This window comes from Dermacentor albipictus, chromosome 1 (assembly GCF_038994185.2).
Source record: "Dermacentor albipictus isolate Rhodes 1998 colony chromosome 1, USDA_Dalb.pri_finalv2, whole genome shotgun sequence".
Classification (NCBI taxonomy): domain Eukaryota; kingdom Metazoa; phylum Arthropoda; class Arachnida; order Ixodida; family Ixodidae; genus Dermacentor; species Dermacentor albipictus.
This window is the reverse complement of record NC_091821.1, coordinates 412018672-412090760: the sequence shown is the minus strand read 5'-3', so window position 1 is coordinate 412090760 and position 72089 is coordinate 412018672. Positions and strand designations below refer to the sequence as shown.

Below are 72089 nucleotides of genomic sequence, written 5' to 3'. Positions count from 1 at the left end.
GAAATTAAAGAAACGGGAATTTGACCTTCGTATTCTTTTTCTATATAGTAATCAGCCTCCTACTACGAAAATCGGCGAAAATATAGTAAAGAAAGAACACTTTATCAGTCTTAACTCGTCTGGGCTACTCTTTTTAGCCTTCCCGCAGAGGCCATACGAGACGCGGGCGAGGCGATCAGATTATATATATTGTAGAGAAGGACTGGAACGATATAGTGGGTTGTCCTCTTCAGCGCTTTTGCTCGTGAATGCCACTCGTGCTGGGAGTTCTAACAGTCGGTCCCAAACGCCGGTGACTAATAGACGCCTCTACAATATATATATATATCGATCAAGCAGCCTGCAAGCAGTAGAAGAAGAGAAAGCTGCAGGCGGGCAGGCTCAGCCTAAAAACACAAACTAACGGACGAAGTTGTGAGTAGTATACACACACATTATAACGAGGTTTTGGCAACGTGCTTGGATAAGCCACGAATAAACAACAAGGCCGCAGCATTATTAACGCGACAGCATTAAGAGCCCCGAGTCCCAGTGTCGGCGTCGGGCTTCCCCGTGAGCGAATATTGCCGCATATATATTAAGTATATATGTATATGCCAAGCCTTGCTATATGACGTGCGGTATACGCGGGTTATATTGCCACACTATAATAGTTGCTCATACCTTGTCTTACGTCCTTGACAAAGTTAATCCTCGGAAATCTGAGACTGACAGCCCACGAACAAGTGTCATGAAACAAAACGCCAACAACACATGACGTTTAGGTAAAATGTTCTCAGATTGAAATATTAAAAGTGTGAAACGATAACGGAAACCTCAAAAATGATGCAATTTTATTGGTGCAGCTGTGCACTTCCTCCCCGATTGGCCCACGTAAGGGGTCGCGTTTCAATCAGAAAGCTCGCCTTCGTTCGTAGCGTTCGCAGCTAGCATTTCTCGGTAAACATTGCGGTTACATAAGCTGCAGTTGCCGGGAAGTGTGCGAAGCAGTCAGGGACTTTTTAATGCTACCGCATCCCACTCTTAAAGGCGAAGCTAAGCGTCCGACAAATTTTTGTCAAGTTCTGCGGAATAAGAAACTTTATTAAAAAGAATGGTCGGGTAGTTTTGTCGTGGTGACCTCAGGTGGCAAGTTATGCGGAAAACATTTTTTTCTTTTTTCTGCGGCCCACGTTTCATTACTGCTGCATCTCCCAGTACGGTCAACGCATATATACATGTTATTCAAGAAAGCCTATTGCTACCACAGCCTCCCATCACTGCTGCAAACATAGGCGCCGAATACAGGGGTGGGGCTCCGGGCCCGAGCTGCCTCTACGTTCCCAGTTAACATTTTATTGTTGCTAAAAGCTTACTGCGTCATTGTTGGCGCGGTAATGCACGGCTTTTAATTCATACTTTTGCGTTATTTCTGCAAATCCTGACAACAGGAGGACAAGCGCATTCGAAGCACCAGCGGCGGCTACCTCATCCGTATTTGTTTTTTCACATCAACATCTTCTTTTAACTTCCACTGTGAACATCATGTACAGAAAATATATTTAAATATATACACAGGACAAAGCTCATTATATTTTTACGCAATATTAGTAATAGCGAAGTATAAGACGATCCTTTCAAGAGAACCGTGATTCGAGGTCACACTAGGTTTCTTCAAGTGCAACTGTTCTTGCAAGCAGAATCAAGTGAATTCAGTCACGTTTAAGGCGCCCGCCAAGTTACACATATACAGGTATCTCGTTGCAACGAAAACATTCCGCATTTCTGGATAATTATTTCTCTTCTTTTTTTGGTCCCGGTTCACGAATGAAGTAGAATGCCGTGTTCGCGGTGCCGGCAGATTGGCGCTTGGACGCGGGAAGCGCTTTCGCGTGTGAACATGCAAAATGTTTCTGTCCGACGTTACCTTGCGCAACACCCGAGCGATTGTTTTTAGCGTCGAGCGCAACGCGTGGCTGTACGCGGCCGGCCGCGACCACGCCGCACTCGGCTGGCGCGACATAGCGCGACAAGAGACGCTCCCTCACGCAAGTCACGCGCGCACTCTCAATGCACGGGGATTTCCTTCCTCCTCCGACGCCAATCCTCTCTCATCTGGCCGCTCCATACCCTCGCACAACTTACTAGTTCCGCGCGCAATGCCCACGCCAGTCGCGCCTGTGCGCCAATCGCCCGGCGTCGCATACGCTCGTCGCCCGAGGGTGCAGGCACACTTGTAAACAGAGCGAACGCTGAAGCAGATAACGCTGCAAAGCACGGGCCGAGCGATGCGCGGGTACTAGTACACTGTAGCGCGGGCATCGGCCCGAGAGGCCGGACATTGCAGGCTACACAGGAGGGACGGTTAACGCTGACGCACATTTCCGCCACCGGTTATTGTGACGTAGGTAATAATGCACACGAATGGTGCGCGTGGGATCGCTGTCGGCAAGTTGTGGCGATTGAACTGGGAACTTAAATTCGTCAGGTCCACTCGGTGAAAAGAACGCGCAGTGTATCGGTTATAAGACGTGCGCAAACACACACATCGCTTCGAGCAAAAGTTCGCGCACGGCCTCGACGAGCCCCGCAGAAACGCGAGGGTGCGCGATCATCTCACCTCTGAACGGTGTGTAACGTCGAATCTTGTCCGGGAACTGAAAGCTGTTGGCGAGAGGAAAGCCACGCTCGGAGAGTTTGAGCTCCGTATCGTCCGACGCGTTGTCCGGGCAGCCCGGAACGGGGCACAGGGTTTGGCAAGCACTCTTGTCGAAGCCCTCCTCGTAGGCCGGTGCAGAGCTCTTTCCGCTACCGACGGACAGCACGGCACAAACGAACATCACCACGGCGACGAGCATGATGGACCGTCGACGAAGCACGTTGAGAGAACACGAGAGAGCTTTTTCGAATCGCGGTCTCTTGCTTCGAACCTCGGGTTCGCGCGCCGGGACTAGGGGTATCACGCCCAAAATTGCAGACGACCGACGAACGAGCGCCTACGAACGGACGCGCCGTGCGCCACCTGTCGGGCGCAATAAAAAGGACGCGGACGCCGCAAGGGCGCTGCGGCTGGTCAGCCAACGAGAGAAATCGAAACCGAAAGCAATGTGGCATGTCGCTGTAGAATGCACGAATACGCCACGCGGTGCCCGTCCGGAATCACGTACCTGCGCCCATGCATTGTGCACCTTAATTTAAGCTCGAAGACAACAAAAATATACCAGAATACATATATGCGCTAACATGTTTCCCAATCTCTGTGACACAGACGCAGTCATTCGAAGCAACAGCATGATGGAGCTGCGCAGCGATGGCGCAACGCATTCCTTTATCATTTCTCTTATATATATTCTTGCTGTTTGCGTTTCAATAGAAATGAAAAGCATTTGAGGCTACAGGTGGCCTGCGTGACTGCTACATCGTCGGCGCATTGACTGGTGTAACTTAGCTGTGGTGATGACTCACGTAATTACATAATATTCTGCGCGTTACATTACGCCGCACAGCAGGCAAATGAGACATTGATTCGACGTCCCGCGGTGACCATGAAAAAAAGATGTCGCAGAGTTCGAATTTCATTGAGTCATGAGCCTATGCACGCTGATACTCATCGTACCAACAAAATTTTAGAAAATCATCTATGATATGTAGCAGAATTCTACTTCTTGAGATTACTGTCAGATTCCGACGTTATTCGCGTAAATACAAAAGTGAATATTTGGCATATTATACTTGCTAATTAAATTTTAATCTGATTGCACCACATATTGCAATTTACTCATTCTAGACGGTGACTTCTAGGGCCTTATCTATTTGGAACGAATTCTGAGGATAACACGAGTTTCAAAATGTGCGTTCCGAGAGTTTGCGACCAATGCACTGGTGTTCCGGTAACTTTTTGGAGGAACAGTGCAATTTTAGCGCGTTTGGCTGCGCTTATCCCAAAACTTGTGCAGGTTTCAAAATTAATTTGTTCCAAGCGGATGACCCTTATGAAATCACGGGCTTCAATGTGTGTATTGCAACACGTGCTCTAAAGTAATTAGTTGAAAAGTTAATCATGGAAATTTTGTTTAGTCATTTACGCACATTGATTTGAAGCGCATACAATGCACAAATCTTCGAGTATTACAGCTGAATAAGTATATTTGTGCTGAATGCCACAGGTGATTTTAAAAAATATATATCAAGAGCAAGCTCGGGGGCTCCTATCCACCGACAGTCTTAAAAAAGTTTGCACCCATTGGGGCTTATCTTACTCCACGGCAAATCGTCATCTATCTTGCCCGCATTTCCTTTAACGCTGCGATCCCGGCACTTCCGGGTCACTAGCGGCACGCGCGTTATCAGCGTGACAGCATTCTTGCAAGGAAAGCAGCAAGCGAGGATTTTTCCAGAAAGGAAACGTAAGCAAGGCAGATGACGATTATCGCTGTGGGACAAGAGAAGCACCAAAGGGTGCTAACATTCTTAAGAGCGTAAACACAATGGAAAGGAGAAATCGTTTTTCTCGGCAACCACTCCACGAAATTTGATGCGGTTCGTTACATATAAAGGGAAAATTAAAATCTAGAGAATGCTTGCAGCAAATTTTTGATCAAGGCCGTCAACTCTCAAAGATACTGTAGGAAATCGTAAACTTTCAGAAAACGAGAATATCAAGTTTACAACTCAGCAATGAAAAATATTACAATTCTGTGAATCGCATGTAATATCACGCACATCTAAAGCGAACTAAATTGGTGTATTATACATGGCTCTCAAATAGGCCACTAATATCCGAGTACGACTATTTCAAAGCTCTTGTAAACAGTGTAATAAATTCACGTAAGTACAAATTGATATATCATTATTGTTCCCTTTGGATGCTCTAACGGACGCAGTTTACTGAACTGAGATATCTGTTCGTAGTGCAGAGCTACAAATGAGCAAACTTCGTGCTTTCGTTTTTTCATGAACTTAACAATTTTTGAAAATTTCTTTTAAAAATATTGAGGCTTTAGATAACAATCTTGCTTCGACCACTCATTAGAATTTAACGTTCCCTTTCAGATGCAACAAATTCTATTAAAATCAGCCCAGTAGTTATCTCAGAAAAGCGTCTCTGTTTTTTAAGTGTATTTGAATAGGCGGCATCGGAGTTCGGCCCGAGCCGGAGCATCTTAACATTACATTAAAGCACCCGGTTTTTGGCTGCGACATCGCGGGAAGACGCGGTAACAAACTTTCATCGTCTGATTAAACCCTATGCTACGCCTGTAAAGAACTATCAAACGTGCCGCTGGGCCATCGTTTTAACCAGAGGGTACTTGACCTTGTTTTAGGGTGACGACATTGCCAGTGAAAAAGTAGGGGTGTGTGGATATTCGAAACTTTCGAATAACGAATCGATTAGTGTCCTATTGGATTCGGTCTTCGAAAACTATTCACATTAACAAATAGTGACTATTCAATTCGCATACGTACTTTTCGAATATTTAAAAACGTCAACTGCGCCCAATTAAATATATAATTGGAGCACACGTATGGTAAATTTACAGCCCAGCGGGTATAGTATGGACATCGAGCACGAGAACTTGCGTAATGGCGCATGCTACGACAATTAGTTAACCATACTTTACACGATTTACAGGTTATACAGGGATCCGCAGTGATCATTCGCACCAACGTTGCTAGATTATTGATGATTCGCACACCCTGGCAGTGTTGACAGGTTTGGCTATATATATAGCCAAATTGGGCTACAGAAAAAAAAATGGCGTCGACTTGGGCGAGTTAGCTATGTGGCTATATTTGGGCTACTGAAAACCTGCGAGTTGGGTTTATTTGGGCTATAAGTGCCGCATTAATCCACACTACAGAGGTGGCTCTCATCGAGCAGAAACGAATCTCGAAGGCTATGTTTTAGCTGGCTGAACCGGGAGCGCGGCCGTGCTTGTGCACGAAATGCCCTCGGGCATCGGGATGACCCTGGGAGTAGAGGGTGTTTCACAGTACAGGTGTACTAACATGGCTATGTTCAGAAAGGGAGAGCATTAAAATAGGGCCGGGCGATAGTGTCGCCGGCATGAAAGGAGGGAAGCACGGGTAGATGACACACTCCAGTGTGTTCATGACCATGGCTTCTGGGTGAAACCTGCGCCACGTTTCTCACGGTGATGAACTTTAAATGTCATTTTCCTTTTCCTGCGAGATGATTGAATTTTTGTTCGCGCTTACATTCGAGATTCATTTCGATTGGTTGGACATAACATCGTATCCCCCTTGGAGAGGAGAATCGAACTATGGGGAAGTAGGCCAGGTATGCGAAGATACTACTGGGAGGAAGAACTCGAGCTCAAAGGTGGGTCCTGGTGGTTTGCCCGTGACGTCACAGATGGAGATGCACATTGTGCTAATATCGAAACTTGTTTGTCACGATGACGTTAGTGCACCACGTCACGCGAACATCACCCACCGTGTTAGGCTGGCAGGCGAGGTGTCGCGCTGCGGGCTCGAGGACGCGGCTTCGATTCCCGGTCACGGCGGCTGCATTTCGACGGAGGCGAAATGCAAGAACAGCCGCCGTGTACTTAGATTTAGGCTTAAGGAAGCCCAGGCGGCCAAAATTAATCCAGAGTACCCCACAGCGGCACGCCTCAAAATCATATCGCGGTTCTGGTACGTAAAACCCCAGCAATTATTATTATGTGCGCATGAACGCAGTTTGCTTTATGACTAGCCGGTTTTCGCAATATTACCACTGTCGCTAATTTGTCGTTTACCTTTGTTCTTTGTGCTCCGGTCACGGCTTTTACCACTTCGAGCGAGCTATGTTCGGGACGTGCTTGTCGCCGAAAACGACTGCGCGCTTCTTACACTGGTGTGCCGTTTTGCGCAGTAACCTTTGAGGCTTCGCTTTGACCGATTCAGACAGTGAGTGGCATTTGTCGTCTCTCACTTATTTCAACGCAAGTTCTTGGCGTCCTAGAGACCTAAGATGGCGGCCAGATTGACGCAAATGGAAACTATATAGAGTGTGTTCCAGCTAACCAGAGCCAAGCTAACTCAAAAAAAGAACGAAAGATTAAACAAAATATGACGATAAGACCAAGTGTGTCTTGCGCAAACTGGCGAATTTTTCGTTTACCATTCTGTACGTATTTCGAAAAAAGGCCATTGCTAACTACTTGCGTGATTGCCTAAAATCTCATGTCACGTTGGGCATCACATTCGAAAGCATCATGCCCAATTCCTTCGAGCTCGCAACGCCTTAAGTTTCCCGCTTTATAACGCCATAGCGCAGAACGCGAACAAAGGTGCGAAGTGAGCGGGTGACTGCAGCACTCTCGAAAGGGGTAAAAAAAGTTCAATGCACTTGCACTCTGTGAAGAAGGATGACCAGCGAAGCTGTGTATGCGGGCCCCTTAATGGCGAACTGCACCTCCACCGCGGGTCGGCCGTCATTGCACTATCTTCGGGATCGGCGCACGTATGCAATGTGCTTAGCGCCTGCTTCATCTCCGCCGCGGGTCGGCCTGCTATTGCACTATCTTCGGGATAGGCGACCGTATGCAATGTGCTTAGCGCCTGCTTCATCTCCGCCGCGGGTCGGCCTGCTATTGCACTATCTTCGGGATCGGCGCACGTATGCGATGTGCTTAGCGCCTGCTTCATCTCCACCGCGGGTCGGCCCGCTATTGCACTATCTTCGGGATAGGCGCACGTATGCAATGTGCTTAGCGCCTGCTTCATCTCCGCCGCGGGTCGGCCTGCTATTGCACTATCTTCGGGATCGGCGCACGTATGCAATGTGCTTAGCGCCTGCTTCATCTCCACCGCGGGTCGGCCTGCTATTGCACTATCTTCGGGATAGGCGCACGTATGCGATGTGCTTTGCGCCTGCTTCATCTCCGCCGCGGGTCGGCCTGCTATTGCACTATCTTCGGGATAGGCGCACGTATGCAATGTGCTTAGCGCCTAGCTGCTTCATCTCCGCCGCGGGTCGGCCTGCTATTGCACTATCTTCGGGATCGGCGCACGTATGCAATGTGCTTAGCGCCTGCTTCATCTCCACCGCGGGTCGGCCCGCTATTGCACTATCTTCGGGATAGGCGCACGTATGCAATGTGCTTAGCGCCTGCTTCATCTCCGCCGCGGGTCGGCCTGCTATTGCACTATCTTCGGGATCGGCGCACGTATGCAATGTGCTTAGCGCCTGCTTCATCTCCGCCGCGGGTCGGCCCGCTATTGCACTATCTTCGGGATAGGCGCACGTATGCAATGTGCTTAGCGCCTGCTTCATCTCCGCCGCGGGTCGGCCTGCTATTGCACTATCTTCGGGATCGGCGCACGTATGCAATGTGCTTAGCGCCTGCTTCATCTCCATCGCGGGTCGGCCCGCTATTGCACTATCTTCGGGATCGGCGCACGTATGCAATGTGCTTAGCGCCTGCTTCATCTCCGCCGCGGGTCGGCCCGCTATTGCACTATCTTCGGGATCGGCGCACGTATGCAACGTGCTTAGCGCCTGCTTCATCTCCGCCGCGGGTCGGCCCGCTATTGCACTATCTTCGGGATCGGCGCACGTATGCAATGTGCTTAGCGCCTGCTTCATCTCCATCGCGGGTTGGCCCGCTATTGCACTATCTTCGGGATCGGCGCACGTATGCAATGTGCTTAGCGCCTGCTTCATCTCCGCCGCGGGTCGGCCCGCTATTGCACTATCTTCGGGATAGGCGCACGTATGCAACGTGCTTAGCGCCTGCTTCATCTCCGCCGCGGGTCGGCCCGCTATTGCACTATCTTCGGGATCGGCGCACGTATGTAATGTGCTTAGCGCCTGCTTCATCTCCGCCGCGGGTCGGCCCGCTATTGCACTATCTTCGGGATAGGCGCACGTATGCAATGTGCTTAGCGCCTGCTTCATCTCCGCCGCGGGTCGGCCCGCTATTGCACTATCTTCGGGATCGGCGCACGTATGCAATGTGCTTAGCGCCTGCTTCATCTCCATCGCGGGTCGGCCCGCTATTGCACTATCTTCGGGATCGGCGCACGTATGCAATGTGCTTAGCGCCTGCTTCATCTCCGCCGCGGGTCGGCCCGCTATTGCACTATCTTCGGGATAGGCGCACGTATGCAACGTGCTTAGCGCCTGCTTCATCTCCGCCGCGGGTCGGCCCGCTATTGCACTATCTTCGGGATCGGCGCACGTATGCAATGTGCTTAGCGCCTGCTTCATCTCCGCCACGGGTCGGCCCGCTATTGCACTATCTTCGGGATAGGCGCACGTATGCAATGTGCTTAACGCCTGCTTTATCTACGCCGCGGGTCAGCCCGGTATTGCACTATCTTCGGGATGGGCGCACGTATGCAATGTGCTTAACGCCTGCTTCATCTCCGCCGCGGGTCGGCCCGGTATTGCAAAACCTTCGGTATCGGTGCACGTATGTGAGGAGTTTTGTGTCCACACAAGGACACAATCCTGGGGGAATCAGCAGTTAACAGCTTCGCTGTAATTCGCTGCAAGCTTGCATGGTCACGTTTTTGTGTTTCTGAATTAATCAAATAAATAATTACAGAGTGTCTACCAAGTTGACATTTCCAATTTCCCTGAGTTTTCCCTGAGCGCCTTTGCAAAATTCCCAGAATGAGACAGAAGTTTGTTTTATGTCAAGACGGGCTGACACAATGTTGCCCGATGCTGTCACTCTCTAGTAAGCATGTTGAAAAAAAATTACTTAATCCAGTTTGAATAGTAAGGAGTATTATCTACTTTATTCAAAAAGAAAACGGAAGGAAGGTGTCAGTAAAATGCACAGCGAATAAGATATATTGGAAGAAAAATGTAAAACTAATTCCAAATCGAGTCAAACCTTTTGTTAAATATGAATAAAAAGGAGATGCATACAGAACTAAATATTTTGGAATGTGAGCTATTTCTATCAACTCATAGCTAGCTCATCGGTATGAGGCCTGAACTTTGTCACAACTCAGATTCTCTCCCAGCAGCTGGAAAGTCAACCTGAACTGTCCTGACATACTCTCAGCCCGTACACAACATATCAGTGTAGGGTTTCACTGCTTTAAAGAGATTATTTTGGTTTGAATGAGGGACACCTGGATGTCGGCGCGAGCCAACACGTTGCTTTTTTTAAGCTCAAGCTCCATCGAAGAGGCGGCGGCATGCTTTCTTTCTCGTTCATTAATCGATGTGTCGGATCCTTTCTGTTCTCGTCCTCCTTCCACCACGCGTTCGGCCCACCGACCATTTGAAGCATCCTCTTGGTGAATTGTACAGTCAACTTTTGATTTTTTCGGACCCCTTAGGGGCCGCGAAAACGTTCGAAAAGTCGGGCAGTCCGAAAAAAATGAATGCATGTCTTTAACTGCCCTTAAGGGCTCAACTTGCCACAGGTACGTCCGAAAAAGCTCTTAAGGCCTGCCAGCACACTTATTAGGCATATCAGTGCTCGTACTGTGACCGGAGACGGGGGTGCACGCGTGTATAATTAAGGAATACATACTGTGTCCCGTGACTATTGCCCTTTCCCACGCTTGTTAAACTTCACGCGATACGTTACGTATGCTTCACTGCGTACCGCTGATGTATTGAGGCAAAGCTAACTTTCGGAAGCGGGCATTACGCAACGCATTGTGCTTTCCGAGCTTTGAAGCCAATCGCGTGGATTACAAAGGCGGAGTCGGTGCCATTGCTGACAGTGGCGAATTCTTTCAACGACAAACACGGCACCGCACAGCAAGAAGCTTAATAGCGAACGTAAAAGCAGCTAGGCCTAGCGTTGACGCGGTGGTGGCTACGGCTGCCAGCGGATCTGCGTGCGAGAGCGCCGGTTCGAGGCGGCGAGCTAATCAAAATGGCAGTGGTGGTGGCTTTGATTAATGCCATTTCGGACCTGCATTCAGGCGAAAAAGTCCGAAATATCGGACGGCGAAGTGTTCTTGCGTACTCGATTTCAGACGCTCTTGTACATTGCCTCTATAGGGTACGCGGTGGTGCCGCGAAGCCGTGCGAATTATCGGGCATGTCCGGAAAATTGGGCGTCTGCAAAATCGGTCGTTAACTGTACTCTGGAAACTCGTCGAGCCGATGACACGGCGTCAATGACGATTCGTTGCGATTCCTGTTACCGGAGCCAGCATTAACGCGACTTTCGTTCCCTTTCAATAAAATTACAGATTTTTTCCGATAAAAGCACGAATTCCACCAGTATTTCCAGGCTATTCAAATATCCTGAGAATTGCCGGTCTTCACGGTTGGTAGACGCCCTGAATTAATGACGACGACGAACGCGGGAGTAGTGGCGCGAGCACGTTCGTGCGATAGCGCCGAGGGGCGCCAACGAGCCAGCTCAAGAAGGAGACGACCCATCGAACCAACCCTGATGATGATAGTTTTGTGTCTACACATGGACACCATCCTGGGGAGTGAGAAGTTTATAGTCGGATACAACTTTAGAAAAAAGGGGGCGTTTACTCCTCCGACGCGGATGCACACGAGCATCCACCAATGGGCGCGCACTCTGGACCGACGTCATGCGCCGGACGGCCGGTGACTTCGCCGCTTCGGTCGTCTGGGCGGTGCCTCCCCTTTTTTCTAAAGTTGTATCCGACTTATAGGTCCTGAGGGGAAATCAATCCGGCGGCTCCACCCAGGTCGGGGCCGGTAGACAGAGTCCTTCGGCCGACGGCCCGGGCCCTCTGGACAGCCTTGAGCTCAGCGATGAGCTCTGTGCTTCTGAGCGCCGAGTCCCAGGAAGACTGGTCGGGAAAGTCCGTGCTCGCGTTGGCAAGGCACAGCCAGAGCATGTGTTCGAAGTTGTTGTATTCGTGGCCGCAGTGTGGGCATTCAGTAAAAAGGTCAGGATTGACCCTGCTTAGTGTTGTTGGTGTGATCTATGTCCTAGTCTGCAACTGTCTGTAAGTGACGGCCTGTGCTTTTCTGAGCTTTGGGTGAGGAGGAGGAAAAATTCTTCGTGATAACCAATGATTTGAAGTGATGGTATGATACGAAACCTATGATTTAACTTATATAACCTATGATAACCTATGATTTGAAGTGATTTCGTGGTATGATCCTGGGGAGTGGTGAAAAACTATTGAGCTCTAGATTCGCTGGTCTTCCGCGGTCTTCAGATGGCTCGCCCATCTTCTTGCACAACGGTCGGTTGCCCTTAGTCCAGGGCTCCGCTGGATGCTGCTGCCAGTTGTGCTCGCCGAATCAGACATTCTTGGTCGACCCGGCGATCGCTGGAGAGCACTCCCTCCCATTGCTCCGCACTCGGGTTTGGTATTGTGTGGGATACATTTTGCTGAGTACGTTTAAATTAGGGTACGAGCCCGTTTGTAGCTGCCTCCACGCGACAGAGTCCTCTGCGCTAAGGGAGTTGTGCGGTGGTGGATACCGCTTTCTGCAGCCCTTGTAGTAATTCAGTATCGTCGAAAAGTCTTGGGCTACAGGTGCGGTCCCCTCGAGGTCGCCTACGTTGGATGCTCGGTAGCAAGTGTACCCTCGAGCTATCCTGTCCGCCTCTTGGTTCCCTGCCACTCCCGTGTGTCCCGGCGTTCATACTATCGTATGCCTAATTGGTTCTTCGTTTGGTTGTCGTCGTGTTATGTGTTCTCAGGAGCGGAGTATGCGGAGCGCTCCGTGCCCTGTTCTGCCGCATAGGTAGTTGCGGCACTTCGTTTGTGAGTCTGTAAGGATTGTTAGAGACCGTTTAGACCGATATCCCTCCGCTGCCGCTAGAGTGACTGCCGCTTCTTCAGCCTCGACTATCGTAGTATTGTAGTGATGCGCTGGTGATCTCGCGTAGGTTCGAATCAATTACCGTTGCTACCGTGTTGCTGTTGCTCTGCCCCGCTGCTCTGGCGTATGTGGGTGCGCCCACATATACCGTTGTTTCTTGGGGTGCTAGTGTCTTTTGTAGGCATTCGGCCCTTGCCTCTCTGCGTGCTTTGTGTAGGTTGCGATCCATGTTCCTGGGTATGGGTGCTACTTTTAGTGTGTTGCGACACTCGTCCGGCATTGTTTCGGTCCTCTGTATCTCTCGAAGTTGATCGGTGCAGCCTAGTTTCTTCAGGAGCTCCCTGCCAGATGGGGTCTGCTGTTGCCTGCGCAGTTGGGAGACTTGTTACGGCTCTCTCAATTCCTCGAAGGTGTTGTGTAGTCCTAAGGCTAGGAGCTTTTCGGGTGAGGTTTTGTGGATAAGGTGGAGTGCGGCTTTGTAGGTTTTGCGTAGAATCGCGTCCGCCTGTTGTACCTCACTCTTGATGGGATTGTAGTAGGGGAGGCTGTATGCTACTCGGCTGACCACCAGGCTTTTGACCAGCTTGTGTGTGTCCTCCTCTCGCATGCCGTGGCGTCTGTGTGAGATGCGTGTGATCATGCGGGCCATTTGTAGGGTGGATGCCTTGAGTAGGGCGAGGGTTTGGGTGCAGCGTTAGTTTGTCTGTATCCACATCCCCAGGATTCTGATGAGCGTCTTTTCCGGTATCGGTTTCCCCTCGAGGTAGACGTTGAGCTTTAACTCGTCGCAGGTGGGGACTGTGCGATTTTGCTTTCCTCTCCAAACTCTCAGGAGCTCGGACTTCTCGGTGGAGCACGCTAGCCCTCTTGCTCTGACGTAGTCCTCTACGCAGGTGGCTGCCTCTTGTAACTTTTCTCTCTGAGCGAGCCTGTGTTAACCCAGATGGTGATGTCGTCGGCATACAGGGCATGGTGTATGCCGTCGGTTTCTTTCAACTCTTTTGCCAAGACAATCATGGCTATGTTGAAAAGTGTGGGGGAGACGACCGACCCTTGAGGCGTCCCTTTGTTTGGAGTAAGGAACTTCTTTGATTGGAGCTCTCCCAGGCTCCAATTGCTCTCCCATTGCCGTTCTGCTTGAAAGGAAGGCTTTGACGTAGCCGTAGACTCTCCTCCCGCAGTTCAGATCGTTCATGCCCGTGAGGATAGCCTCGTGGCTTACATTGTCAAAAGCCCCATTGATATCCAATACCATTATTATATTCTCCCCGCTCCTGGGGACGTTCCCGAGTACTTCTTTGATTTGAAGCAGTACGTCTTGGGTCGATAATTTTGCTCTGAAGCCGAACATGCTGTGGGGATACAGTTCGTTGTCCTCCATGCACTGTTGTAGTCTCAGCAGCACCATTCGATCGTACAGTTTTCCCAGGCACGATGTGAGCGAGATCGGTCTGAGGTTCTCAATTTGCAGTTTCTTGCCCGGTTTAGGAATCATGACTACCTCCGCATGCTTCCACTCCTCGGGGACGGTCTCCGCTTCCCAGTGTTTGTTGAGAAAGTCGGTCAATTCTGCGACTAACTCATCACTGAGGTTGCGGATGAGTGCGTTATTGATCTTGTCTGCGCACACGCGGCCGTGTTTCTGGTTGTGTTTCGAACCGCTGCGTAGATCTCTTCTCGCGTGATGGGTCTGTCCAGGTTATCGTTTCCTCTTCCCCGGTAGCGCTCTGCGTAAGATGCTGGGTTTGTGTCCCCGAAGCACTTAACATGTATAGCCTTCTCCAGGAGTTCCGAGTCTGGTCCCTCGAACTGGTGGATGAAACGGTAGATGGCTTTGTTTTATGCCTTGGTCTTGGTCGGATCTATGAGAGCCTGGAGAATATGCCACGTCCTCGCTGTGCTCAAAGTTCCGTTGAGGGAGTCGCTAAATTGCTGCCAATTTTGCATTGCCAATTGCGCCGCGTACTCCTCTGCTTTCGCTGTGACTTCTGCGATTTTAAGCTTTAGCTTCCTGTTGTATTTTTGTTTCTTCCACCTCTTGGTGAGCCCGCGTCTCGCTTCCCACAGCTTGAGCAGCCTGGCGACTACCTCGGGCGTCTGCGTCGTTCGCGCGATTTCTTTGGTGTACTTGCGTTGTTTTTCATTGAGCATGTTTCCCCACTCTTCTATCGATTGGATCCCGTTCTCGGCGAGATTCCCATCGCATGCCTCTCGAAAAGCGTTCCAGTCCGTAATTTTTGCCGATCCCAGCTGACGCTTTAGCCTGTCCGAGGTTACTTGCGTCTTGAGTATGTAGTGGTCACAACCCAGGTTCTCCAACAGGTTCTCCCACACTGCTTGTTCCGCTCCTCGTATGAACGTGAGGTCGGGTCTGTGAGGAGGTTGCAGTCGGTGTTCTCTGCTGCATCCTGGGGAACTACAGTCGGATACAAGTCTGCAGTGAAGCCCCTCCCACGCCCTCATAACTGCCAGTCACTGTTCCTCCTCGAGGCTGCAAATAGTTCGGACTTCAAACTTTCTCTGTTGACTAAATAAGGTGGTAACCACAAAAATAAAACTATAAGCGCGTAATTTTGTACTTTTTCACTCGTCCACTTACTCTAACCTCGGGGATGGCCTCGAGACTGAGCTTCCTGACTGTGCGGCCAGCCGGGGTTAGCGAGACGACGGACTTGGGCTGTGTGATGAGCGTCTAAGAGCTCCTCGATCGTGTTGTGCATGCCTAAGGCCTCTAGCCTTGCGGTGGCCGCGTGGTCCGGAAGGCCCAGGGCTGCCTTTGTGGTTCTTCTGATCATTGTGTTTAATTTACCCAATTCCGTGGCTGCGAGTTTGACATATGGTGTCGAGTACATGGTTCTGCTGGTAATGTATGCCTGCACAAGTCGAAGCAGCTTGCCCTCGCCCATGCCGTGGTGCCTATTAGCCACCCGGTGAATGAGCTGTAGTGTGTAGTTGGCCGCCCTCTGGAGTTTAACATGAGCCCGCAGCGCAGCGTGTTCTGAAAGTCTAGCCCCAATATCTTGATATTGATTCCGCGAAAGGTCAGGGGGCATATTTATGCCCCACCTCTACTCCGCAACATGGACCCCGAGTTCCATCAGGGCCGACGGCAGGCCCGTGGTGAAGCCATTTGGCGATGCTACGGCTCGCAATATGGAGTGGTCTACACAGACGCAGCGAGACACCCTCGCGGCGACTTCATGACCACGGTGGTAGCGGATGACAACGGAGGATTGATAGAACAGACAACAATCACGGCTGGCCGAGTGGTGGAAGCGAGGAAACCGCGATTGCCATGGCCATGCATGCGGAAGCAAATACCATCATCAGCGATAGCAAGCAGGCTATCTGAAATTTCGTCCGCGGTAGAATTTCCAAACAGGCGTACCATGTACTCACGCAGCGCCTCCTAGGCGGCTTGAAAACCCTTGTATGGACCCCCGCTCACGCGGCTGTGCCAGGCAACGCGTCGGCTCAGTTTGGCTCGAGATCTCGCGCGCTGGGCCTCGTCCGCGGATGCGGACGGCGTGAACGAGGAGGAGAGAAACGAAGGAACCCTGCGACACTTACTACAAAGTAGCCCATAGGCATCACTTGAGGCGTCGCGCGCTCCCACCACTGGCCAAGCAACACGATAAAGCGCAAGCGGTCGCGTTTAAGTGACTCTAGACAAAGACACACTCACACCCAAAGTACATTAACAAAATCACAGGGGGCAAGGAAAGCGACCTATGCAGGCTCTGTTCGCAAACAGAGACACTCACACACATAATGTGGGAATGCACCTCGCTCCCATTTTTTCATCCCCCTGTCGGCAGCGAAACTGACTTGACAGCCTGGCTCAGATTCAGGGACGTCGACCGACAGCTTGAACTGGAGGACTGGGCGGAGAAGGCCAAGCAGGCCCAGCGCCATACTTGAGCCCGATCCCTCAGCCACCTCCCCTTTCCCCTTCCCTTTTCAATAATGTTTACCATTACCACCACCACTACTCGTCCATTATAGTGGAACGGTGAAAGTGTAATTCTTTATTGAACTGCAAATAAAATGCAAGCTTTGCTGCAACTATATATTGACAAGTTTCGCTTCAGGTGGCAGTGAAATTTCATGAGTAAAACGGGGTAAGCAGTGAAATTAATTGTGCCACCGGCTTTTGAAGAGTGAAAAGCTCAGACTTCATATGCTTTGTCCACGTCTCTTGCGCACCTCATCGCTTCCGCCTTTGAAAAGACTCAAGAACAGCAGACGCTCCAGAAGTATCAAGTACGACGCCATCTTGAAACGGTCACATGACGACGTTTTTGTTTGCTTCTGTGATTGGCCAGCGGCAGCTGGCGGAGTAACAATCCAGCGTGGTCCATGTGCCTTGGTTGCCAACTGCTGCTTTTTTTTCCAAATTGTATATATAGCCCTTGACAGCTTCGCTGTAAAAACTTGTTCTTCTCGGTGTACTATACGGCGATGGTGATAAAGTGACAAGACACCGATTTAAATGTTAGTTGCTGCTACGAACAAGCACCCTCACTGCGCTGCACTGCGCTCCACGGTCACACGGCAGGCGTGCGACGTGTGTACGTCCAAGTAGTGGAAGTCACGGAAGAAGTACTTTGAAGCCCCTAGTGAGGATGCTGCTCTTGCGCGTGCGATTTAGGCATCACTGGTCTCCTTGAAAACATTGGATTCAGCGAGAGCAGCGGGATAGTAAGCATGTCCTGAATAGAGATTAGCAAGCGGAGATTGTAAGATTGGTGGAAACAGGGAAACGCAAAAAACAAGGACGTACAAAAACAAACTAAACAATAGGGGGTCAGGAAATTTGGTTATATGAATTCATGGTCTTTCTTTTTTAACCTAGGTAGGACAGTAGACAGTATAATAGCAAGAGCTTGGTGGCGCAACCCACTGCCCCGTTCCAAAGGGGACGCTCATAACATCCATCCATCCATCCATCCTAGGCGGGGACGCGCACATGGTGCGCCCATTATTTTGGTTTTCTGTTGCAACATTGAAATGCGGAATATGAAAGATATGTAGCGAGCTGGAAACTGAACATGAGGTTTTCGAACGTGATTCACAATTTGACATGTGGTCATTGGTAATTGTGCAAGCACTTAGACATTTTGTAATTTTAAGTAATGAGGGAATTAATAATAGGAGTAAAATTCACAAGTTTGCACCACACGGTCGCAAAAAAAAGAAAAAAGAAAAGACAGTGTCAGATTTAGCCTGGACATACCGCTTAAGATCAAGGTCTAAGGCGAATAGCACACCTAGTGCTAAACGTGATTTTTTAAAATCTTAAGTATCGTAAGTTATCCTTTAAATAACGACACCTCCGAGATGGCACACTGCAATGTCTGCAAGTGCAACCTGAGGCCACACATGCAAGACCTTACAGTGCACATGACAAGGCAGAAGCACATAGATAATAGAAATACTGCAAATAAAAATGGCTATATTTTGCAACAATTTTTTGTGCTTTTTTTGTGTTTGGCTACATTTGGGCTACAATACCTCTAGCTTTGGGCTATGTCGCCTTGTCTGACCTGGCAGCACTGCTCCCTGAAGAGAGAGGCGCTTGTGAAGAAAGTACTTGTTTGCTCCTAGTGCTCCATTTGCACTTTCAGTAAACAACGCTTCGTAATGTACTATATATTGACAGAAACTTGGTAACCAAGAATACTAGGATGTGAACATCGTTTCATATTAATAGTGATAACGACTGTTCATTATTCGAAAACTATTCGATATTCGCTTGGATTTGATTCCCTTCTGACACTATTCGGTTAGTATTTGATTGGGCCTCAAAAATTACTATTCACACACCCCTAGTAAACAGGCATTCCATGCCGCCAGCAGTAAATGCCATGGCACCATCTGACAGCTAAAATCAAAACACTTTCGTGACTCTACGGCCTTCCAAGATTACATGTGCGCGTGTGATCTTGGATACTTTGTACGCAGTCCTTCTTGATTTGCAGTCTTGGATTGCCAGAGACAACATATGAACGCAACGTCTCGGTCAGGGAATTGTCAGCCAAAGTGGGACGAGATAAAGCGAAGGCTTATTTTACCATTTATTTCTTGCTGTCATGGAGAACAAGTAGCAAGAGCGAATTTGAAGCAAAGTGGGTGTATTAGTTGCTGTTGCATTGCGTAATTATGCAGTAACGGGCAGGCCACCGTGCGGACTTCTGAGTGGCAAAGGCAATTTCTGCAAAGCAGCAGAAAATACTTTGTCTATGTGGTGCATTGGCATGCTGTCAGCTGTGTCCTCGCTCAGTTTCTGGCCGTGGTGTCGCATTTTACGCGAAATACCACAGAGCAGGCTGCTGGGCACCGTTTTACTCACCCGACGGCTGTAATGACGTAGTATGCAATGTCGCGCCACCTCGCTCATGGCGAGCGATTTAAACTGCGTTAGGAGAATGCCGCCTGTTCAGATGAGATTTTCTCTTAAACTAAGCGCTTTCTTTGCACAAAACACACACTGAGGTGTATCTGAAATGATATACGGAAAGTCTAAGTTGACATATTTGCTTGCAGTGCCCGTGTAAAGGTCAACTCCGGCACTTTTTTTACCATATTGGGATATTGTCATTTTCAAATGGCATTGACAGTCCTGTCACCGTAAAGTGGTTCGATTTGCTTAGAAATTCATCAATAATTTTAAATAACCAATAAATGAGATATTGAAACCGAAACAGGTAGCTGTTTTGTGTGACATCACAATCAGTCGATGATGTCAGATCCCACACAACCATAATGTAAACATGCAGAATGTGTGCTAAACTTGCAGTACACGTGGTGCTAACGCCAAAGAAGCGAAGCTGATGTCTCCTGACCCCACAGGGAGCTTTTACTAATTTTCCAAACTAGACAGTGGCGATTTCAGCGATAGTGGCGGTCTAGTCTCCAACGTCCCAAACACAGGGCGGCCAGTAAAAAGTCGTGAGTCGGGAACGCAACCAATATGTAAAATTCATTTTCAGGAAAACTAAACGACTTGAAGCCATATTATTTTGCACAGATAATCAGAGTGTAAAAGAGAGCATATATCCAAAATTTTGTTATCAGTGGACATCGAAAAATCACCGGAGTTTACCTTTAATGACTGCGGACCGTCTCCGCTCAAGGAAGTGGCAATCGTCTATGCGCATTATATTATTTTTTGCCGCTGTTAACCATTATTGCGATAACGTAGGTCCTATTAAGTTGTCTGTCACTGCAACATAACACTGCGGCGATTCGCCGCACCACAAGTGCTTACATGACAATAGTCAGGCCAAGCTTTGTATACACCTATTTAATCTGGAGTCCCTATCAAAAACACTTGATAAAACCAGGGTTCTTACAGAACATTTGACTCAGAATTCAAGGACAATGCAAGAATGCCAAAGGCCAGCATTCAAGGAGGGAGAAAAACCTTGTTCATACATGTACACTGCAAAATAGCGAAATCACCTTCTTAGCTGCCATTTCTTCCAGCTCCTTAGCTGCTTCACTAAGTTGACTTTCCCATTGAAATGTCAGTTGCCTTCTGGCATGATAATTAGTAGTGTGTGCCTTCAGCCAAAGTTATTTGTCGTATTAAAACCGAATTGATACTTTCCACCAGGCAATTCTGAGACTAGGGCTGGAAAATGGTGCCATGATGACTGCAGTGTGAACCAACTAGCAAAACAATATGGTGGAATGGCCATCCGGCTGTGTAGCTCCACGACGGCAACAATGATATAAACAAGCCTGTTGTCGACGGCTGTGGACACACCACATTGTAATTGTTTATCTTCCCCATATAAAGAAAATATGTTTGCCGTTACAGTGTCCATGGCACAGCCTCTATGCGGAGTTTGTTATTTTGAATGTTCACAGGTCATCCACAACACCTATTTTAAACGAATTCAAGGAGCACATGTATTTTCAGGAAGTGTTAAGGGCCCTTGGATCTCTTTTTGCAAATTCAAGGGTTTTCAAGAAATTCAAGGAAGTGTACGAACCCTGTACGTATAACACAAAAATTAGCCATCAGATTCATATACTCTGACTACTCGAGGCAGTCTAGGGTGTAGGATTTGCTCCTGAGGGCAAACTTGCAACCACTTTCACAACAAAGAATAATTTTTAGACAAGTTTATTTAAACCATGGTCACATTAAAATACCACAATCTGATTCATGAATCTTTCAAGCTCTCACCAAGAATGAATCATTGCAAAGCAATTTTTCACCCATTGCATTGAAGCCCACAAATACTTCGTCTGCACTCTCTCGTTGGAATAATCTACCAAACACTACTGTGTTGCAGTAATACTGATACATATCCAATGTATTCAATTCTCATAGTCATTATAAAATTGCAGATAATTAGGGTAAACTGTGTGAGTGAACCTCGCAGACAGATGTAGATTCGGCCAAAACTGGTGGCAAGTTCCTATCCAATTTCATTTCTATTTACATTGCTAATTCTAAATTTCAACTAAACTAAACGTAACAATTATCATCATCTATGGTTTCTTTGGTTTCACTGTCTGTTTCTATATATGGTTGTGACCCACATATACTGAAAGAGTAATAACAAAAGGGAAACCAGAGCACTACTGGAGCAAACAATAAGTAAGATTTTTTGACAAACATAACGTAATATCTGAGTCGCAATTTGGTTTCAGAACTGGTAAATCTACAGAAACAGCGTTATTAACAACGAAGGAAATAATTTTGAATAATATTAATAAGAACTTGTGTACGGTGGGCCTTTTCCTTAACTTTAGTAAAGCTGTTGACTGCTTGTTAACAAACTTAAAATGTACGGAATCCGTGGTAGACCACTCACATTGCTTGAAGGATATCTCCAAAACAGAAGCCACTCGGTGTCTTTAGATGATGAACTTTCATCTTTTTTGCCTATCAGTTGTGGTGTCCCACAAGGGAGCATATTGAGACCCCTTTTGTTCAATATGTACATAAATGATATTGTAAGCATAGATCCTTCCATTGATTTTGTGATATACACGGATGATAGCACAATATTTCTTTCAGGCCCTAACCTTAATGATTTAATGGTGAAATGTAATGACCTACTGATTAAATTGTCTAGGTGGTCAAGGATGAATAAATTAAGAATTATACCTACGAAGTCCAAGGCTATAATATTTCGCGCAAGAAACAAACCAATAGTACCGAATTGCATGCTTCACTTTGAAGATCACCAAATAGAAATAGTTGAAGTGCACAAGATACTTGTAGTACATTTTTTCTGCTATTTAAACTGGGATGCCCATACTGACTTTATCTGCAAGAAACTCTCTTCCGCCTGCAGGGTTATATCGCGATGTCTTGAAACTTTACGTTTACAATGTAAATTATAAGTTTATTACGCACTTTTTTTTTCTCACCTTAACTACTGCAATTTAGTACGGGCCACAATGACCAAAACTAACATAAATAAGGTTCTCGTACTGCAAAAGAATATTGTTCAAATAATCGCCAATATTGATAATGCAACTACCTCCAAGTATGCTTTTGAAGCACATAACATTGTCCGGGCCAACCATTCGTATCACTTTAAGTTGTTACAAAAAATGTATTTTTCGACGGCATCCACTGCCGATTTTTATTCGACTCTGGTATCTTTGGACATGCGTCATGCTAACATACACACAAGAACTATTAATATATGGAATATACCACATTTCTGTACTAACTATAAATTACAAATGTTCTCTTACAACCTGCCCCACGTTCTAAACACATATAAACACACAATAGGATGTTAGGATGGATAGTTGGGCGTGTTGGTGAAGCATGATTTCTGAAGTGAAGGCGCTAAAATGACGGAGGACAAAGAAGAAACACACACACAGGCGCCCTGTGTGTGTGTGTGTTTCTTCTTTGTCCTCCGTCATTTTAGCGCCATCACTTCAGAAAACACAATAGGATATACCAATGCTGAGCTGCGGAAATATTTTGTTGAAATGTGATTTTATGTCTTTTATATTTTGCTTGATTATTCCTATTTAATTCTGAACATTTGTATGACCATTTGAGCGTCTCTATTTTCGATTTTATTGTTTAATTTTTTTTGCAATACATTGTTACACTCTGTATGTATAACTGGTGAAAGTTTTCTCTTTATTGACTGTAACTATTGTATGTGTGTCTGATTTCTGTACTGCTTGTAGGGGTTTTCTGGACATTGTCAAGCTGCTCATGCAGCTTTTTGCCAGAAAACCCTCCAGTTGAACCTAAAAAGTAAACTTACTTACTTAATTACTTTTAATAAATCTAAATCTACAACACCTAAAGTTCACTGATAGCTTCAATACAAGCAAGAAAGCAATGCTAATGAAAGCCAAAATTTTGATGCCACTGTGCCTTAAAATTCTAATAATATGCCCTTCAGGTGCCAAATAAATTCAATTCATTAAAAATTTTCTTTCATATTTCTCGAGCCTTTGGAATCATGAAAAGCATACAGCTGCGGAGCAGATAGAGAATTTTCCAACTCAGAGAGTTTTGTTTTCTGCGGAATGTGGACTCCATGCGAGAACACTCTACAGGGGCATCACATGAGAACATCAACTACTTCATGTCTAACATACTTGGAAAGCACCTATCCAGCCATTTGAAGGATATGTCTGATGTAAAACACTATGAACGATAAAGAATTGAATGGCGAGTCACATGACAACATACTGACACTAAGAGAAAACACTAAAAGCCATCGATCTTTCAACTTATTTTACTAAAACTTGTATAGTAACCATTAAAATTTGCAGCTCAGGTAAAATTAGAAGTGTTTCAACACCTACATGACACGTTTTAGATATCTTCATGCACTATCTCGGGTGAACATTTGCACACATAGCACCTGAAAGGGATATGACCAACTGACATTTGTAGAATTGCCTGGCGCAACAGATATGTGCCGGCCACCTGACCATAAACCATTTTCCTAATTCGAAAGTGCACTTCTCTGCAATGCATGTTAGCCCAACTAATGGAAGTGCCGACTATCGTTCAAATGAAGATCAAGTGCTAGCTTCACACACTGGGGCTTGTCTCTTGAGCATGATTTCATCACGAGAGCTGTGCCCACATTTTCCATGCCATAATACAAGCAAACTGTGCTTGTAGACGCTGTTTGTAAAAATGACTGCAGCGTCCTTAGTTGGGTAAACTGCCTCGCAGGCAAGCTAGCTTTACAATTATGAAAATAATCTATTGGCTAATTCGTACATCCCAGCCACTGTGGACACTGGTACATGAAAGTAGAATTTATGGACTTTATAAATGCTGTTACATCCATATAAAATTTCAATCTGGCTATCTCCGGTAATTAGATACTACCCAATAACGCAGCACTACAAGTGAATTATGCAATTAGAAGCCTGTTTCTTCTTACTGCTAGAGCACACACACAAAACAAAAAAATAATTGTGGACTCTGCAAAACTTGCTCTGCAGCCCAATTTGACTGAAGCATAAGTGTAAATCATCTAGTATGCAGCATCCCACATACTATGTGACTGTCATCATGAAAAATTCCTTCTAACATACTCTGTCTCAAAAAAGTACACTGCAACCTTGAATGCATGTAAAGGACAGCATACATCCTTAATCTGGTGATGTGTTTAATGAGTTACCAAGAATGTCATATACAGTGAATGAACCATGAATAAGTTATTCATGAAATGTTAACATACAAGACGAAGGATGAACGTATGAAAATGAATTTAAGCAAACCTTCATCTTTAGTGGAACACAGCTGAAAATATGAGGTATAACACGACAGAACCATTTTATGATAACACAAATCACGCACGACAGAGTAAGGTGCACTATTATGTATATGTGCAGCACGACACAGATGAAGGACAAGGAATGGACGACACGAGTGCGAAGTGACAAATGCCCCTCATCAGTTTCGTACTGCCCACATACATAATGCTAACCTACCAACCCACCCAACTTGTTGTGTTGATATAATTCCTTGCCATAAACTCGGGTTCAAAAAGTGAGTGCTCAAATATATCCAAAGATCCACGAGTTTACTTTTAGGCAGAGTTCAGCAGAACACAAGGATAGGCCTGATTAAAAACATCTTGGAAACCGCGGTAACTCACACAAGCTCCATACAGTCTACGACGTTAAATTTCCTGAAGAGTACAAGCAGATGAGGAAAACCAAGCACACGTCTTTTACATGGCCTGCTCAGCCTTGCAGCACGAGTGTCTGGCGACTGCAGGAGACGTGATGCTTGGCATACATTAAGCTTCACAAGCTTGTGAGCTGCTTGATCAGAGGTTGAGGCATGAAGTCATGGTCAATCTACTTGTTTGCAGATGACAGTTTTGTTCGTCTGAGGTTGTAGTTGCTCTTCACCACATTCTGCAAGGTAAGATTGAAGAATATAACTGAAGAGCAGCAAGGGGATGATGAGCTTGCACTAAAAATTACACAGGAGGAATAGTGCCTCCTCAAAATTCCACTATGCCAGAAAAGTTCAAATTACCCTTCCAAGAAACAAGGATTTATGCTTCAGGAAGCACAGGTGTATAGCTTTATAGGTATGCACTACTGACAAGATGCTCAGACCTACGGATCTTTATCTTACGACTGGCATATGGAAGGAAAAATAAAAGAGGACTTACCTCCTTGTCTGCTGGAACAGGGCTGAGGTTGGCTGCACAGAAATCACGTGCAATTAAATGTAAGCACATACAATTGAGAAATAACAAATTCAACTTTTCAAACCTATTGAGAAATTATTGATAACACCTTTGTAGCCAGCTGTATACAGAAGCACAGACAAAGATGCAAGGACAGCTCTATTGACCAATCAGGGTCATTGAACTTAGTAGTATACATTGAAGGAAGTAAAGTGGCATGTAGGCAGCACTTGATCACAAGAATTTTCAAATTAGGCAAGAGCGGTGGCTGCTGAACCTGGTGCAAGAAAGCAGCGCGTGGCCCTATTACAGTTGCACCACCGATACACCAGAGGTTCATTATTAGAGGAGATGGGAGAAATTGATATGTTGCGTCAGCGTGGTGCCGAGAGGCAGGCTTCACTGCCAATATGAAGCCCTCACTCTTTGACTCGACTAACATACACATGCACCATTCCTCCTTTGCCTTCTCCTGCCAAGGGACCATGTCACACTTATGTCATGTGCCGGACTTTGCTTTTTTCTCTGACTTTGCAGTAAGATGCCAATTACACAAAAGTAAATGAAGGTCACATTTCCATTGTTCTTTTTAAATTTGTGTTGAAAACCAAGCACTAGCATGCCAGTCTGACGTCATACATGTCAAATTATTTTCTCTTGTTTGGGCCATTGTGGCACAGTATGCTCTCAAAATGTTTTAGGTTTAATTCCTGGCTTCTGTAGAATATACATTGTAGGCCAAATTTAGCTATAAAAAATTAAGTAGGCCTGAGCAGACGGCATCAAAACCCATGACATCAGGTTGAGTTGGCACAGGAATTTAAAGGAGCATTGCCACCCGTGTTTCACTTTTGCTTCTTTTCTGACTTACTATGCCTACTCTCCCGGTAATTATGGCCTTATTGGTACTATTGTAGAAGGGTAAATTACTAATAGATGACTCTTTAGTGTCCCTTTAAATGAACTTGTACTCTTCAAGACAACAGATCTCATTTCTATAATGACAAAGTACAAGTGTCCACATGTAGTAGTATAAATGAGGAGAATGGAAATAGAGGGGCTCAATTTTTTGTTAATCATGACCATATAAAGCCAGGTGTGAGACCAAGATAGTTGGTTTTCTATGATGATGTAACCAGCACAAGAGGGGACACACAACACAAGAAAGGATACAGGGAAAAGTGCTTGACCTTGTTGCCTTTCTTGTGTTCTGTGTCCCCTTTTGTGCTGGCTACATCATATAAAGCCAGCAGGCAATGAAGTCAAGGAAAGCATAGGGGCAATTAGCTGTGGTTGAAATAGAAATGTACGTAAGATACCACCTTGTTGCTGGCGGCGACAAGTTATTGGTGGGGACACTTTAATTAAGGTTGTGATTAACAAAAGTCTAGGGCCCTTGCTTCCCTTCTCCTCGTTCATATGTAGTAAAGTGCGACTAAACAAGAAATGAAGATAACCAGATTCAGTGCAGCCACCCAATAGCTTTATCCTCAAGTTTTGCATGAGAAAAAGTTGGAAGTTATCATTTCGCTCGAATATAATGTGCCCCCATAAACTTTACGTGCACACATCCATGCTTCGTGAAGGGGAAATATTTGTATTGCGATGCTGTTGCACCGCCTTTCCAAGCTATAATTAGTTTGGCCATACAGTAAAAGCTCGTTAATTCAACACACGATAATTCAGAAATTCAGATAATTAGGATGGCTCTATTGGTTCCGGCCAAAGTGCATGTTAGTCTATGGGACCAAACCTTCGTTAATTCGTCAGGATGTGGCCCCGCACCACTTAATTCTGACAAATGCTGATGGCTGCCACTACACGAAAGTGTGGTAAAGCAGCGCTGGCACCCCTGGAGTGAAACCGAAACCTGAGAGGCATCGCCATCAATTAGTGGGGGCGATCGCATTGTCACCGAATGTTGGTGTCTTCTTTCTTCGCTCCACTGCGCCTTCAACACCATTTTCCCTTGTGTTGTCGAGTCGGCATCACTTCTTCTTGCGGAATTTGTTTTTTTCATTGTGACCGTGTTTTGCATGATACCACCATCGTGCGCTACAGTGATGGCAATGCCAGCAAAGCGACAGAAGTACGAAGCCAAGAACTTGGTGACTAAGGTGGAAATTTTGTAGGCTTTGAAGAATGGCGAATCTCAACAGCACGTTATGACCAAGTACAACATGAAGCGGAGCACGTTGGGAATGTATATGAAAAATGAACAACAGATTCTTCAAGCCATTGAAAGCGAGAAGTTTGATGCATTAGGAAAGCAGTTGCGAACTGCAGCTCATCTCTCATTATGGCACAAGGTGAGAAGTAGGCTGCAATAATGAACATTGAATCGTCCAGAGCTTCAGAAGGGTGGTTCGTGAGGTTTCAGGAGAGACACGAACTCGTCTTCAGAAGTGTGTGCGACGAAAAGGCCAGCGTTGACGAAAGCGTGACCACCCAGTGGAAAAATGTGAAGCTGCTTGAGAACATTGCCGCATATGAACCAAGTGACGTGTTCAATGCAGACAAAACTGCTCTATTTTTCAGAGCTCTGCCTGACAAGATAGTGACTTTCAAAGGGGACCCATTTATTCATGGCAAGAAATGCAAGCAAAGGATAACTGTGCTTCTTGCCGCCAATATGACTGGCACAGAGCGCTTGCCACTTGTCGTCATCGGGAAGGCGCATAAGTCACGTTGTTATAAAAACATCGAAAGCCTTCCTGTCGAGTACAGAGCGAACGGGAAGGCTTGGATGACCTCGGACATTTTTCGATGCTGGCTGCAGCAGTTAGACCGGCACTTCACATCTAAGGACCGAAAGATAATTACGGTTGTTGACAACTACAGTGCACATAACTGCACAGTCGAATTGAAGAACGTCAAGGTACTTTTTTGGCCGCCCAACACTACATGTTCCCTTCACCCGGTGGACCAGGGTATCATTCACTACGTGAAGTCGAAGTACCGAATGCACCTGCTACAGCGAATGATCGTATGCTCAGAAGTTGGAAAGCTGTATGAAGTGTACTTGGCGCAGTGCACATCATCGCCAACGTGTGGAAAAAATACACCTCCGCAAGTCATCTCAAATTGTTTTTGGCACAGCACTTTTAGGAGGCCCGAGCACGCGGCAGTAGCCGACGAGGTGTCAGCCCAGTCCAACAATAATGACTGCCCGACCTTCGATGCTGTCCTTCCCACAGATGTGACCCTTCAAGACTACATCGCGATTGAAGATTGTGCCGCCATGACTGGTCTCCTGACCGATGAAGAAATTAATGATGTCACAGGCGCCCGGGAAGACAATGATTCACGAGAAGTCACGGAAGCGCTTTTGATATTGGAGGACGTTTGCCTGAGCCCTTCCGACAGTTTGTGGGCTGTCGACAACTTGGAAGAGTTAAGAAAAATTGTGATGTCAGCCGGAATCTGCGCAAAAAAGCAGACAGCTATTGCAAAATACTTCAGTAAATAAAGGTATGCTTATCCAACTTGATTTTAATGTTTTTCCTGTTCATTCGTTAATTCAGCATTCGCATGATTCGGACATTTTTCCCGGTCCTGTGAGATCCGAATTAACGAGCTTTTACTGTACAACAAACTTGCCCAAGCCACCGTTATTCAAACGTTTCTTAATGTGGCCAAGTTTTGATTACACATTGTTGTGCAAGCGTCTTTACTTTCAGCTACTTCTGGACAGAGAAGCCACATCATAGTAGCACTGATTTGAAAATGGGTAAGACAACAAGCCCCGTACAAATTGAGCAGCTATAGAATGCATGAAAAGCACTGCTGGTTGATCAACATTTTGCGGGCTGTTTGAAGACTCAAGAGCAAATATTAGACGCCAACAATTTTTTTCAGTCACCTCTTTCAAATGTCACTGACCTATGTGGCACATAACTACATTTATGCTTATGAGTAAAATCATAACTACAGTGGGGACGTCAGCTGTTCACCAGCAAACATGAATCCATTCCTGGCTTTCATATAGATTGTTCTTGATTTGGCTGGATCGATCAGTGCGTCCGCACAAGCAGAACCTTATGTCATGGCACTGGCCAAGTTATATGATGGCAAGTGCACACAATGGCTTCCTCGCTACCTCGGCAACCAGGATAAAATCCCACCGCCCTCAAGTTCGACGTCGTCGGAGCTGTGTACAAGAAGCCGGTCTAACCACAGTACCTTCAGTGGGCACATAAGCTGTTTCGTGGCGAACATGAATCCATTCCCATTTTTCATGCAGTCGAAACCAGCTGCATGACCAGAGCATGGAACATCATTTCGAGGAGCGCGGCTTTGCACTCGTGGCAGCCTCACGGTTTTAGTTTCCCACGCTTTGATAACTGAAATTCGCTGTATCGCAGTTACGCGGGCAAATGCATTTTTCAAGATCTTCAGGTTGACAGGGCTCTTACGGAGAGTTTGCTTCCATTTCCCAATTACGATGAGCCCACAGAAACTGAAGGTGTAGAAGTTACATGTTCTTTTTTAGTTAATTAGCAACTAATTACCACCTATTACCCGTCACCCCATGGTCGGCAGCGCTGACATGCTTGGCATGTCTCCCAAGGAACCACCCTTTTTGATTAAAAAGCGTTAAATAGCTTACTGAGTGAAAAATCCGGCCTCTGGCATTTGTAGCAGCCTCAATTCCCATTGGCTGCGATGCCAGGGCACGAATGCACCTCAACGGAGAAGAGCACAAAAAATGGAACACCAGTGCGCCTGGTGTTGTATGAGAGGAGAGGGCAGCAGTGCAACACTACATCACCTTTGCTCTTAGAAGTTTGCATTATCGGAACATTCTAACTGCACCTCGGTAAGGCCAAATGAAAACACGCCAAGCATCTCAATGCACTCGCTTGCCAGCGAGGAGTTCATAACTCGGACCGCTCAGCGGTGTTCAATTGGACGTTAATGCTTTTGCATTCACAACTCATAAGAAGTGCTTAGGTGCCCTCGGATTTTATTTCAGAAGGGCTATTTTTAAATATTACTTAGTCTTCATAGAAACACCTTGGATATCCTGGATATATATGCATATTTATATACATGTATTCACCAATTTGCCATACCGTGGTTCATAGGCAGATATCACACCTGATAGGTTGTTTCCAGCTTAAAAAACTGCGCTTCTTTTGTGCTTGACGTAAACAGTAACGTAATGTGTTAATGCTCAAGTGTCGTGCTACCAAAAAACCCTTTCCATGCGCATTAAGGCAGGTAACCTTGAATGTTTATGTTCTCAACCTGGGACTCTCTGAATTTGCTGAGAATTAGACAGCGAATTTTACTACTGCAAGCACCACCATTCCATGTTTCTTGTCTCGGAGGAAACGCACAAAATTTGCGGTAGTGCCACTAGATGGTGCAGCCTGTCCAGAAAGAAGCGCAAGAGAGCAGCTCAGCTGGCGCGTTTCTGAGCGTTCATATGCACTGGCATGCCATGCGTTTCGGAGGCCAAGTGTAGGCTTCGCGACGGTGGCAACACGTTGTGTCACTATATTGACTCAATGCTGACACATTACAGGCCACCAGTCATAGTGGGATAGCGGGCTCAGCCGCAATTCTTCATTTCTCATTTGTATGTGCTTATAAGTACTGCTGAACCTCAATATAACGAACACAGCGAGTATAATGAATTGTCGAATACTATAATGAAGCAAATCAAATTTCACTCGCCAATCTCAGCACATGTAATGAATGCATGCTTACAAAGAAAATGGAATATAACGAAGATATTTTTGTGTCAAATCCGGCTTCATTATAGCGAGACTTGAGTGTATATGTGTTTATTTTCCTGGCTGTGTACAGGCATTTCACTGGAATGAGGACAGGTAGGCATTGCACCAGAGTTGCCCTTAAAAATGACATGCAGCATGCACTTTGGTTCATCAAGTCACCAAGCTGACGAAAGTCAGTATATAGGAGTCATCAAGGTCAAGCTATGAGGGGCAATTTGACAGAACGACAGACGATAGTTTCCCGACCAATCAGCAGGGTGTGAAAGTGTGCAACCATGTCACTGTAACTGTCGCAAAATACAAAGGTGAGCTAGTTAGTTAGCAGTCAACACGAAAAGTAAAATCGGTACAACAATAGGACAGTGCTACATCCGTGTCTTTTGTGTCCTATTTTTATGCTTTCTTTTCATGATGACCATTCTGACTGTGTACAGCAAGATATCGTGATTGCTGCATGTGTCTTGTGCGTTTTTTTCATTACCCTCCTCTGTGCGAACTGCAAGCGTTCACAGCTAAGCGAGTAGCATTGCCAAAGCACTGGCAGGTAATGAACAGTTTCCCAAGTATCCAATATAGGCTGCAGATTGGCTTGACACAGGCACTTAGGCTCAGATTTTGTTAAGTTGCCCTACTGCTGCACTGGAACACCAAACGCCTCTCCTATTCACTTCGTGTGTTCATCATTCAGCAATACTTGACCCAGTTTTTTTGCACTCATGTCTGAGTGTAAACAGCAAGAACAGTCGTTAGCAGAAAATGCAGGCAAAATTAAAATTAAATTGCGGTGTTCTATGTGCCAGAATCATGATCTGATTATGAGGCATGGCTTAGGGGGAAGATTCGAATTAATTCTGACCACTTGAGATCCTTTAATGCGCACCGAATGCATGGTACAACGGTGTTCTTACATTTCACGCCCATCGAAATGTGGCCAGGATCTAACCCGTGACCTTGAGGTCAGCAGTGCAAAGCCATGGCCACTAGGCTACCACGGTGGGTAAACCTAAATTATGTAAGACTGAATATTGAAAGCTGACAGCTCTTCAAATCAAGTCAAAGAATCGGGAACCTCCAAACGACCTAAAAGACATCCTTTACTTTGTGCAAGACTTGCAGTGGCATCAATGACAGCAATTATGAGACCCTAAAAAAGGAAGAAAAAGAAAGGAGGTGCCTACCTTGCTTTTCCTTGGACGTAGCATTCGACTTCGTCGAACGTTGGGGCTCAACACCTGGCGTGTTCTCCTTGCTGGCCAGATGCCTCCGCATTGAGCCTCCAAGTTTAACGCTCTGGCTGGCTGACCTACACCAGTGGACACAACGTCATTTGTTTCATAGTAGCAACTGTTGAAGGGGTACCATCATGACATTCTCGACTTGTTCTTTTTTTTTTCCGTTAGATAAAGGTACGAGCCCTCTAATCGCTCGAAAAAACACACATGCAAGTGCTGGGACTGGTCTAAATAATTTACTAAAATAGTCAGTTTCACCCAACAGGCTCAGCATTGTTTGCGATAGCAAATTATTAGACAGATATACTAAGTAAAGCTAGTCACACTCCCTTACTAAGTTGACAAGAACATTGTCAGGTGCACACAGGCAACCTCAAATACATCTCACTCTATGACCACGGAGACTCATCAGAATGCTGGCGTGGTGAAGAGCGGCAACAGTGGTGAGCGAATTTCATTTTGCGCTGTCTCTCGCTTCCACATGCACTAGGCGCTACCTCCGGTAGACTAGCCTTCAAACTCAGCCCAGATTGCTTCTAAGATGGGACGTGCACGGCTGCACTCAGCTGCTGCTGCTGGAGTAGAAGAGAAGATGAGCACTAACCTGCCCTGTTCCCCACCTTCGTAGCGCTTGCACGTCTCCCTGCTACACCCCTTGCGCACGAGCGAATACGGCGCACACACGCCCCGCCTTCCTCCCTTGTGAGTGTAAGAAGACACTGCCGTATCAAGCCACCATCCTACTTAGCACAGCCTCGCTTTCACTTGCACCTACAGCACACGGCGTGCGGCCTCAACATTATTGCAGTTGGACTTTATACGGAACATCACAGCGATGGTGCCGCAGGTAGCCGAAATTCACCTGGAGTGTCCATATAATTGCTACTGCAATAAGCATTTCTACGAGCCAGTTCTGGTTTTGGTACCCAGTAGATGGACGTGTCGTGACGGCGCAATGCACTAGCTCACTCCATCTTGCGATCGCAGTGTCTGCTACATGCAAGCGTAGCTGAAAGAAGCGTATGTAGTGCTCTCGTTTATTATTTTTTTTAGGAGCGACTTCATTATTACTAGCTTTATTGCGACACGACATCAATATTTTGTTCTGTGTCATGGCATCATGGTGATGTCGATGATTGTAGGTCTGGGCTTTGGAAACCAACTTTAGTATTAAGATAATCACATGCCTCCTAATCTTCATACTTGCAGAGTGCCACACTTATACCTAGAGAAGCATGCAGTAGAGTTTATACAACTTCAAAAATATGCTACAGTGCACCTTCATCAGGTTTTCAGATCTTGGCATGTCATAGAACTAGTGACACTGCCGAACCTTTGTACTTGCTGCAAGTGTCGGTTCAAAGATTGTCAAAGTATTCCTTCAATGCCTGTGATGGTCATAATGCATAAATACCGGCTTTGAAGTATAGTGAAAGCTTATGTCTAGGTGTGTGCGGATACTTGAGCATTCGATTTAGAATCTAATACTGAGCGTTTGAATGACTTCATTTGTGAATTGAATATCTAATATTAAAGCGCTCGAATGTTGTGATGGGCCTTAATCTCACTACTTTTAAGCATTCAAGCATAACAGTACAAGTTCATTTATATTCTCATTTCTAATAAAGCAAACCACTGCTTAAATACGTGCACAGACTAATGTCTTTCGTGTTATAGCTGACCAGGTAACTAGAATATAATTCCCTTTTAGTCATTACTGTGCAATGTTACAATGACCGATTTCAATGAACACGGGAATTGCAGTAAAGAGAAGAAATGCAAGCCTTCTTCTCACCAAGTGTTGCCGACACTTGTAAGGGTGTCCTTCTTAGCTGATGTCTTCTCTTCCATTTTGTTCCTGCATGAAACAAAGATGCCTTTAATTGGCAGTATCGAGCCAGCAAGCCTAAAGGCTGCATCAAGCAAAGATTGCTCATGATGAAGAATCATGATGGCCCTTTAAAAATAGCGTGTAACCACTATTACAACCAAATGTACTTTCATATGAATTGTGCTAGAGATTAGACTAGCTGGTATACCGTGATGAGACTCCGTTAAAACAGAAACAAAGCACGAGACTGAAGGGAAACAACATACACAAGTGCTAACTTACAACTAAAGGTTTATTTGCGACACCATACTATGTATGCATGAAAAGCCATGCGTGTGAGCCATATTATAAATGTGCAAAGGGTGGGAGAAACAATACAAAAAAACTAAAAAGGATGCCATTATGAAGGAGAAAACAATGCTAAGATTCAAGTAATCTGACAGAGTATCAGCCATCACCTACACATGTGACACCTAAATAGCCTAATTACTTCCTTGACACTGCAATCGATGGCACATTCATGCACTGACAGTCCCCCCCTCAACATTTCTGCAGCTTCGGCTATTTCTCTCATCCAATTGTGTAGCTTGGTGCAACTGACTGAAAAAAAGTGACAAAATGAACTTTGAAACGTCTTTCTCAGCAAAAATACAAGCTTGGTTTGCCGTTGAGAGTTGTTTCCAGGCGTGATTGCTGGCAGAAATCAGTAGCGTTCTTCTTGGAGAGCAAGCTCAAGTTATTACAATGATCCATTTCACACCAAGAACTCGGAACAAGTAGTTGAATATGGTTGAATTACATAAACCATCTATATTATTGCCTCCTCAAAAACATATTTGTGCATGTGTTGAAGAATACATTGATGAGTACAGTGTTAACTTTCAAAATGACATCTGCATGCCTGCTACAGGTTTCCGAGAGCTTCTTCAGTGTACCTCACTTCCAGCCTTTGTTGAGTGTAATCAAGAAATCTACTTGCAAAAAGAAGGTGTGCCTATCAGGTTGCATACTGCCCCAATTCTCAGCAATTTGTACCTGACACACACTGATAGCTTTTGACTGAACTATGAATCACGTGTGTTACAAATTTTTTCGCTTGTCAACGATCATTTTGTACTCTGTACAACTGGTGAAGACAGCGATGATCTCATTTCAAGCACCTTAATACATTCATTGAGTGTTTGCACCTCCTGGTAATTACTCATGAGCTTCTGCAGAATCATACAATTAGGTTTCTAAACTTAAGGCTGAGCTTTTTGGAACAAGTTTGCTGAATGTATGATCCTAGAGGGCTTACACCTCTGTTACTGTATCAGCCTGCACACATTAAACTTGCAAAAAGGGGGCAATCATTGAGTCTTGCCTCAGAAACATGCTAAAGTAATCCTGTTCGCACTTAATGCACGGCAGCTTCTGCATTATGCAGCTAGCGACTCCCAGCAGACAACATCAGCTGCAGCAGACGTGACGCACCACAAGGTGAAAAGAGAAAAAGGCGTGCAAAGTGAAGCAAGCAGGCAGGATCAAAGCAAAGAAAATGAAGGCCTGAAGACGTGCAACAAATTGCAGCTATCCCATATACACATCAGGTTTCACACAACTTGAAAAACGGGGCGAGAAGACAAGGGTAAAGGTATTCATGTTGACACCACCTAAGTTGTCAGCACTGTGCAAGAGGTTTGCCCAATCGCCAAAGACAAAATGCTCTACAAAGCATCGTGTCCATCTTGTAGAGTGCAAAAAGGGTGCGGCATATACTTTCCCTCTGCCATGCGGCAACCAATATGTGGGACAAACAGGGCGTTGGCTAAATGACTGCCTTCATGAACACAACTACGTCCATGATTGAATGCAAGGACATGTGGCAGAGCGTTGTAGAAGCTGTGGATGTAAAGCACAGTCTGAATGTGCACTGTACTGTATTCACATGCTGACCAGCAGATGAAAGAAATAGTTGAAGTAGCAAAACTGGCTAGGGGGTCTGTCAATGTGCCATCTATTGCATTGTTGAGCAAGGAATTGTGCCATTTAGGTGCGACATGTGTAGGCAATGACAAATGAATTTTTGCAGGTTACTTGAAATTAAGAATTTTTTTTTCTCGTCTTCACGTAAAGTATGGGCTGTCCAGAGAGCCCATGATGTGGCGAAGCTTGGCCTTCTCGTCCCAACGTGGAAGTGGCCCGTGGCTTCACCTCCCTGAAAAAGGGGTATCGGAACCTCTCGGGACTATCAATAAAGTTCCTTGTCTGTCTGTCTGTTCCCTTCTTCATAATGTGTAGTGACCCTTGTTGGTATGTTCTTCGTTCTTTTTCTTTCACCCTTTATGCAATTGTAATATGGCAAATGCACATGGCTTTTCATGTATAAATAGTGCAAAGGCGTTTAATAGTCACCGGTGTTTGGGACCAACTGTTAGCGCAGAGCACTCTCTCTCAGAATGAGTGGCATTCACGAGCAAAAGCACACAAGAGGACGACTCACTAGAAAGCGCTGGAGAGCAAGACCCACTACATTGATCACGTAGTTGAGCGTAGATGTGCATTAGATGACATGGTAGAGGCCTTCATACTTGGGCAGTAGTTTCGACAAGAGCCCAGGTGCAGTGGAAGGGACCGAGAGCCACACAAGTGCTCTGGGGAGGAACGTAATGTAAAGGCCCACGCCAGATTGTGACACTGTTTCAGAAGTAAACCTTCCGTTGGAAGTCAGCACTTGTGTATGTCGTTTCCCTTCTGTCTCATCCTTTGTTTCCATGCTACGAAGTTACATTATTTCATCTCAGGTTTATACTGCCAAGCATCAGCAATGTTATGTGCTCCCAGAGCACACAAAAATGTAGCCATTTTCAACATTAAGAAAGTTGCTATAGAGGGATTATTTTTGTATGTTCTTAACAGGCAAGTCTTCTTTTGAAACCTCCCCGTTAGGAAGCTGAACTGGCATAGCCAATTTTCAATGTTAGGCCATCCTCAGTATAAATGCTTCTTAGGTGTTTATGGTACAATGCGCAGTGTACATTGCAACTATTACTTTTACACCACATTTACTTTTTCCACCATTGTTACCTTCCACCAAGTGTCACTTCAATGGAAACGGGGCCCTTTCTGTGGGAAAAGTCACCACGGTACAAAGTTCAAGTCTTGCTTCATATTCAAACGGAGTTTTTGTTAAGTCCTTTTTGCCAGCTTCTATTGTGATGCTGCTGTGATGTCATAAAAATTATATGTGGTGCTGAAACCCACTTTTTTTCCCGTCATTTGCTTATGTACCAAACTGCTGCCTTCAATAAACATGACTATTTGCTATGCTAATTTAGATAAATTTTTGTTGGTATCTTACCTCCATTGTTTTACTTTACAATGTATTTGAGATTCACATGCATTAAGTCTTCAGTTAAACATTCTCCCATTCTTTAGCACAAAACAATGGAAGTCAGTACAGGATTTCCCTGCAACACAATGTTCACTGCTGTCTGTGGTTGTCAATGTTGTAGTGGTGAAAGAAAGGAAGGCCTTAATGCAACACAAGCCTTGTGAAATAAAAAAAAAATGTTTATTTGTGCAATGCATCTACACCACTGTACTGATTTTTCCAGAGAACCTGCTGATGCCATCGTACTTTTGGTCACCCTCTAAGCGTCCCAGGACCTCCACAAAACCTTTGGTTACTTGAAGCTTATTAACCTGGTCTGTACAAACTGGTTACATGGCCAACAAATAAAAGCAGGGAGAGTTGTTTTGCAATTCAACTTTAATGCCCACTGTATCACTTATGCAACACTGTGTTTGATGCCTCGAAATTCTCATCTCAGCAGACGAAACTGAACGTTCAGCCTAAAGCAGCATTTTTGATAGACTGGAGCAAGTGCTCCCACCAGTTGTGGACGATTCAGCAAACCAATTACAGATGACTATACGAAAGAGGCTTTACCTCAAACATTTCATTGTTTTTATTGCGCAAATGTACTCTCCATAGCCAGAAATAAATGTGACCAATAATAAATAATAAATAAATATTTAATAATAATAATAAATAAATGTGTGTTCCACATGGCTTCAAAGAACAAAATCTGCAAATTCCTACTTTTCAGCAGCTCTGCAAACAGATGTGCTACAGATAGGCATTTTTGCATGTATTTCGAATTATCAACACCTCGAACTATATCGTGATCCCCTTCAAGTTAGATAGAATATCCAAGATAGTATATCCATAGTATAGTATTCAATGACACCTGTTTGGTGCACCTGTGCTTTGTTTACTCAATGAGAAGAGCCAGAAACAATGAGGCCCACACTGTTGCAGCATGCAGTTGTTCAATACTGTAGGCTCTGTGTGTCAAAATGTTGGGAAGTAAGAGATTTGTATGCAAGAGGTCGCTTCCTACTGACATGGTAACAGAGAGTGGTAGTCTGCAGGTCAAGTTTTTGCCTGTTACCTCCACTGCTGCAGAATTGAAAACCACAAATAGAGAAGGACATCTTTTGTTTACAGCTATGGCAAGTTGTGCTGTCCACGTGGCTCTCAATGTAGCCTCACCGATGAGTGTACAGCCTGTACAGGAGTCAATTTCATAGTCCATGCACAGTCAAACTTAGTCGTAACGAAGTCGCATCCGACCTAAGAATACTTTCATTACAACAAATTAGATCTACATAGTCATATCAGAATTTGTTATGTAGATGTTTGTAACACTGAGGTTCAACTTGACATGGATGCGAGGATGAATGATAACCTTCTTTTATAAATGTGCCTGCCAAAGTGTAGAGTTCATATATTGTGTCAGACGAATCATGGCCAGCATGGGGGCAGTTGCCAAAAGTTGCTGCAGAAGTTGGAGGTTATTGCTACTGTGAACTTTCACATTTTTCTGCTTCTTGGTTCATACTTTTTCAATTTATAAGTGTTTTATGCAGTAGTCACAGGAAGCACTCTGAAACGTGCATTGTCAGTGCCTTGAATATTTTTCTGAAAGACAGTTTAGGCAGGTGGGGTCCTAGTTAAAATGTTTGACACGAGACACTTGAGCATGACTGGCATCAGCACTTGCTCATTTTTATAGATGCATGAATATTTTCGATATGCTAATATACAAGGAACTTCTTGATACAATGCCGTTTTGCATGATTTCCTGGCGCCAACATTTGTGATTGAGAATGAGAAAAAAAAATGAGCCAATACAGTTACATTTCCTTTTTACCGGTTAACATGTTCCCGAAAGACACCATTTTTCGGCATGAACATTCAGTACATTGCCAAACTGGGATTGTACAATATGTTTTCTGACCATAAGATCACAGGAGAACAAAGAAAAGTGCAAGGGACGCATGATTGAGGGAAGTTGGTGCCCGCTGCGGCAGCTTCCCTGCAGTACTCAACTGCATGTGTCATGTGAAAATGCCGGCGCACACTTAGTTTCTGGCACCATCAGATCACCTCGCAGCTCATCACACCGACAGCTATTGCCGCCAACCTTATTGCAATAACCATCTTCACCTATCTGTTTCACAGCGCACGTGGCGTAGTGCCGTTAGAAGCATACTGCATGTTTTTAATAGGCCAAACACATAATAATCAAAATGTACTGCTGTTCACTATTGTAGGCGACGTAATGCGATAGTCATGTTTTGCTCTGGCAGAATCGTGTTCCGGTGCTGTCCTCCAGCTCGATTTTATTTTGGCTTCCTGTCACGGGGACAAAGCGTCAGAGCCGGGAATCAACAAAACGCTTGGGCCCCACCAGTTCGTCGGCATCTTGTGCCGCAATGATTCTCACCAAAGGGGCATGTCAAAACTGTCTGCCAAAATATCCCACTCGAGGAAGTTGCTGACCCAGGTTAAATTAAAGAAGCGCAAACGTAAGCTTGCCAATGCTGCATTAACGACAACGCTTGCCTCGGGCCCCATAAGCTGAACACGAGTCGGCGTCTCATGCAGTAACAATTTTCGCCTAGTGGGCACGTCAAAACTTCCCGCTAAAATGCAATGGCTGATGAAGCTGCCGACCCAGGACAAATTGAAGAAGCGTCAACGTAAGCTTGCCAATGTCGTAATAATGAGAACATGAGTTTCTGGCAGGTCAGGTTGCACCAGCTCGGCACGTGTCCGTGTACCATGCTGCAACGCTTCGCATTATGTAGATATCAACTACAGTTGCGTGTGCAGAATTTTTTTATGATTTCTGGTCGCACGTTTTCCCTGTTAGTATGCTTTATTTTGGCCTTTGTTTTCCAACACGAGGTTCAACTGTAAATGGAAAAACCAGTGAGCAAACTAAAGAGGAACAAGCAGGTGCAGAAGAAGACACTGAACTAGGACCTGAAATTGACATAGAAAAATGAAACTTTATTTCTAGAGCCAAAGATCCTGTCAAGCAGGCATTGAAATAATCTGAAATCTGCACTTACATTCGTAGCAGTTTCAGCTTCACAACCACAGTATTCATAGCTTCCAGCTGCTGCGCGAACACTGGCAGCAATCCTTTGTAATGCATAAAATCAATTAAGGAGTCAATCGAGGACAATGCACTTAGCGTGGACATCGAGGTCGGAGTCAAGGAGCCACTGTCACTGCTGCTGCCGCCACCGTCACACATCATTGCCGCTGTCGTAACAGCACACCTTCAGCGATCGCCTCGTCGGTGATTTCATCACAGAATGAGGCTGCACTGTCTGCAGTCAAGAACTCCTCCAACGCACCACCTGTGTCACCAGTACCACATGCTCCCAGAGCTTGGTTAAATCAGCGGCATCCACCGTGATGGTCTCAGTATCAGTAGGGGGGATAGGTTCGTCCTGGTGCACAAAGCCTGCCTTTTTGAAGCAGTTTTGTGTGGTGGACTGCTTCACCTCATGCCACGCACCATAGACGAAGCACACGGCCTTGAAAAGGCTGATTTTCAAGTCAGGGGGCCTGTCTGCACGGCCCGATGTGCCAGTAGCTGTGCGGTCAACGACTAAGATTAGCCACTCCAGCATGCACTACCGAATATAAAGCCTTAAAGTTGGCTATCATGCCGGCGTCCGATGCCTACATGCTCGCCACAGTGTTAGGAGGCAGAAACATCAATTGGACTGTCAGCTTCGGGTTAACGCTGTGTGTGCCACAGTTGTCCAGTAGCAACACTACTCTTCTTCCCTGACTTTCAATTATGCTGTCCAACTCGAGCAGACACTCCTCGAACAAGTCGCAGGTGATCCACGCCATCTTATTGCTGCGATAGTGGATGGGGATGTGCCGATTCTTGAAGCATGCTGGCTTTTTGGATCACCCAATAATGAAAGGCTTGAAGCGATGGCTCCCATCCATGCTAACACACAGCAACACAGTCACCCTAAGTTTAGAGTGCTTCCCGCCGGGGCATGTATCTCCTTTGAAAGCGTGCGTCTTCGACGGCAACATTTGAAAAAAGCAGTTTCGTTACAGTTGTAAATATCCTTGTCCGGGTAACGCTCCAGCATGTTGGGCAGCTGTCAGTAGCCACTGCTCTTTCGCCTGCATTTCCAAGGAAGCCGGTTCCCCTTCCACGTCTTTAGAAACAATGCCATGCTGCTCTTTAAAACGCTGAATCCAGCTTCCTCCAGGCTCAACGTTTGGCCATTCCAAAAGAAAAGCAAAGTTTTTCGCTTTGGCAGCAAATATTGGCCCGCTGATAGGCACATTAGGCGTGCGGGTTGTGATAAACCACTGGTAAAGAGACTCTTCCACATCAGCCTACAAAGGGTCCCTAACCCTTTTCCGCTGATCGGCATGGCCACTAATACTTCCTGCCTTCACAATCGTGGTGCTCCTGGTCTTCAGAATTGAAGATATTGTCAACTGTGCGAGCTCATATTTCTTCACGAGGGTGCTCACCTTGAAGCCGCATCGAAAATCCTACAAAATTTGCATATTTGTGTCAAGCAACACAGCTTTCCGCTTTGTCAGCACCATCTTTGAACTGGGCTGTCTGCTGCTTCGGTAGCTTCAGCTGTGAAGCTACTATTGCCCTTGCTGCGAGAGGAACCGAGTTAGAGGAGGGGCGCCACCCCAGCGCTTAGCTTTTCACTTTTTCTCGCTTTCTCTCTCTCTCTCTCTTTTGGTGTGATTGTGAGCAAGGCGCAAGGTGCAAAAACGTGAAGCAGCTGGCGCCATCTTGTGGCGTGCTGTGCCAACTCGCGATGCTCTCCGGTGCGTCGGTGGTACGGGCAGGGGGGAACGCGTTGTGCGGTAATGGCGGCAGATACGGAATTGCGTAGGTGAACAACGCCCTGTCTTGGCATCATACGTTCAGGGAAACCAAGCAATGCATATGTCAGGAATATTCTGAATGGCAAACGCTGTCCTGACAGCAAAATTTTGGTTGTTATATCCGATATGCAGTGAATAACATCGTTATATATGGTTTTTTCCCGCATAGACCTAATGCATAAAATGCCACTGTTGCCTTGACCCATCGTTATAACCGACATATTGTTATATGTGGTTTCGCTATAAGTGGGCTGCGCTGTATTTTGCCTGTCAGTCTTCCGGAGAGACTGATGACAAATTTCAGCAACAAATGGCTGTCGAAGCATATGTGTCTGTGCAATGTCTACGCGAAAACCATGCGAGCCCATCAGGAAATATGTGCAGCCGTAATGTGTGCAAACAAGTCAGTGAGCTTACTTATGTTGTGCCGGGTATACTACCAGTGGCGTTGGTTGCACATTCTCGCTGACGCCAAGGTCATATGGCCACTTTGGGGCTCTGATGTGTAGCTCACCATTCAAAAATTTATACGCGTAAGATGTCTATAAACATCAATTAGCTTCAGAAATTCTTCCAGCGTTAACTGTCTCCCTCCACTAACGTAAAGGAGCTGTGCAAGGTCAGATACATCAATAATGAAACCGGTGCCAAACTTGCCCAGACTACAATGGGTACGGATACATGTGCAGAAACTTCACCCGCTTAGCTATCGCTTCATTGCAAAAAAAAGTTTTCTGCAATTGTAGCGTCATAGATAATGAGTGATATTTCAGATGCCTCACTGCAAGCTCTTTCCATAGTTTGAAAACAAAGGCTCTTGCTACATCCCAAAAGAGTGGGTTATAATGTTTCGAATCTGCATTGTGGAGAGTTTGGCAGTTATTTTCACCACCTGGGGATCTTTAACATGAATCCAAAGGAAGGTGCACAAGCCCTTTTGCATTCTGCCACCATTGCAATGTGGCTGCCCAAGCAGAGAATCAAACCCGCAACCATGTGCTTTGCAGCACATTGTCAATAGCCCCAAGAACGACTGAGGACTGCTCAGGTGATGTCAGGGCACGCACTCGTGGCGATCACCTGCTACAGTTCAGGCAGTGTCTTGGCACTTCTTGCAGTATTTTCCATTTGTTTACCCTTGTTCCCTATGCTAGTACACCGATGGCAGTCCTCTCAAATATATTTCTGCTGCCTCTTCGTTTGTCAAAAATTTATTCAATGAGCTTATTTCCTATAAAACTTCAGTATCTCAAGAGCAATGTTACAGTGCCAGCTGATGGAGCTCAGTCTAGTGCATTGAGGGTTTTGCATGCGTGTTTCTATACTCTGAAGTATAGCTCACATGAATAATAAAATCAAACTAGCAAGCATAATATAGAACAATACAGATAAGCATAGGATAGAACAATACAGATAAGCGACCATGCTTCTGTGGTACAACAAGCATGCAACAAACACTGGCTATATATTACATCTGTAACACTTACCTTGATTTCAACCCACTAAAGCTTGTTTGCTCACGACAAGTGGTTCATGGTAATATATTGATTTTCGCAATGCATCACAAGGGCGTTCGGCAGTAGCACGAGGACTGAACTAACATTGCAGTCTAGATTCTTCTGGTGCCATTTCCTTTTTGACTGCTTCTCAAGATTAGGTTGTTCTTTGCCATTTAATTATAAGCAATTTGAAGTAAAGCTAATCAATGCTTTCAGCTGTTTGCAACCCACGAAAAAGCATGGAGCAATCTATGTGCTTGTTGCTTGAGGAACAGTTATGATGGATGTTTGGGTAAACCGTCATAGCTGCTTGACCTAAATTTCTTCGCGAAGTGTGCATTTTAGACCGTACAGCTACTGTCAGCAAAAAGCAGAAGCCTCATTCCAGTAAGGGACACATTGAAGATATCATCATTCACCAGAGAAGGTAAAAGAATTGAGATGATTTGAGGCTTGTGGAGTCTTCTTTATGAGGTCGGCAGTGGCGTAGCTAGGTCGTCTGGCACCCGGGGCCCATAGGTCTTTGTCACCCCCCCCCCCCCCCCCCCGGGTGTAGCCGGTGGAAAGAAGGGCGTCTTCAGACGTATATGACTACCAGAGCAATAGGAACCTTGATTAGAGCTTCGCAGGCAGTATCCTTCTAACATAGTTTTATAATGTTGACACGAAATACCAAGATTACTGTTTCATCTATAATGCAATGTGTGTCATAACTAAGTACTAAGGAAATGTTAGATTTCGAGCGAAGCATCATACAAAACTTTCAATGCTTAATTTGAAGTCATTTTTTTTTCATGCAAAATTTACAGGCAGGCACAACACACCTCTGCACTGCAAAAGCAGTAGGCTTCTTCAATGCTCCATAGCTTGCGATATACATGCTGCAAATTTTCACAATCCACATGGTTTTAAAAAGAGAACTGCAGTTTAGGTGTTACAGCAGAAAGCAGGTGAAACATCCTTCAGAAGGTACGGCTGGCACACCCAATATCCTGCGCATCATGCGTGGCAGCCAAGAGAGCCAGAGCGAGAGGTGTCCTGGCCGTGACGTCATTCCCGAGAGGGAGCGACTCAAACTTTTTGCCGCTAATAGGCGCTGAGCAACCATGGCGGCTGCAATACAGTAGTCTCTTTGGACAGAGGATGACAATAACTGCATGCTTAGCCATCTTGAACGCCAAATTTGAAAGCGTTGCATTAGCAGTGAAGCACTAAAAATATGCCGAAGTAGGCCCTATGCCAAAGTTGTGTTCAAGATCTTGTGCAGCTAGTAAAAATAGCAATAACTTTCTAAACAAGGGACTTTCACATTACAAATGAAGTTTGCCTTAATGTTTAGAGGTTCCAACACTTTTTTCTCAGACAACCATCGCAACCTCACAGCCAAGAGAAAGACACTGGCATGCTATACTGCAATGGGCTGCACAAAATGCAATGCACCTGACATACTCTGCTAACACTTTTAAAGCAAACCACCCACCCCGCTATGCCATTAACACATCATACTGGGCAATGCAACGAATTCCTGTAATATAACAAAAATGCAGTTACACGTTGCCTAAAAGCAGATAACCTGAACTTTCTAAAAGTGAAGCTTTCTTTGTTTTGACAAGCATTACACATTGTCTTCATCATTGTGAGATCACTGCATAAATTTCTCACACAGTGAATGCACTTGATTTGGTGTTTGCATTTTGGCATAGCTTGTGAACAGCACAGTGTGTCAAGAAATATTGCATAAGATTATACATTGCATAAGATGAACGTTTTAAAAAGATAGCTGCCGGGTTTCAATCTCAAAACTGCACGGCGGGTTATGAGAGATGTCATAATGGAGGGCTCCAAATGAATTTTGACCACTTGGTGTTTCTTAAGTAACTTACACAACTTAAAAATTATAACAAAACAGCATTAGACAGAAGAGAAGCATATGCATAAGGCACAGTTGTCCCAGATGTACAGCTGCCGAGTTTCAAGCAAGATTTTCTCACACTTTTTTGGCTGGAAACAGGAGTGAGAAGCGAACAGGCTTGAATAGGAACGAGAAGTCGGGCAGCTGCAGTGGTGCTTGCTTCTGCTGTGCTGCTGTCCCAACTCCTGCATTTAAAAATGACGAGAAAGCCATGATTCACCAATACATTTTTATGTTTAGTGTGCTAAGCAGTCATAAGATACGTTGGGATGGCTCCTTGCAACACCATGCTCAAAGCCACAAAACAGGAATAAAAACAAAAGCTCAGGAATTTTGTATTTTCAGATGCTATGTTTTATTTGGTTTTACTGTACACTTCTGTTAATCGACTCCTGTTAAATCGATCCCAGCCAAAGGTCCTAGCTTGTGCCCATGCATTTCTATGGGCCAAAACTTTTATTAGTTCGATCATAAAATTGGCCTTTGCTGGATAATTCAACCTTGACCAGTCAGCACGCATACACCCGACTGCTATGGTGAATCCGAAAGTGGCAGTGCCTGTATCGATGGAGCTTAGGGGACAGTGAATCCAATGAATACAAGTCGCCTCCCACTGAAAATATCTATTTTCAACCTGCCCTAGGAAGATATTCAAGCAATAACCCTAGCCCACAATGTATGATTACGGTATTAAGCCAATTTTAATATACGGCTTTATTTTTCTCAAGAAAATCGGGGCAAAAATTTATCTGCGTGCCATAATTGAGCATGAAACCACAACCGCTACTCGTATGCTTTTTTGCACAACAACCATGTATTACGGCGAAGCAGAGTTAAAGCTATGCGGCAAAGTTGATTTAGAAAACCGGCCACCGCTGTGCGGCACATATTAAACACTTGGCCATTTCTCTTGCAAAAAGGTTGGGTGCGCCTAGATTTTTACTTTGTTTAGGAGCTTTATTATCCCGTCTGTGCTAGTTTTGTACTTTGGGCAAATTGGATTTGGGGGTGTGTTAGAATCGGGAAAATAATGCCAAATCAACGGCTCCTGTTTTTTTCAATGCCAGCCAGATGCGGCTGATCCAACTGTTCACCACCCTCCTCTATCATCCGTTCCTACTCTCCCCCATCGGCTAGCATTTGCACCTGCTTTGGGAGAGTGCCATCTGGGTGGCGCCTCACAATGGAAGTCTCAGGAAGACTGGCAGATGCGTGATAACCTGAAAGACGCAGCGACAGAACGTCTACTGCTTCACCAGCGGAACGGCAGCAACTCAAGCTCAGACACACATGTGACGCAAGCAGCCGTACCATCTGGGTACGTCGCATCGCGGCAACTCACTGAAGTAAGGCGCACCAATGAATGATTGCACTGGCATTGAAAAAATAGACGAGGCGTTGGCGAAATGGGGACCAGTAGTGTGTCCTGGCATTTGTTTTTTTCTTGCTTTTTGTTAAATTCGATCAGTCGGATAATTCAATCAATTTTTTCGGTGCCGTCAAGATCATATTAACGCAAATTGACTACGTTATACCATAAAAAGTACTCAAGGACAGATTAAACATTGAGGGGCATGTCTCGTATTCTCCCACCTAGTAATCCTGGCCTGATTGTGCGATTGCCAGGTCAATGAGAAAGAAAGGAGCATCTCACACAATACTGGATCCTCCTAACGATTTCTCCTTGTATTTGAAACCATTCTATACCTCCGAATTTGCATTATCTTCGTAAACCACATTTTCATCATAGATATCGGTCTCATTAAAGTGGAATTTTTAAAATTCAACTGTTGCTAATTCTATATTTTGGTTAAGGCTTGATCCTGACCTAAGGCCCCTGCCGGCATCCCTACAGTCTCATGGGCCTAAGCCTTCCCCTTTGATCCTAAAGCTGGACCTCACCAGATATGTAGTTCAAGGTTGGTCAATCAGCACGGTCTTGCCTGGTCCAAACAGTGACCTTAATCATGAGCCCGATGGCTGTAGTATGTCTTAACAGCTCCAGGGGATGGTGAATTCGCCTCATCTCAAGCAGCAAAAGCTTATTTTTGGCCTACCAAATCAAGTTTTTCAAGCAAAAATGGCAGTTAACAATACAGTGCAGAGCACTTATAATGTAACCGCTTTTAGTGCAGGACCGGTTATAGCGTGGGTTTTTTGATCACCGATATGTCTTCCATAGAACTCAATGTACAGGCAGACCGTTTATTGTGTAGGCACGTGATGCAGAATACTGTTTATAGCGCAGTTCCTTTAAGCATGCGACCATGAAACAGCCTTTTCTCAGAGACGTGCCCGCCCGACCGCACGGTTGGCGGGCGCGCAAACGGGGAGCTTGGGCGTGTGCGTGGAGACCAGCGGCGCAAAGCGAAACAAAAAGGAGGAGAAGGGCGGGAAACTTTAGAGGAAGTAGGGAGAGTGTTTTCGTTACTATAGCAGCGTCCAATCAGGGTGCGCGCTGCATAGAGTGCAGGGTAGAAGTGATAGCGGTGACAGCACACTTCCTTTTTTTCAGTCTCTTTGTTGCATTTGGTGTGTGCACGGCGTGATCTTGTGTTGTAGCTGTCTTCTGTGCACGTGTGTTGTCGGGCTTTTGTCACCATGGCGTTGGCAGCGTCTACAAGCGATGTGAGAAAGAGGCATGCCTTATCGCTGGAGACAAAGGAATGCATTATAAGGGACATAGAAAGGTGGCTGAGGAAAGGGTCAGTGGCGGCCAAATACGGCATTTCCAACACAACTGTGTCGACCATACACAAGAACAAGGACCAATTGCGGCAGCAACTGCAGCAAGACGAGTCTTCCCTGTCACAGAAGAGAATAGATAGGTATGTCGAAGTATGAAGACATGGACGCAGCGCTCTTCAGACGGTTCCATGAAGTTGGGGCTCAGAGCATACCAGTGAGTGGCCCCATGCTCCAACAAAAAAGCCAAGTCCCTTGGTGCTCTTTTAGGCCACGACGAGTTAAATCCACTTAATGGATGGATCCAGCGATTCAAAGATCGCCATAGCATCAGCTGCAAAGTAGTGTGTGGTTAAATCGGTGATGTCAATGACGAGTCCATTGAAGTCTGGCTTCGCTTAAATTTGGAAACCATGTTGTCCACGTATACGGACAGAGACGTATACAATGCTGACGAAGCTGGCGTATTTTACAAGCTTTTTCCGAACTGCATTCTTCCGCTGAGAGGCGAAGCCTGCTCTGGCCGCAAGGCCTCAAAAGAGCGCATAACTGTGTTATTCTGCGCTAACATAAATGGAAGCAGCAAGCGTTGCCTGTTTGTCATTGGAAAATCAGCGAGGCCATGTTGCTTTAAAAAGCGAGAGTGCCTGCCAGTGACATACAAATCCAACAAAAAGGTGTGGATGACGCAAGACATGTTCACAAGCTGGCTTTGCAAGTTCAATGAAGACATGGTGGCAGAGAAGCGACAGGTCATGCTCATTCTCGACAATTGCACAGCCCACAACATCAAGCCATAGTTGACTGCAGTCAAGTTAAAGTTTCTGCCTGCCAACACGACTGCAAAATGTCAGCCACTCGACCGAGGTGTCATCACAACAGTAAAGGCACTTTACAAAAAACGCATCTGCAAAAGAGTTTTGCTGAGTATGCAGCAGCAGCAGCAGCAGCAGCAGCAGCCTTTTAATGTGAATTTAAGGGGTGCAAGTGATGTGGTTGCCACTTCGTGGTGGCAGGTAAAAGCCACTACAATAAGCAAGTGCTTCAACAAAGCAGGCTTCGTGCACAATCCAGAGGCTTTTGACGCCTATGAGCCGTGCGACAATGTTGCCGATGAGGCGGTCAACACTGATGACGTGTGGTCCGGCCTCGTTGAAAGCAAGTTTGTTTCCACCACAGACACCTTCCAAGAATATGCCGATACCGGTGAGTCGGAGCTTCCTGTCTGCGAGGAAGTGAGCACGGATGATGCGATCGTCGCAGCGGTGCACGGTAGAGTGGAGCTTGCAAGCGAAGACTAGTCGGACGATGATGTCGACCTGACGCCAGACCCAGATGTTTCGTGCAAAAACGCTTTGGAATACCTCAGCAAAGTGAAGATGTACTGCACGAAGAACAGTTTGAGTGAGAAAGCGCTTCAGTGCTTAAGCCTTGAAGAGGATGAAATTGTTCGAAGCGCTGTTAAAAAAAAATTGCCAGACGAAAATAACAGCGTTCTTCCGCTGATGCTGCACTTGTCAGGAGAACTTCGTTACTATGCTGTGTTGAGATTGTGTTGAATGTGTGTGTGAGTGAAACATGTAATAAATTGTGTTTGAAAGGTGGGTGGTCTGTTTGGCATAGGCAAAAGCCGAAAAAAGCATGCTTTAGTTGTAACGCGCTACCGCTTAAAGCGTGGACTTTTTACAACTCCTGCAACTTACGTTATAAGCTGTCTACACTGTACAGTAGAACCTCGCTGATATGATACCACTACGTACAATTTCCTGGTGCCAATGTTCCCGACCGAGAACGCAAAAAATGACTCAATACAGTTGCACTTCTCTTTTACCGGTTTATATGTTGCCGGAAAACACTGTTGGCACAAATGTTCAGTACATCGCCAAACAGCGACTGTACGATACATTTTCCATCCGCTAGATTGTTTGTACCCTTCTTACGTATAAAGTTTTCCAGCTGGCAGTGGTCGAATTGGCTTGAATAGTAGCTGTTCTAATCATCGCATTCCAAGTCAACAACAGCCTTACACCCTGGCTACGGTGGTGAAGCGGTTGCTGCTGGCGTCCGACCAGGCTGGCACAGAAGCCCCAAAATCATGCAACGGGGCAGATGACAGGAAGAGTCGCCAGAGGAGTTTCTTTCATTATATTTTTTGGACCTGTTCATGATGAGCAGGTTGTCCATGTCGTTCTGGTTGTAAATGTAGGTCCCACAAAGGTGTCCGCTGGTAGATTGGCACGACGGTACATGGTAGATCACAACAGTAGAGGTAGAGTTACACACTTTCAGTCATTTTTGGATAAGTTGTCAAACTTGTTGTCAGACATATCTGGCGGTGGCGGACTTTGCAGTGTAGTTGGTGGGAAATAGCTCTGCTGCTCGTTGAAGGTGAGCTTTATGGTCGAAAACCTTAGTGCAATTGCATACGGCCGGGTTGGGATTGTGCAGTCCTCGACAGAGCAGTAGCGCTCGCGTTGGCCTGTTCTAAACCAAGGTGGCTGTATGCAGTGTCTCAACAGTAATGCAGCCATCCCTGTGGCGACTGTTGTAGCAGCTGGAGTACGTTTTGTCGCCGAAGACAAATGCTTTAGAAGCCCTCAATGCGGTTGGTAAGTTGTACTTGGGGCTGCTGTTTCAAAAGCTGCTTAGCCGGTGGTGGTCGGTCTTCATGCTGTGGTGACAGTCGTGAGAGGAGCAAGAGTAATGGCGATTTCTTCGGCTGTGGTTGTCTAGCTGGCAGTTCGTTTTGCTGTGTTGTGTTTGATCCCCTTAATCAAGGCTAAACGCCTTGTGTGTAACCGGGACCCGTTGTTCGGGAGACGTCCAGAGGTACAGGATATCTTCCTGCTTGCGCATTCAGTCTGGAGTGTTGGTGTCGGCTGCTTCGTGCAGATAATTGGACTGTCATGTGGCCTATGACTCGGGCAGCAGTGCTTCCAATGATGCAGTCTCCTTCCAGGGTTTCGGCATCATAATGTAAGGACGACGTCACTGCACGTCTGTCGGTTATGGGCGATTAGTGCGTGTGCTTTATTCGGACCCCGTTTCCCTGGCCCGTGTGCATGGTGATGTCGTGCTTCTCCTGTTTTCATGGCCATGTAAACAAGAAAAGGCGCGAAGCGTACGTGATCAAGAACCGTAGCTGCCTGCCATAGCAGCTTTCCTGCCGTACTCGCCCACAAGCCTCACGTGAAACATTGGTGCACACTCGATTTCCTACTGCAGTATCAGCAAATCTCCTCCAGGGTCTTCGCATGGCGCATTCACAGCATTGCCGGCAACCCTATTGCGATAAGCTTCACCTTTCTGTTTGACAGCACCTGGGACATACGTAGTGCCCTTTGAAGCATACTGCATGCTTTAATAGGCAATAACCCAAATGAACCACTCTTCCCTGCTCATGCGCCAGGTGAGCGTCATGTTTTGCACTGGTGGTATATTCCAGTGTCGCCTACCAGCTCAATTTCATATCCGGTTTCCCGTAGCTGTCTTAAAGCACTACGCAATAGCAGAATGACAGTGCGCATCTCAGGACCTTCTGGCTTCATCAGATCGACGTTGACCAGCAGCTGCTGCATATGATGTGGCTAAGCACAGCCACACGGGCCCAATTTTGAGAACAATCCGAGATGAGTACTGAGCCTAGGTGATCCAAAGGCTGATAGCTTCGTATGCACTGTGTTCTCGCCACTTAGTCAGCATTGACGCGAGAGGCAGCACGAAGGTTAATTCGCTCGCTGCTGCCAATGTTCTTCACGTCAGCATTCTGACAGCGAGTGTTCTCGCTCATTGAGTTAGGTGCGTTTCTATTTGTCTGTGCATGCATGGCACCATGCTTGTTAATTTAATTAGTAAGCTAACGTTTACGAGTTTACACAGCTGATAAAACTACCATCCTTACTTCAGATAGCAGTCTACTAATTTGCTATTGCAATTGATGCTTTGCCTTTTGGGGAAACTGCCACTTTCTTGTGAAAAAATTGGATGCACTTCAGGTTGGTATTTTTTAGCTCTGTTGCCATCTCTACATTTAGTTTCTGCTTTGAACACATGAAAACTGTTAGATACTGTTAGAGCATGCTAGATACTGGCATGACATTGGTTGTTTTTTCTGCTTCTTAATTTGACCTGCTGGATAATTCTATCCATTTCGTTCGTCCCGTCAAGTTCTAACAGAAGTCTACTGTATTCTGTTTGAACTTTATTTCTATAACTTCCAATTTCACGCTTACTCTAACTTTTATCTATGCAAGAACCTTTATTCACAGGCTTCTTTGCCGATATCTATTACGGCATCAGCCACACAGGCCCAGCAGCCACGAGTGAATGACTGTGCTAAGTTGCTCCACTGCAATGCATTTGTTCACGACCTAGAAACTGCAGTCACAGTTGAACCAACCTACAAAAATATTCAAGTACCACGAAAATGATATTTTTGTAACTGATAATTGTCATAACCAGGTTGCATGACAAAATCAAAATAGGGGTACGGCAGAGCTGGTGCGAGAAAACTAATGGTTGGGAGGCCAGTGCCCCTCCCCACCACCTTCCTCCATTGGGCTGCTGATTGTGTTTACTCATTTCACTCTTTCCCGGAGGCTCCGATCTCATGTAAAAAGCCGCAGTCGTCGGCGTTAAAGGACGGCACTGCTATAGTAACGGCAAAGAGGGGTCACGGGTGGAAAGCGATATGCGAGCACCACCAAAGCATCGCTTTTGGTGGCCCCAAAAGGAGCCTTTTAAAAAATGCGAGAAGATTGCCGCAGCAGCCTGTCAGCTTGAGAAATCCTGAAGAAACTCCGAGGCGAGATCGCCGCAAGCATTTCACCACGTACTCCTCACTGGCTTGCATGAGAAAACCCTATGTCCGTCAGCATTGCACACTTTACCCGAACCTCGCAGAAGTCTTTCTCCAAGGCATTCAGGCGCTCCGTGTAATGCAGCAAAAGGTTCCTCCCGAAAACGAGCCCTGGAGGGACTGAATCATCTGCCAGAACTTCCTGTGAAGGCAACAATGAGGCAGCCTGCCCTACCCATCATTGCTGCCATTGTTGCGGTCACTATCCGATGCAATCACGTCTGCGACGATTGCCTCATCCGTTAGACGCACTCAGCTTCCGAATCTGTAGCTGTGCGCTTTCTTTTCACTGGCAGTGTCGTGCATTGCCGATGATCAACAGGCGGATCAGCCATCTTCTGTTTTGGTGGAGAGTCAAACGAGGCTGAGAGACCACGTTGCCAGGAACGCCGCAACCAACAAAGAGAATGCGAGCGATTAAGCTGTTTGCAGAACTGCGCTGAATGAGGAGCCAGCGAGTGAAATTCGAGCAGTGCAGCTGGCATGGCATAGCGCTATTGGTGCAGCTCATTCGTGTTTGGAGGGGTGAAAGGGCGACAGGAGAGAGGTGCACAGAGAAGGCTGGAAAAGGAGCGCGCAGCAGCTGTTGGAGCAGCGGGCCATCAAGCAGTGGCTCGATTCTAGTTTTCTTTCCTTTTTCCTTCCAAGGATTTCACATTTCCCTACCTTTCGGCTCAGACACATAGCAGCCAGACTTCATCGTTATAACCAATCATGTGCCATCAGAGCACTTCATCAGAGCAAGCAGGTTATTTCACCATGGAAAACGTACAAAAGTTGATGGAGCAGCAGTTTCTCATTGTTATAATCAATATATTGTTAAAACTGATAGTGTTATAAGTGGGCTCGACTGAACAACTTAACGAATGTTTACCTGAGCAATGCTCAAGAAGGCTCTTTGCGTCTAACATGACCTTAGTTGTTCCAACCAAGAAAGGCATGGCTGTAATGCTCCACCACTATGCTAAATTTAAAAATTAAATTACGAGGTTTTACATACCACAACCATGATCTGGTTGTGAGGTACGCTGTAGGGGGGACTGAAAATTTAGACCACCTGGGGTTCTTTAACTTGTCGTGTGACACGGGTGTTTTCGCATTTTGCCCCCATCAAAATGCAGCTGCCATGGCTGGGATTCGATCCCGCGACCTCGTGCTTAACAGCCCAACAACATAGCCACTAAGCAACCATGACAGGTCACCACAATGTTATACCATATGGTGCAATCTGGAAAAAAACAAAACAAAAAAAAACGTAATTTTATTTTTCTACATAATCACTTTAACTGAAATTAGGCCGGCAAAGAAGCTTGAAATGAGCCAATGAGCTGTGCTTTCAGATGGAGAGTGCAGAAGAGTACATTAGCTAACTCTACAGCTTCCAAGGCTTACGCCAGTAAGTTGCAAGTTGCCTTTATACTCATCACTGAGCTGAAGCGTACCTGATGCATAGCCACACTATATGCCTCCATTGAAACCGAAAACAACATAAAAATTTGTGGTCGTCGCAATACGTAGTACCACCTACCTGTTCCATTGTCTAGGGGTACATGTTAGAAGTTGCTTACGACTCATGCTTATGATGGGCCAGAGAACTACGAATTTCACAATGCCACCAATAACCCAAACTGCCACATAGGATGAATTTGCTCGCTTGCAGCAGCACAAATTGACAAGAATTACTGAGCAGCGCACAGTGGCATTGGGACACACTGCAGTGGAACTTGCTTAGAGTTGTAAGAGGGCTGCTGAGCCTGTGCCTTTTTATTAAAACCATTTAAGACATGAATAATAAAGACAAATTGAAAAGACAGGCAGCAGCAAACATAGCACTACACCTGCTTCAACATTTAACACGCCTAAACTGCAATGTGTAGACAGTATCGACAATGAAAACGCAATCACAACAAAACAGAATATCTGATATCAGCATCTTATACAAGGCAGCCTTAAGTGGCAGTTTAATTGACCAATTGCCATTGCAGCAGGTAAGCTCGGTTCCTCATGTCCACGAACTGCTAATTGTCTTTTCTGGCAAACGAAATCCCTTAATCAGGCAATGGACCATCTCCTGGACTTCTTGATTTGTGATCTATGAACTGAAATGAATCATCTTAATGGCATTGAAGTGAACTGGCTTCAGTGTCGTCATCCTGTTTCTGTTTTTAGGCGAATGTAGTGCTGTGGAGATGCTACAGAATTAAGTGCAACCAGAATATCCATTCCCTTTCATTCTGTCTGCATCAGAAACACTATAACCACAACAATAACAAAGGTGGACAGATGAGAATGTCACTGTGCATTTGAAGTATACGATATTATAGCATGTGCCAAATGAACATGAAAAGTGCTTCCGAAACACAGGAGCAATGCAGAACATACAATAAACGAGAACAATTCCCGAGCCCCCATGGCTAACCGACCCAATCACTGCGGACTACATTCTATATTCATATAAATTGCCAGAGATTGCCATGGATGCACCTCTGCTGGCGAGCAGCAAAGAAATATTACCAGTGGAGACAATAAAGGCCAAACATATTTTATCTTTTTATATGCTGTGGTGGAGACGTGGTAATACTAACTCTTTCGCCATCTGCTTTTGTACTCAATGTAGGTACCTGACGATAGTCTCCCATTCACCCACCAACTAAAGTGACATATGATACAGTACAAAGATTGTAAACTGGGGCATGCTCTTAGTGTGGGAAGTCCATGAAGGTTACCAGGCTGAGCTGTTGCTCATTTTAAAATGTAACAGACCTTTAGCGAGAATTACCAATTATCTAGCCTTGGCTGTACATTTTGCAAAATCTACAACTCTACTTGAGAATTATCCTACCACCCATACTACATTTCCTTGTTTTCCAACCCAAACAACCTCTGCACTTAGTAAAAGTTCCTTATTAGCTACTCCAGACTGTATCTTGATATTTTTCTTCAGTTCCAACTTGAGGGCAGGTGCAGTACATAAAAGAAACCAAGACATTTACCAGCACCCTGTGGCAGCACCAGGTTTATTCACTATTCAATGTTCTGTTAGTGAAATTCTACATCAACGCTCCAGGAAACCAGTTTATAACACGTTCACTAACACGATGACATTAAATATTAAGCCTTAGTGAAAGCAACCAAAGCTATTAATAGGACCCTGCAAAGTCGGAAACAAACCTAGTGCTGTTTTTATACTATAACTAAGAAGCCATATTATAAAATAAAATAAATTGTGGGGTTTAACGCACTGAAAGTGGCGCAGTGGGTTATAAGCTGCACTGCAGTGGAGAGCTCTGGATTAAATTTTGAACGTCAGGTGTTGAACGCACCTAAATACAAGTACATGAGGGTCTTTGCATTCCACCCCTGTGAAAATGAGCTCAATGGAAGATGTTGCCCGAGAATAATGCTCGTTCATGTCTTGATGGGTAAGTTTGGACAACACCAAGACAGAGGTGGATGAGTGGCTGTTGTTATGATTGGCTGGCGGGAGCAGCAGGGGAGGCACCTGCGGACCTCCCCTGCTTTCCTGAGACAAATCAGCTTTGTGAAGCTTACAATACGTCCCACCAGCATTGCCCAGACGACGAAGCCTGACACAGACTGCGATGGGTCAACAAAGAAGCTACGTTCAAGGTGACAATGACCACTAGGTTTTGTAAATGTGATAACCACCAGCAAGGCAAGGCTTCCCAGGTTGCAGCAAACTGACCATGACAAGCCGCAACCCACTAAATGATGCAAGGAGCCAAAGTCTTCCATGGAAACAGCATCCATATCAGGTGTCCAGATTGCCACGTGGTCGTGCCATATGCGGGGGGCGATCGCGTAATATTGAAGGTGGAGTCCGGCAAAATGGTGCGATGTCATGGGAGGGGTTTTGCGAGCAGTTCGACGATTATGATTGTCCGAGACACAGTCATCAGATTCCCTGGTCTAATCACCCAGGGAAGACAATTGTTTGAAAAACGGACACCTTTGATGCAGGGTGTATCTGCTAATGTGTGCTGACATGCTCTCCCAGAAAGATGTCGTCTGGTCTGACTTGTAGCTTATGCTACGAGAACAATATACTGCGCTCCGTGCTCTGGCCAGTATGAGTACCCCTTGTTCTGTAAATAAGCTTGCCTCTACTATGTAAATAAACTCCCTGTTCTATTCCTCCAACCTCTCGACCTCGTACTCATCACTAAAGAAAAAAAAACCTTGTCAAGAAAGCTTGGACAGTGTAGGCCCGCTCAGCCTCCATGTGATGCCCTAGTAGCATAGGCCCTGTTATGAGACGCACCAGTGCCATAGGCTAGAGAGCGATGCACAGTTCATGCCAGGCTCCGAGGCCATGACTCCCAGATCCTACACTGTGCAGCTTAATAAAAATTCGGTAACTTACTAAAGTAACCTGCATTATAATCTATGCCTGCCCAAACCTTTGGCATGGCCACTACTGAGAGGCCACTGAACAACTGCTAGCTTACCTGTTGCATTCTTGGTGGTGTTGGACTTCACCTCGGCAGCCTTGCCGTTTTCCGATCTGCAGTACAGCACAAAAGTCAGGTTTCACTAAACGAACACAATAAGGCACAACCTAAAAACATGTCATCAGCTAATTTGCATAGCTGACTTGCATCAATTCATATTTGCAGCGATTAATGACTATAGCTTGAATTGCACATATGAATTACCTCACAGCGAATAACAGTTCAGCAGCATGTTACATTCCCGTAACACATAAAGGTGAAAGCCTGCTGCAAGCTTGGCAATGCACTAATTTATACAATCGGAGGGGTCAGATTTCTTGCAAGACATGACGAGCCACAGTGTGAAGTAAACGTGTGGCAAGCCACTGTCTGTGATCTTCAGCCTCCTCTCTACGTTGCCATCTCACATTATCGCGTAGCTGCTTTCACCATTCGGCTTCTTCGGCTCGTCTGACACTTAGCTGCAGTTTCACGCGCTTGTATAGCAGTCGCTCCCACCAACATCATTTCTCTTCAAATTTTTGTTGCATCCCCTCAGAAGGGGAAAGCAGCACTTGTGGTCAAACGCCTTGCTCCCACTACTTCGCATGTCGCACCTCGTTTCTCGCTTGGCGAGCATATTCGGCTGTAGCATATACTTCCGATCGGGGGCATGCAATGCTTTATTGATGGTTTGGATGCTTGTTTTGAGCTTGTTTTTTATTGAAATGTATGCTGTTCTGTGTGCTGTATGGATGATTTCAATGAAGGTATGCACTGTTTTCGTCCCTTTGCCGAGTGCTTGTAGCCTCTGGGGGTATGAGCCATTGCATTGTTTGCTTGCTTACGGGAGTATGAGCCATTAAATGTTGTGGGCTTTTACATGCCAAAACCACGATCTGATTACGAGACATATAGTGGGGCACTCCGGAATAATTTGGACTGCCTGGGGTTCTTTAACGTGCACCTAAATCTAAGCACACAAGTGTTTTCGCATTTTGCCCCCCCCTTGAAATGTGGCTGCCATCGGTATGAGCCATTGCTGATGGTATTTTTTGTACCACTTGACTAGATGCAGTGTTCTTTAAGTATGAGCCATTGCAACAAACCACTTAAGGTTTTCCCCTTAAAAATGACCTTTGATCCACAAATTGCAACATTTGTAGACACTTGATTTTAAGCACCTCCTGCTATATAAAAATGTGCAACCATAAAGCTATTTGGAAAGTTCTGGGAAACACCCCCTAGGTTTGTCAAAATGAACCAGTAGTGGGAACTTCATGAAGCATTCGAATTGTTTTCTAAACACCATGGGAAAATGGACATTGCAGCATTCTAGAGTAAACATTAAGTCCTTTTTTTTTATGGTTTCTATCATAAGAGAACATGCTGTGCAATATATTCGTGTTTAAACAGTAAAATATGGCACTGCGAATACAAAATAATGGCTCATATCCATGTCATGAATGTAGCAACATTACGCATAATGCCTAATGTTGGTGTCCACATTTGCAGACAAAGGGGCCTCAAATGCACAGTGCTGCTGAATTTGCTCCCAAATGTACAGTCTTTTCCCATGCTTGTAGGTTCAAAATGACTCATTTTGCCTGCTTTACATAATGTAGAGTGTAATGTACATGTGGTACTAAATGAAGCAAAACTGTGTCAGAGCTAACATAACCAGTAAGGGACACTTGTGAAGGTTTCGTTACTTGCATGCAATACGTTTTCTTTTTTTTTTTGGCGTGAGGCACCGTGCCCACAAATGGGGCACCACAGAAAACATTAAAATTGTGTTTTTTTCTACCTTTTAAAGACCATTAACTTGAAGTGCAGAGTGCAAATCTGTGCTCGTATATTTCTTTTAACTTGGCACTCGTGCCTGGAGGGGTTATACAGAGCAAATGGAAATCATGCACATTCATATCCTCGACATCAGGGCAATGCATGTTGAACCAGGTGGGCAGCAGCGTTTTGTAATGGCACTAATAAATGTATACAGCAGTTCAATTCATTCCTTTCTTCATATGTACATGTATGCACTGAACTTGCACCGTTACGGCTGTAGCCTGTTAGGCCTAACCAAACCTAAGGTGGGCATCAATCCATTCTGCTTATTAGCTTGCAGCTGTATGGCTATCAGCAGCAAATGCAAACAAAAGGCAGAAAAATGAGTCCCCAATACCAATATTGGGGACTCATTCTGATTTCAGTGACTGTGGCGCGCAGTTCAAATTTTAGTTTGGATGTTAACATAGACGCTACGACTTCCAATTTGGTATCTACGATGTGCTAAACGTAAGCGAAATGTGGTTATCCTGACTGAGCTGCAGTGCGCTTAGCAGGTGGAATCATGGCGGAACCTTGCGACGGCTGCGCTATCTATGCTATGCAATAGACCGCAGCTACCAATAGCAGCCGCATATGAGAATCCGCTTTATTACGAAATAAAGCGTCCAGAGGAGAATGAGGAGCAGGCTTTTGTTGAAAAGAGAACGTCCGAGAGAAAGGTGGCCTCGTGTTCCGCTTGCGAGCTCCGTGCACCGCGTACAACAGCAAAACTTGGCTGACATGTTCGCAGCAGCGTACGATACCCGTGGACTATGTTATTTCACAAAGTCCGAGGGGTGGTTCAGGACCTTAAGTGAAAGTAATAGTCACTTATGTCTTCAATGTAGTGAGGTATCCGATGTCTTTTCTCTCAGCAGCATACATGCCAGCACTGCAACTACACCATCATACTCATGTTTGCTGCTGGAGTCCAGAACCACTAGGGTGGCTTAAAAGGGTGCTATACTAGCAAAGAGCCACTGCCCATTTTCCACTTTGCAGCCACAAAGGTGTAAAAAATGCACATTCACAACATATGCTTGCTAACCCCAGCAATGAAAGCAGCAACGTGTGTGCATAAGCAGAAGACCCGCCCTACACTGGCACTTAGGCATAAGTTTCCAGAAGGCGCTAGCACCACGCTGCAGTTACGTTTATGAGCTGGTGCTGCATGAGCTTGGAACTGCACAGTGAAATAGTAAAAAGTGCAGGCGAATTGAATAGACTACAGCATTTACACAGTTTTGCGCTGCCATAATTCCCTGTCAGTGTAACACATTTTCCACATCTGTTTACATGCTTCCTTATACTACAATGCACTGTAACATTAGGGAATTGCCTACACCATTTTGCCATGCTTCTCAAACTTCTTTTGCAATGATCCTTCAGAGGTCCATAAATTGCATGGAATTGTGTCAGAACAACAGTCTGACTATGGCAGTGAAAGTTGGTAGCTAAAAAAAATGTGTTGCTGGAAGAGCCATAACATATTTTATGCTGTTATGATATATCGCAGAATGATGCTTTTGATCGAACAGTTTGCACACATTACTGATGCACGGGCTTTGGCACTTTCACAATGAACTGGCACATCACTCGGTATTTACGGTTACTCCTGTCTTCAGGATACCTCCATGCACAAAAGCTCTTGTGGCCTGAAATCACTAGTGCTTTAACCATTCTTCTATGCTCATGTTCAGACATTTACGGAAGTCAATGTCTGGATTTACGACCCTAACAAAAGCAGTTGTGCCCAACATCGATGAAGATGCTGTGGGCTCTTCTTGAAGCACATTACATATGGTAGGCTAGAAATGTTGGCAATGATGGGTTTCAAGGCTATACACTGTTTCTCCTCTGAAGTCGACTGATCCTCACCATTTTGAAAAATCTTGCCTCTAAAAGCTAGCCCGACGAGTGACCCTACACTCAGCGGACTCAGCCCAGTGCTTTGCTGCCAGTAAGTTTTAAATTTTAGAAAATAAAGTGCTCTGCCAACCATGTCATGCACTTCTGATACGTCTGAGCAACTTTAGTCATTTATTGCAATGAACGCATTTATATCTTCATTACAATGTGCTAGTGAGGCAGCCGTATGTTGCTGTAGAACATGTTGCCTTTTGGGAGAATCATGCAACAAGTGTGGTGGTGGAAGAAGTTAAAACCCAACTGGGTCGTCGCCGGGAGCCATGAAGGCATTCTCAACGTACTGTCCACTGCGAAGCTCCGTGACGAGGTACAGGGAACGTCCACCTACACCAGATATGTTACGTAGGAAGACGCAGACGAAAAGCTATGTACAAGTATATTTACAATAAAATACACTGCGCTTGGCCAAGAGGCAATAGCCTGCGCTAGCTTCTCATCGTCGTCGTCGTCTTCGCACTGCTCGCCTTTTCGTGATCGCACATATTGTTCCGTAGCAATATGATGTGGCAGCCCAACATTTTTTTATGACTTCAATGACACTCCGTCTAATTTTTCTCTTTCCTCTATGAATCTAGCAAACCACTATCAGACAGGTAACTTTTGGAAGAACAGATCCCCTAAGTTATGCAGCAATGGTTTGGAAGCATGGAAGCCTAATTCAAGCGTCACTCACTTGCTGGCTGCCTTTGTGGCAGCACGCTTGCTTCCAGGCACCTGGCACTGGAACTGGAAACCAACAGGTGCAAACGACACCTGTGTCGAGTCATTCCAGGGAGGCCGCTCTGGATGCATGGAAGCTGTATGCGCAGCCTTACACTTGGCGTGCCGGTCAACACAGGTGCCCACTGATGATGCGTTGCTGCTGAACTGCAGAGATCAAAGATGTGCTTAGAGTTGGTTTCTCAGTGACTGTAGGCTCAGTACCGGCTATATTCAGTGACAACCTAAGAATTCGATACAAGCTCTGCCCGTGCCTGCTGTGGTAGCTTAGCGACTATGGCACAGCCCTGCTAAGCTCGAGGTCGCACATTTGTTCCTGGCCACGGCAACAACATTTAGATGGCGGCCTGCCTCTGCTGTCCAAAGCATAGCTCACAAAGAAAGCTGATTTTGAAAGAGGTTTGTCTGTGCCAGAACGTCCCAGAGACAAGTGATAACATATTGGGCTGCACAACTATGAAAACTCTCTGAATTGGATTTAGCACAAGGACATGTCCAGCTCGAAGAGAATTTGTGTAAGTACCTTGGTAACAAGGTTATCAGTGTCAATGGCTCGGACAAAGGGTGCTTTGGAAATCGTATTAATGTACCTCTCTCCCTCCTTGAATTGGGTACTGCTTTAATCAGTACTGAATTTTAAGTTGTCATTGACCAGTGTTGTTAACTTAGGAGAAACCAGCTAATTTTGCGAGTTTTAGCCACCTTAGACAATTTTGCTTTTTTGGAGTCTTAGCAACGTTTAGTAAAAGAGAAGTTTATTCCTTTTCGACGAAAAGAGGGTGCAAAGACAAAAGACAAGAGCCTGACAAAGCCCTCGTCACCCGTAAAACAGTTGGAAGTGTGCACAAGCACTTCACAACAATTTTACAATGAACTTTACAAGCATGGTAAACGGGATGACGCACTAAGTCAACATGCACAAAGTTTACACAAGAAGAAGAAAAGATTGCATGCGGCTTGCGGATTGCATGATAAGCTACGCATGCAGAATGCATGCGTAGCTTATCACACGCGAGATGTAAACTAAAAATATACATTTTTTTTTTTACAGACACATAAGAAATGTCAGTTATTAAACGGAACAACTATTAAAAGCCGACACGTGTGCGCAAGAGCCAATCATCTCAAAGGCAGCAAAATAAGTGTAGTGTATATCGATTAAATAAATACCCATTTCTGTTTGTTCAATTAGGTGCTTTTTAATGGCAGATTTAAAGATCTTTTAGAAAGGTAATATTCAGATTCAAAAGGAAATTGACTTATTACTGGAGGAACTTGGTAGCTTAATGTTTGCTTGCAGTAATTAGTGAGCATTATTGGTAGAAGTTTACATTTTGAACAGAAAGCATAATGGCTACTGGAATTATCTGGACAAGAAAGTTACAATTGATGACGATGGATGCATTTAAGTAGAGTGAAATTGTACACTTGTTTTGCTTTAAGGATGCCGTGTTTTTGAATCAGCAGTGACGTGGGCAAATCTGAATGCCTGCCAAAAAACCCCTCTATAGTATGCAAAGCGTGTTGAGTTGAAATGAGTTTTAGTTAATTACTGGAATTAGTGACGTATAAAGCAAGTAAAGTACCCTGGCAAAATATCTTAAGGAACTTTAAGTCCAATGTGTAGCTATAGTTTTAACCCAAAAGGGGCACAAGCACCTATATTTGTCTCTACATGTAATCACACACTGAGGAGCTTATTAGTGAGCCATTTGGGTACATCTGAGCTGCTTTGCTAGGCAAAGCACAGTCTTGAGATCCAATGTTGTCTTAGAAAAGTGAAGGTTGTTTTCCTTTTTTGACATTACGATTGCTAATTTGCCACTGCAGGAGGTAATTTCAGGCTATATTTTAAAAGGGCGCTGACAATATTTTTGAGCCTTCTCTCTCTGTTTTGCTTTATACGACGGTGTGGTATTTTTAAACCCCTGGAATAAAGGGGGAAAAAAAGAAATTGGCTATGTGAAAGCAGGACATTATGACGTTTTGACACTCGCTCCGGCTCTCAGTCTTCTGCTGTGCTGCTACACCAGCCGTCATGAGTAGCAGCATATGAGGTGACCGAGCAAACCAGAGTGAGTGTGTCGTAATGTCCTGCTCCCACTTGACCACATACTGTGTCAGGATGTCATAACACAGTATGTATCCTCCTGGGAAACAAAACCGAAGCTGACTGTAGAAAAGCTATTACATTAAATTATTTACAGTGCTCTAAGACTAGTCAATATATTTTTTCTAAAGTTTAGAGGTCTGGGACTTTCATATAAAGCAAAAGAAGTTAAAAGTAAAAAAATATCATGTCAGTAACACTTTAAAAAATACTAAGGAAGACACCTAGGAACAATAGAAACACCAAATTAATAAAATTCCAGGCAAGTCATCACTGTCCCTTAACGGCATTTTGCTAAAAATGGACTCTTTTGGGCCAGGGCCTGGTGACTGTTCAAAAGAGATGCTACGAACATTGTAATTGGTTATAGGGACATGTTTGGCCTGCTTTATTTCCATGCTTAGACAATGACACAAAGTGCCAATGACCTACAATTCGACTGCTATGACAGGGAAGCGCAGCCAGCAAGCCAGCGCTATGACTATGTGATTGAGCTTAGTTCAAGTCTCAAAGCTGCACACTAGGATACAAGAGGTGTGTAGTGGATGGCTCAGGATTTATTTTCAATAATGTTCACTTGAATTTGCCCAATTTATCAACATCAACAGTAGAAGCAGCTGTACATTTTGCAGGTTCCTTTAATATATGTAACTGGGGTTTCAGAAGTACGTAGAGTGAAGTACAGTGAATGATTATAAGCTTGTTTTCTTTTTTACAGGTGTCATAAGGGATAAAATAACTGACAGGCGTGTCACACGGTGCACTTAGGAAGTTATCAAGTCTGATAGGCATATAATTTCTTTACTGTGACTGGCACCATTGCACAGGCTACGGAAAGGAGCCTATCGCTGCTGAATAATTTAATCGCAATCGGGCTCTGTTTCAATCGAGCTTGGCCGCAATTAAATTTCTTGACGGCGACTGGTTCTTTTGCAGAAGCTGTGTGAAGAAACTAGTCGTATTCAAGAGGCTCGATACTGATCGAGCTCGATCGCGATTGCATGTGCCTGTGCATGGATAATAAAAAGAAGGTCGAATTCCAATCACTAAGTCATTTCAAGGCCGTGCTTCAACCTGCACTGTCAAGCCTCACTCAGTACCAGAATGTTGAGTCCTGTCTGGTCCAACAGATAATTACCGTGTGGCGGATGCTGTTGTAGTAGCGTAAGTGTCGTTGGCGGAACGATGCATAGTCTGGCAGGGCTGGCAGAGGACTAGGCTCGCGGCTTGGCAGTCGAAAGGGGGCCTTCTGTTTTGGAGCCAGAACCTTCAATAGCTGCTTCTGTTTCTTGAATCTCTTCATACGACGAGTGAATGGTGTAGCTATGGAAAAAAAGGGGACAGCAATAAACAGGCACATCGAGAGAAAAGGTTGTATTAGTTATTTCTTCTTTATTTGGGTATATAGAAGTTCTTGATAATGTACCCACATACCTAAAATTGGCATTCAGTACATACAACATCTGTCTCAGTTGCCAGTTTCCTGTCACAGAAAAGGTCATAGTAACTCAAATGCCAAATGCAACGAAATTTCACTCTGGCTAAATCTGTTACGATGAGTAGTACCAATCTTTGCAAAGCCTCATAGCTGGTAATTGTATAGTTTCTTTTGTTAGCAGCCTTTAAACAGCACGTAAGCAGACGATGTGTGCACGTGGTGGTATCGCTATGATGTAAATCCCAGCACGTCACATCCGAGATTTCTACACGTGCCACGGGCACCAGGCTGGCACGTGTCACTACAGCTGGAGGCCCACAGAGACTAATCAGAGCATGCGGTAGTTTGAACGTATACTATGGTAAAAGGGCTTGTCGCGGCACTTCACGGCGGCCACGGTACCTGCACTACGCAGCAGTTTGGACTCCGAGATTGCATAGGTGCGCCATTGCAATCTCGGAGGTCATGCCTAGGAGCCACTCGTTAAGTCATGCATCATTTTCAGTGAGTGGTAATGGCAGCGTTCTTTTTCTTTTTTTTTCGGTTTCAGTAACAAAGTGCTTTGTTGCATACTTTTCGTGATGCTCCCGCCCGTATTGCAAAAGTAAAATTTTGCATGAAGGCTTCTCTACATCGACAATAGCTTCAACTAGGCTTTTATGTGGTGCAGAATTTTGTTGCAGTTGGCCATTAGGGGTATAACGCCGAAAACAAGCAGCTTTTGAGCCAGTTGAAGACGTCTTCACCAAGACAAAAAGAAAAGTGACAGAACTGGATATGTGAAGACGATGTTCCTTGATCTTTTTTCTTCTTTGACATTTGTGGAATTATGCAGCTATAATTTGTTCTTTGTGGATAGACTGTCAATGAGCAACGTTACTTGGAGGTATTAAGGCGATTATCCCTTTCAGTGTTGGGTTTTTTCATAGGTGATGCAACCTCTGCTTCGGTTGTTTTCTCCAGATATTATGAAATGAACCTAACAGTTTATTTCTGGTTATGCAGAAATGAAAAAAAGTTATGCAAATAATCGCAAGTGCTTTCTTGGTGTTGTCCTCGCACTGAAATCTGACAAGATGAATGTCAAAAGGAACATGGCGGGACAGAAATGCACAAATGTAGCAGTATGTAAGTGATGCTGAAAGGGTTAAGAAAGAATGTGCAAAGGTTGTATGCAAAATTGTGTCATGTGGGTTACTGGTTACTTTATCAAAACAACTCTGCAGCTCACACTGCTTTGGCTATGACGTAATATGTAGTTCGTTAAGAGATGAACTGGTGTTCCCCATGCACAATTTTCACCGAATAGGACTCCCAGAAATTTTTCTCATTATTTTTAAAGAAAATTCAATAGAAGAATATTTACCACTGTGCATGCGGTGAAGACAACTTCACAGGGGTCACTCAATATCATACAACTTGAGAACCTCCAGAGTTGCTTCTAGCAGTGGTTGAGAAAGTGTACCAACTCAGCTGGAAATTAATTTGAAGTAAACTAAGTGCTTTCTGTCTTAAAACTTTTCCTTTTGGTGGCAGTCAAGTTTTTTCTGGGTCAACCCTCTTGCACATTTCTCTTTAACCTGATGGCCCCCTCTCCTCCACGATCAACCCCTTTCGTGGCACGTAAAACTGTGCCAAGTAGTTTGCGTATTGTTTGCACACTGTAGCTGCAGACCTGTCTATATAAAAAAAAGGCTAGTTGCACTTGGAGGTCGTTGCAGAATGTAAAAAACATGACGAAAAGCCTTGTGATCCCCACTTTTGTGTTTCAAGGAGCTGAAGTACTGATTGGCTCACAGCTACGAACCAACGTGCCCTCCAATGCAAAGAGCCTGAGCGAGGTCTAGGTCACCTGCCACTTAAGAAATCCATTCCTTTGTTCCACTTGCATCAGTTGTGCTCATTGCTGCAAGAAAAACAAGTAGCGGGAAGTGCAGTATGCAGAGGGAATGGGGGAGCCCTGTCCCTTGCAGCTGCTGTGCTGCAGTGTATGAACTGGACGAGTACATTGACGGCAACACTGGGCCGTGCCTGCTATGTCATTTTGTTATTTGTTGGAGGTCTGTACCTGCTTAATGGTACAATTAATGTTTGATTCTATTTGTGTTGGAAGATCATAAGCATTCTCCTAATTCCTGCACAATTGCAACAAAGTAGGACATTGTGCCTTTTCTATAGACTGTTCTCAAAAAGCTTTGATATTCTGTGTATTGGAAGCAACTACATTGATGAAGAGCAATATGTGAACTCACACAAGTTTGTGTTAACAAAATTAGTGAATCAGATGTTACACTGAAAGCAATTAAACATAATGCGCGACCACCAAATTACCCATCGAGAAAAGTCATAGGAAAGTTAATCTTGGAAAAATATACTCACCGAAAAATCTTGAATTGTATTGTGAAAGCGGAAATCGAAAAGGGGGGAAAAATAAACCCACTGAAACCTACCTATGAGCACACAACTTTGCACTAGAGACTCTAAAGTGACTGATGTGAACGAAACATTGACGTTCTTATGCAGAAATGGTAGAGGAACAGTTACCTAGGGATCACAAGCAGCACAATGCTTTCCAAGTTCATCTCGGTGCTCAGCTTTCTTGCTTCTCTAATGAGTGCTTTCAGGCATACACGGGGCTTGAAAGGTTCACAAACTCTGCATGCAAACCCCATTAACAAAGCTGTGCAATACAGTGCATGCAATAGGTCTCCTAAGCTGCAAGCCTACAATATAGTACACATTCATTTTTGACACGACATAAGAGTTGTATGTCAACAATGCTTTTAGACTTTTCCATTACACACAACCAGGCAGCCGGGCAGCGGTTGTACAGAGCTCAGCAATTGAAATGCAATTCTTGGAACGCATGGCTGCTGGAGCTTTTTGTGCCAGTGGCGGGTGCTGGGCACACCATGCCACATGCCGATTGATTGTGGCATGTGATGAAAGCGAGAGCCTTCATGAGGCATTGTAACTTCATTTGGCCTCGCATGATCCTGCAGCACTCACCTTTGGTGCTAAAGGCACCACCCACCACAGAGTCTGATTAGCACATTTCAATCGCTGAGCACAGTACATGCAGAGGTTGCGGATGATTCTTCAGTATACGTAAAACTGTGCCAAGAAGTTTGTGCATTGTGTTAAATTGGTCTCACTAACTGTTTTCTGGGGCACTGTAGCAGCAGACCTGTTTACCTAAAGAAAACAAAAAAGCTAGTTGCACTTGGAGGTTGTTGCAGAATGGAAAAGCATGACGAAAAGCCTTGCCAGGGCAGTAAGCCAGTAAATGCATCGTCTGAATCGGGGTGTCTGGACACTAGGAACGGTTTTAGATGTGTGTAAGACAACTGAAATTGCATGCCATGGAATTACTCTTGCCATCAGCATGAAATGCATCAGGAAGACTGACCGGCGACACATTAAATTAAAAAATTAAATTATGGGGTTTTACGTGCCAAAATCAAGATCCGATTATGAGGCACACTGTAGTGGGGGACTCCGGAAATTTGGACCACCTGGGGTTCTTTAACGTGCACCTAAATGTAAGTACACGGGTGTTTTTGCATTTTGCCCCCATCGAAATGCAACTGCTGTGGCCGGGAGAACGATGGTGCACTAAGAACAGTAAATTGGGCATCTGTACAACTGCTCACAGTGGGCTCTTCCAGCAAGAGATTATAATGCACGTTCATTCATGCTTGAGAGGCATGAAAAAAAAGATACGAAGTAAACTGAGAACACAGCCAACATGGCAACGAAAGGGCCCAGTTGTTTCCGTGCTGTGGAGAGTAACCCAGAACGTCACTCTCCCGGCCACGGCAGTCGCATTTCGATGGGGGCAAAATGTGATAACACCTACGTACTTAGATTTAGGTGCACGTTCAAGAACCTCAGGTGGTCCAAAGTTCTGGAGACCCCCACTACAGTGTGCCTCATAATCAGATCTTAGTTTTGGCACATAAAACCCCACAAAAAATTAAGTAATGAGAGTTCAACAAGCAAACAGTACTGCAAAGAAACGGAGTTAATGTGCTTCACATGATGGCAGCATTTTCGTGAACTCTAATGGGTGGTGATTAAGACACAGAAGTAGCGTTAATTGTCTGTGGATGTCATTTCTTTAAAGCAAAGCTTTCTTTGTCCGTTCTCCCAACCTTGCGGGTGCCGGCTGCTGCTGTCTTGCCGACTACCCAACAACTTAGGTATCTGCACGAATGGACAACTTGATCCAATGGGGTATGCACAAATGGGCATGTGCTATCAGACATGTTTCCAAACAGACAACTTGAGTCACTGGGTGGGTGCTCGAATAGACAAGCCAAACAAGAGGCAAAAAGTGAGGAAGCCAGCAACAAAAGCAGGGTGTGGAGAAACATGGGAATAAAATTTGACTAGAGCGTGCACCGAGCGAGGAGCGTTGAGCTGCCCAACAGTGAAGGAGTTCGCAAAAAAAAAAAAAAAATCAGCTGCAAAAACTGAAGTCGTCGGCACCACAAGCAGCCGAGTGCGAAGGAATGAGTAAACTAAATGAAACCAGAGCGTTAACTAAGCGAGAATTGCGTTACATGAGAGCAAAAACAAACAAACAAACAAACAAGTGAGGGCATTGCCGTAAACATCAAAGAACACCTCTGGATGGGATCCGCCAATTCTTAAAGCTACAGAACAAGCGACATCGCAAATAGTTTCACTGGAAATGATCCGTAATCAGTAAAGGGGCGAAATGTAAAGCAATCCAATAGCAAAATTTGCACTTGCCTGGCTCATACTACAGAGGAACTCGCGTCACCATAGTCCCGCCCCCTCTTTCAGTACGCTGCACGTAGGCGGTAGCGGGCTACTGATATGAGAGGCTGTACAGGTGCAAGCTAAAGTATTTGGAAAACGGGAGCTGTGGCTGAAATGCATCCCGATGGGTTCAAGCAGCCCCAAGGTGAAATAAGAAATTGTATTACGCTTGCGCGTATGCCGGCGATCAGAGAAGTTCGATCACAATGCACCTCCTTGAGGCTGCAAGAGCGCACTGCGAAGCAGTTCGGCCGCAGCTCACGTGTCCCAGTTATTTTTGTCCGCACCTGTACTAAAGATAAAACCATGTGCAGCGCTAAGGAGAAGCTAATTAAATTCTCTAACCGTCATCGTCGCTGTTCTCTTCCTCAGCAGTTCCAGTTGCTTGGGGCTCATCGGCGCAGCTGACATCAATGTGCCTCCGCGCCTCGAGCAGCGTCTGTCTTCTGTTGCGACGGCCAGCTTCTGCACGCAGCACTCGCCGGTCGTGAAAAAAGCCTTCATCTCGCAGCGCGCAGGCTGCCCCGGGAAGGTTGTAGGCTTTGGAAGTGGAACTCATGGATTCAGCAACGGTTAATATGCACCAGCCTCAGCACCCTTTTAAAATCGCCTCTGCTGCTCTGCCAACTTCGCTTCCGTGACTTCCGCCCCACAGGAATGCTGGGATGGCCACACTTCCGGTGTGCTTTCGGCTTGTCGGCAAGTAGTTTATTCCTAATTGCTGCATTATTCGTGCTCAAAAAATTGAAGTATGTGACGTATTTTTAGTTACCAAAACCGCAAAAGCATATCCTTTAATCCACAGTTTAAATTTAGAGGACGCCACCTGCCATTGTAGAATCATGGCCACTTGGATCGGAGCGCGGTGATCCAGACTGATCCAGACGGCCGTGATTGGTGACGCCCTGCGGGTAATAAATGCCCATCTTAAAGGCCATGCTTTTACTCGTTTTATGCGGCGGAAGCGATTTCTGGGAGTCAGAAATACGTCATAGACGCTGGGTGGGTTATGCATGGAGGGGGGGGGGGAAGGAAAATACATGAGCATGTAGTTTTTTAGCATAACGACACGCAGCCCGCCTTTGCAAGCGAACGCTTCGTGGAGACACAGTGGCCGCCCAACAGAATTGGCCAACCTATTTCGTGGAGATCACGCAGCAAGCATCGATACTTTCTCAGACATTTGGTTCCCACATGGAGGAAGTTTGTCTTCCTCCATGGGTTTACAGTACCTATGCCAGTAGTCTTTATTCGGTGCGCGCTTGTTCGGCTGCCCTGCCGTAGAACCCTAGAGACAGGAGTTTGTCTGTGGCGGTATTAGAACACTATTAAATTACGTCGCCTCACGAATCTCCCGCCGCAAAATTTTGTCGAACCCTTCCAACACGTGAAGTTAGACGTAACTAATAGACCGATCAGCGGCTTTCTATCTCCTTGCAT

General features: G+C 45.3%; 2 protein-coding genes and 1 pseudogene across 3 annotated transcripts in view; all 3 read right to left on the bottom strand.

Moving 5' to 3' along the window:
- Positions 1-3163, bottom strand: part of LOC135913045 (uncharacterized) — a 273676-nt gene extending 270513 nt beyond the window's left edge. The window contains exon 1 of the mRNA XM_065445684.2: positions 2600-3163. Coding sequence (XP_065301756.2) covers positions 2600-2837 — 238 coding nt within the window. The 5' untranslated portion in view covers positions 2838-3163. The remainder of the gene's footprint in view (positions 1-2599) is intronic.
- Positions 3164-23368: 20205 nt separating this feature from the next.
- Positions 23369-71306, bottom strand: LOC135913042 (uncharacterized). 2 transcript variants are annotated; one of them, XM_065445681.2, is made up of 9 exons: positions 70995-71306; positions 65562-65746; positions 62267-62460; positions 57853-57908; positions 45920-46025; positions 34167-34229; positions 32318-32442; positions 25378-25409; positions 23369-25114 (listed from the first exon to the last, which is right to left on the bottom strand). In XM_065445681.2, exons 1-9 carry the CDS (start codon positions 71206-71208, stop codon positions 25055-25057), a joined length of 1035 nt encoding a protein of 344 aa, XP_065301753.2. In that variant the 5' UTR covers positions 71209-71306; the 3' UTR covers positions 23369-25054. The 2 variants fall into 2 exon arrangements, with proteins under 2 accessions (XP_065301753.2, XP_070388316.1); XM_070532215.1 differs by lacking the exon at positions 70995-71306 and adding an exon at positions 70620-70745.
- On the bottom strand, positions 40687-42132 carry LOC135913023 (tigger transposable element-derived protein 4-like; annotated as a pseudogene).
- Positions 71307-72089: the final 783 nt, after the last annotated feature.

Bases quoted from the DNA above. Each gene is read 5' to 3' on its own strand.
- LOC135913042 (XM_065445681.2), bottom strand. From the start codon at position 71,208: ATGAGTTCCACTTCCAAAGCCTACAACCTTCCCGGGGCAGCCTGCGCG. The intron at 62,461-65,561 runs GTAATTATCTGT...TGATCTCTGCAG, and splicing joins ACAACAGCATCCGCCACACG to TTCAGCAGCAACGCATCATC. The intron at 25,410-32,317 runs GTAGGCACCTCC...ATTTCTGTGCAG, and splicing joins TACGTCCAAGGAAAAGCAAG to CCAACCTCAGCCCTGTTCCA.